The 72,089-nt window shown below is 40.1% G+C and overlaps 1 pseudogene; it reads right to left on the minus strand.

The window, feature by feature from the left end:
- Positions 1-9,247: 9,247 nt before the first annotated feature.
- LOC101611587 lies at positions 9,248-26,840 on the minus strand (annotated as a pseudogene).
- Between the last annotated feature and the right edge of the window lie 45,249 nt (positions 26,841-72,089).

Consider the following 72,089-nt stretch of genomic DNA (forward strand, 5'->3'; position numbering starts at 1 on the left):
CTAGCTTCACCGCCAAAATTGTTACTTAAAATTAATTTCTACTTGATTGATCTCCATGGCAAATGAGAGTCCTCCGTGTAACTACCTATGTTCCGACTTCATGGTGTACATTTGGAAGGACTTATTTTAAAGATGAATAATTTCATGTTTCTTAAATATTGTGTATTAGGCTTCCCATCAAGTGCCTTAACCACTAAGCCATCTTTTAGCCCAAGACATAAAACTTTAATGCAGGCATGGGTGGGTTCTAGAAAAGCATGTGGGGATAGAAAACAGTTGTAGCCATATATACTAAGACAAACATGCTTCCCAGCCACCAGGAACTTATCAAGATATTATTTAAAAATATCAGTTATTAAATGGATAATCACCTATGATATGACAGCCAGATAGTAGTCCATGGAATCCCAACACAGAGCCCGTTGTGAAAGAATTACCTGAAAAACTGAGGAATAAATGATGAGCTCATGGCCAGAAGTTCAAGGTATGGATGGTGAAGGGAACATGTCTTAACGTTTTTTCCAACGCAAAGATATTATCCCACTAACAATCTTCCCAAGACTCATAACTGTGGCCACTGTAAAAAAGAACAAATTAAAAGCTGGGCTGGAGAGATGGCTTCATGTTTAAGGTGCTTGCCTGCAAAGCCAAAGGACCCAGGTTCAATTCCCCAGGACCCATGTAAGCTAGATGCACAAGGGGGCAGGCACATGTGTCTGGAATTTGTTTGTAGCAGCTGGATGCCCTGGAGCACCCACTATCTCTCTTACTCTCTCCTTCTCTCTCTCTCTCTCTCCCTGCCTATTTCTCTCACTCAAATAAATAAAGAAAAAGAAAATTAAAAAATGCTAAGGCTTCTGGAGGCAGTAGCAATTCTTTAAGGCAGCACACCTACGGTTAAGCACCTCCCATGAGTTAGGCATTGTGTTTTCCGTGTTATACATGCCCTTCATTTAGACATAGGGCTGAGAGTGCCACTCAGCAGTAGAGCCCTTGACTAGCATGTTTAAACCCTGGCCTCAATCTCCAGTACTACAAGAACAACAACAACAAAAAGAGATAATTTTACATTTCAATTATTATCCACCAAAGACAGTGAGGCTCAGATGTGCATTTGCCGAGGAGATCAGAACAAGATCTTCCTCATGTCTAACATCTTTCTACTACTTGATCCGTGCTCTGCATCAAGAAATATGTGTAGTCCTCAGAGAATTAGCATTTTAACAACCACAAATAATATTAATGGCAATAGTAAGAACAGCCAACACTTATTAGATGCTGACTCTATGTCAATATTCTTTTATGACTTTAGATATATTAACCGTAAGGTATTAAGTGTGAACTCTTGAAGTAATTTATCAGTTGCTTTGCTGAAAGCACATGGAGGGCGGCTAACAATGATGAGAACAGAGGTTTAGGGTGATGGTTCAGTATGCTAAGGGCTTGGCATGTGCGGTAGTTTGAATGTATGGTCACCCATAGACTCAGGTGTTTTATTAAAATTGAGATTGCAACTTCAGCACCTAGCAGGAGACTCCTGCTGCAGAGGGTGTCACTGGGGATGGAGTTGAATAATTCTAGCCCAAAGGAATGTGGAGAGGTTTAAGCTGTGGGGTCCGTGGGGGGGGGGAGTGTCCTTCTTTCTGCTGATTTTTGTCTGCTGTGTTTACTAGTTACTGGAAGGTTCTCTCTTTGGACTTACAAGTGAAAGCCAGCTTCTTCTGCCATCAATGGAACTTCTCCTGGATCTTTAAACTCGAAGTAAATCCCTTCAACCCATAAAAACGTGCTGGGTTAGAAGCTCGTCCCAGCAATGGAGAGCTGTCTACTATACCAGATAAGCATAAGGATCTGAGTTCAGATCCCCAGCATGCATGTAAAATCTGGGCGTGTGGCGCTTGCCTGTAATCCCAGTGCTGGAGTGCTGGAGAAATAAAAAAAAAAAAAAAAAAAGAGGATCCCCGGAAGTTTCTGTCTACCCTTTATTTTTTCATTGTTGAGACAAACACCTGAGCAGAGGCACCTTGAGGAAGGAGTCTGTTTTTTCCTTACGGTTTTGAGGGTGGGAACAGCATGGCTAGAGAAGGAAGAATGATGCACAATATACTGGTTTGGGCTGAAATGCCTCAAGGCTCACTCCCACACTTCCCCCAGAAAGGCTTTACCTCCTGAAGGCTCCACAACGTTACCTAACTGCACTACCAGCTGGGCATGAAGTATTTAAACACGTGAGTGCACGGGGGATATTTCATAATCAAACCACCACACTAGTCTAGCCCAACAGGAAATCTCTACGTCCAGTGAGAAACCTTGTCTCAAAAGTGAGCCAGGGAGAGATTGAGAAAGCCACTCCATGTCAACTCTGGCCAACAGGAACATGTGCACACGCGCGCGCACACACACGCGCCTATGTACTCACACATGCGACCGCTCACACACGAACCCACGCTCATACACACAAGCACATGCAAAAGAATTAATAAAAAGGATGATGAGATCAGTAGATCAATGAGTTAAGAGGATAAGGGGGACAGTAAAAATTTGGTGGCGTTAGGGGATAACAGAACAGTGATAGGAGTTGGAGTTCACTCCTGTGTTTCACAGTTTTGCCCTGAACTTCTGTGAGTGTAATACTGAATCAATAAACCTCAGTGACCCAAAGTGGCCGAGTCAGGGGCATGGCAACCATAATCCCGGTCCATACGGTTTTCTTAGGGGCAAATAGCACAAGGAGAGTGTAGAAGATTAAAGCAGCTGAATCATATCTAAGTTATGACTGATTCCTTTCTGAGTTGAGTGCTGTGTTCCAGTGTTGTATTGTGACCTTTAACCCATACTGACCAGACAGGAAGGGGTTTGGATAAAATAAAAAGACAAGAAGGTTGGATATTGTTTTTTTCTCCTTGTCCAGAATCAGCAATGAAATCTATGGGGCCTAGTGCAAAATAAAAAATATTGGGTTTCCTGTTTAACAGTAAGCAAAATCTTCAAGATATTGACAATAGAGACAAATACCGGACGCTTGTTCTGCTTTTTATGTTCACCTTTTGTGGGTAGTTCAGAATTGGATCTGGGCCATATGACTTGCAAGCAGGTACTTTTAAGAGCCAACCTATCTTCTCAGGCCCTTCAATCAATTTTTTTTTTTAAGTTTGTATACTATGAAATAGGCTCCATTATGATATTTTCATACACATGTTAATATACTTTATTTTTATTCATCTCCTTTCTCCAAACTCCCCCTTCATCCTAAAGTATGAAAACCAATGTGGGACGCTGTGCTCAGGGCATTTACCCATGGAGCTGTCTGTAGCCACGACCTGAATGCATTCCATCAATCCTGTGCCTTTCAGTACTATTTAAAGGACTGAGTAGTAGGAGCAGAGCTAACCTATAAATCTGGGCTTGAATGACAACATCTACACCTGAGGATGGCATCCATCAGAATTTGGGATTACAGCATGCAGTAAATCCCTTTTAATTATATACATCATTCCCCTCCCAGGATATTGACCTTCCAAGTCCTTCGGAAATGTTACCTCTGGGGATTGTGGGGGGATACCTGGATGGCTAACATATAACTACCCAGCGAGTTGAACACAGAGAAGTATTATGAACTGATGATAGCTTAAAACCTTCCACTCCCTTCAATTTTGCTAATTCCTAGGTTCCATTTCTGGAGACAAAGCACTACCTCCTAGTAGTTGTGAGCTCTAATTCTCACTTCTTTTTAAATTTTGATGTCTGCTTTCCAGGTGACCTCTGCAGTAATAAAAATTCCTGTTGAGTTCAAAGCTAATTTAAACTAAAAGTGGGCTTGGACTCTTAATCAGAGCAGAGGTTTGGAGTGGGAGGTGAGGTAAATGGGACATAAAGACTTCATTTCAAAAGTCCCCTTCTAGGGACTCATACTGTGCCCAATTTATTTGAAATAATTACCTTCCTGAATGTTGTTTCCCATTGATTTTGTTTAAACATGGCAGGGTACAAAATCACCAAATTGCCTAGTATCTAATTACAATTCAATGTGCTGCATTGTGTAAAATATCTAATTGTTTGTTTAATCAGTATTCATCTTCTCAACTAGATTGCATACTCTCCAAGCATTATGTTGTATAAGAACTTGTTTTCTCTATATAATGACATGCTAGAATTTGAATTGAATTAGAGGTCATTCATTACCATTCTGTCCAAGAAACAGCCATAGATTTTTGTTGTTGTTGTCGTTATTTATTTCAGAGGGAGAGAGAGAGGCAGAGAGAGGGAGAGAGAGAATGGGCATTCCAGGACCTGCAGCCACTGCAAACAAATTCCAGATGCATGCGCCACCTTGTGCATCTGGCTCACTTGGGTCTTGGGGAATTGAACCATGGTCTTTTGGCTTTTCAGGCAAATGCCTTAACCACTAAGCCATCTCTCCAAACCCTAGATTTTTTTTTTTAAACATAAATCAAAACTGAGATATGCCAGGCTACCAATATGAGTAGGTGCTCATTTTTCTCTCCCTCAAGAGCTGGCAAGTGAGGAGAAAGAATGTAATGAGGAAGAGATAAGAGGGTTTCCTCTGCTAAGAGCTGAGTGATATCAGGTCACCGGGAAGAGATGCACACACTCATTCCTGTAGCTCTAACTCAGACTCCTGCTGTGGGCCTGGCACTGCACCAATTGCATAACGGACAACAAAGACAATAGAGGTAAGGGAAGCTTACCGGAGGAGATGAAAGCTTAGAGAGACCTTTGGATCAGCAGGAAACAAGAAAGTCGAGGAAAATGCATTCTTCTCTTCCCTCCCTCCCTCCCTCCCTCCCTCCCTCCCTCCCTCCCTCCCTCCCTCCCTCCCTCCTTTCTTTCTCTCTCTCTCTCTCTCTCTCTCTCTCTCTCTCTCTCTTTCTTTCTTTCTTTCTTTCTTTCTTTCTTTCTTTCTTTCTTTCTTTCTTTCTTTCTTTCTTACTTTTGTCTACCCCTTACACACAGTATCCGCCTCACCAACAGTATTTATAATAGTGATGAGCATGTGCAATGACAGGGTCGGTTTTTCTTGTCATCTGCGTTCTCAGTGAGCTATGCTTCTTTTTTATATACCATTTTTGTTATTAGTTATGTACACACTCAGTGTGTAAACATCACATGTTGGTACCATCATTAGCTTCCTCACTGTCCCCCCCCTCTGCAGGGACCCTCCTCATTGGGGAATATGGGTCATGCATTGTGGGGTTAGCCATCAGTTATGGGGAAGAGGCAATGTCTCTGTGCATAATGAACCAATGTGTGGCTCTAACAATCTTTCCGCCCCCTCTTCCATGAATTACCCTGAGCCATGTTGGGTTCTTCAGTGTCTCTGAATCTCTGGTTTGGTAGGAGTTGAGTGTCTATCTGCTTCACCCTTGTGCAGGTATCAGGTTCGCCAAGAAAGCAGCTCTCTTGTTCATTTCCCCAATTCCTCTGTGGTTTTCAGCTGGGGCCCTGGTGAGGTGCGATGGGCTGATTCTCTCCTCAGGTTCTGCATCCATCTGAAAAAGAGAAGCAGATTGTCCATAAAGTGAAGTCAACACCAGATAAATGGGATATTATTATTATTTTAGAGAGAATTGAATAGGCGTATGCCCTCTTGTAGCCCAAGATTGGTGGGAGCTTGATATTGGAGAGAGAACTCATGCTTTGGATATGGTTCTGACTTGTTTCCCAGTTCCGGCTATGGGTTCCGTTCCACTGAGCAGAGCAGTTAGCCAATCCAAGAGCAGTTCGTTACCCACCATGGCTGCGTGCCACTATTGCACTTGTGTGAGCATCACGTCAGGTTGTTCCGCCCGACAGCATATGTTTCTTTCCATATTGTTTCTAGCCTCATTCCCCCACCAGTTATAGCATACATCCATAACCGTCCTCCAGCACACTTCCCCTTGGTTCTGTGGGAGGTTGGTTAATCTTCTCAACATTTTTAATGGTGACATCAGTGACCCATTTACAGCCAGATAGCACTCCTTGAACTTTGCAGATGAACGGGTGTCTAGCAGGTTGTGGGCTGGCATAGGGATGGGAGATGAGGCTGGTTTGCTTTTTGTTGTTTTTAAAATATATTTATTTGAAGGAGGGAAAGAGGGGGAGAGAGAGAGAGAGAGAGAATGGGTATCCCAGGGCCTCCGGCCATTGTAAACAAACTCCAGATGTATGTGCTACCTTGTGCACTTGGCTTATGTGGGTCCTGGGGAATTGAACCGAGGTCCTTGGGGTTTGAAGGCGAGCGCCTTAACCACTAGTCCATCTCTCCAGCCCTCGTTTGCTTTTCTTAGAATACGCTCTCCTGTGCTAAGCTAAGTGGCCCAGTGCTCTCTGCCAGACTTTCTTGCTATCAGCTGACACTACATATGTAGGCTCAGCAGCATAGATCAAGGGAGAAGAACTCTTAGGGAAATGAGAAATTTTACACTTGTAATGTCAGTGAAGAAAAGTGGAAGCTATAAAGTTCTCACTTGTCATTAGTGTCACGTCTCCAGCAGACTTCAGTAATGTAGCTGAGTTTCCCTTCCAGGGAGACTCTGAGCCCGGCTTGCTATTTGGTGCTACGTTGAAGTTCTCCGTGCTTTGAGCTGCCTGGTGCCACAGCTAGTCCCTGAGGATGGGAGCCAAAGGGACCCATGAGGGAACTGCATGGCTAGCGAGGTAAAAAGTGTGTGTCTGCATTTCCAAAAGACTCAGTCAGTTTAAGCACTTCAGTTACGTATTAGTCGCAAAACTGGTGTGCGATTTTGGAGGGGCAGGGGACAATTAAGAAACCTTGACCTTTTAAAATGTTTTCTCCTAAAAGAGCATGGGACCTAAACTTTGAAGATCTGTGTTTCTAGCTCAGCTCTTCTACTAATTAGCTAGGCTCCTTGTCTTAAGTCTCCATGCCTTGTTCTCAAGCAGAAATCATATGCCCATGAGCTACCATTTCAGGGTCACTGAACGGAAATGATACAGTCATTAATTGAACAGTGCTATTCCAATTTTTCCCCTCACCTGAGTGGTAATTTGAAATGTTATGTGTAACAGACAAATGCTATAGGCTGAGGAGGCTCTGGTTCTGTGTGTTAATGGAAAATAACTGCCTTGAGTGCCAGGAAACAGAGATCTCATTATGTCTCTGCTTGTTTGTCAGTCATTTTTGTCACCCATGTATTTGGTACCTTGTGTTGCTGGCCATTTGATGTTCTCTACACACACCACGTGATCTTCTGTTGCTACTCTCAAGTTCACAGAAGGGTCGTCCAGTCTGTATGTTATTTTTGAGTCAGGCTGACCTCGGACTTACGATGTAGGCAGAGTCACCCTTGATCTCCTCACGCTACTGCCTTCACCCCGTAAATTCTAGGAGAACATGCACGCACCACCATGCTCCGCTTTCCTTACAATTCTTACCTTTGTTCTCTGTTAAGAGACAGACATTCTTGGCTGTTGTAACACTAACCAGAGACTCTTGATTTATGCCTTTGTGTAACAACACAGTCATTACCTTTGTCTGGTACAGGAAGGACTCAGGTTGATTCTGAGCTTTGCTTGGTCTCTCCCCAGTGTTTAATGGTTGGAAAGCATCTTTTTTTTTTTTTTTTCAAGGTAGGGTCTCACTCTAGCTAAGACTCGCCCGGATTCACTGTATTGTCTCAGGGTGGCCTTGAACTCACGGTGATCAACCTACTTCTGCTTCCCGAGTGCTGGGATTAAAGGTGTGCACCACCACGCCGGGTGGAAAGTATCTTTTATAAACCAAATAATCTTCTGCATGATTTGTTTTGCCCATAGCACCCTGATTCCTAAACATAATGTTAAATAGTCATTGTCTGTCATGTCTTTCTGCTTTGATGTCTTAACTAACCACCGAGACAAAACAAAGTAGGTTCTGTCCAGACCTATGTGTCAGACCATAATGGGAACTCTGGTCTGATGGTCAGTAACAAACCTGCCTATCACAATAACAAGCACATCTATTTTCATCAAAAAAGTTTGGTTTTGGGCTGGAGAGATGGCTTAGTGGTTAAGCGCTTGCCTGTGAAGCCTAAGGACCCTGGTTCGAGGCTCGGTTCCCCAGGTCCCACGTTAGCCATATGCACAAGGGGGCACACGCGTCTGGAGTTCGTTTGCAGTGGCTGGAAGCCCTGGCGCGCCCATTCTCTCTCTCCCTCTATCTGTCTTTCTCTCTGTGTCTGTCGCTCTCAAATAAATAAATAAATAAATTAAAAAAAAAAGAAAGTTTGGTTTTAAGAATTTTAATCAAAGGAGTTCCTTTTTCCATATATATATATATATATATATATATATATATATATATATATACCTGTATATATATGGGCTTTTTTTTAAAATTTTTCAAGGTAGTCTCAGGGTGGCCTCGAACTCATGGCGATCCTCATACCTCTACCTCCAGAGGGCAGGGATTAAAGGTATGTGCCACCACATCTGGCTTGCTTATATATTTTTTAAGGTAGGGTCTCACTCTAGCCCAGGCTGACCTGAAATCCACTATGTAGTCTCAGGGTGGGCTAGAATTCATGGCAATCCTCCTACCTCTGCCTCCCGAGTGCTGGGATTAAAGATGTGCACCACCACGCCCTGGTTTAATCTTAAATTTTGGCACTTTTCACATCTTTCTAACTTCTAATGATAATCAATTTGTTTGCATTGCTGACACCTTAGAATATCCGTTCTTGTCATTTTAACATGGTAGCAAAAATGAAACTAACTTGTAGTTGTATTGGGGTGTTATATGGTAGAACTCAGAGATATCTGAAGACTAGCCAAAAACCTGGGAAAAGGGAATAAATCTGCCAACTAGATCAATTTTCTAAGTGTTAAACTTTTCACACCAGAGTGATATGTACATGTTTTTGAATTTTATTTAGAATTGATACAAAATCGCTCAGTGTTTATAGGACCCAATGTAGCAGAGCAACTCAGCCACTGCCTTAGGTCTGTCAAGTATCCAGTATCTTTTGCTTTTTTTCCTTTATCCTTTTGAAAATTATCCCTTAAAGAAAAATCCCAAGACAAATCCATCCACAAACTCCTAGGATTTTTTTTTTTTTTTTTGGTCAATTTTAAATAGTTTTTATTTAAGACATTGCATTTTTTTTTTTTTTTTTTTACTTACCCACAGTACTCATGAAGTGCATTGCTTACCTTCTTCCCCTGGGCGCGTATGTTCCATCTTCAAGTATTGGGAGTGCCCGGTAAAATTTATAGCAGCTGATCTTTTAAACTGCCACAGAGCTTGCTAATTTGGGTCCTTCCAAGCGTTTGACTGTGGGACAATGTTTGATCCGCTTGGGCTGACTTCATCAGCCTCTTCAATGGTGGGCCCTGAGGAAGAACCGCCAGAGGAAGGAGCGCCCCCTGGTGTTCCTCCGGGCATGCCGCCAGCACGGTTTCCTAAAGGTGGGGTTGCAGACCTTCTCCAATTCTTTCCTCTGGTGCTCATATTCTTCCTTCTGTGCATTCTGGTTCTTATCCAGCCAGCTCAAGGTTGCTTTCCATTGATCCAGAATCTTCTGTTTATCCTTCTTGTTGATCTTGTCTTCCACAGTGTTTTCACATTGAATGCACTGAACTCCAGGGAGATCTCACATGATACCTGTCTCTCTGCTTCTCATTTTCAGCTTGGCACTTCTCAGCTTCCTGAACCTCCTTGCTCAAACAGCCCTTGTCATTGGTGATGGCAATCTTGATCTAGTTTTCCATACTCCTGTCTACACCAGAAACATTGAGGATGCCATTAGCATCAATATCAAAAGTGACTTCAGTCTGAGGCACACCACGGGCTGCAGGAGGCATGTCTGTGAGTCCAAACTTCCCAACCGGCTTGTTCTGCTTGGTCATGGCTCTTTCTTCATCGTATACCTGAATTAGCACTCCAGGCTGGTTGTCAGAATAGTAGTGGAGGCCTGTGTTTGCTTGTTGGGAATGGGAATATTCTGCCTGATGAGGACAGTCAAGACTCTACCAGCTGTTTCAACACTGAGAGAAAGAGGACATCTGAGAGCAGAAAGTCCTGAACATTCTTAGCTTTGGCACCAGATAGAATGGCTGCCTGGGGGCTGGAGAGATGGCTTAGTGGTTAAGGTGCTTGCCTGTAAAGCCAAAGGACCCAGGTTTGATTCCCTGGGACCCATGTAAGCCAGATGTACAAGGTGGCGGCGCATGCATCTGGAGTTCATTTCCAGTGGCTTGTATGCCCATTCTCTCTCTCTCTCTCTCTCTCTCTCTCTCTCTCTGGCTTTCCCTCTCTCAAATACATAGATAAAAATGTGATATTTTAAAGAATTAAGAAAAGAATGGCTGCCTGGACAGCTGCACCATAGGCAACAATTGATACTCTTGTCAGTGACTTTCTGTTGAAGAAGTCCTGCAAAAGATTCTGAATTTGGGGATATGGGTAGAGCCCTCCAACCAGGATAATGGCCTGGATGATGGAGGAGACGGTGCACCTAGCTCGTTCACAAGCAGAGCAGAGACACTCTACAGCTCTCTTGTCCTCACTGATGTCTTTTTTATGCTTGCGTTTGGAGTCAGAAATGAAATGGGTGACCATTCAGTTGTCAAAGTCTTCTCCACCCAAGTGTGTGTTTCCAGCTGTAGACTTGAACTCAAAAGATTCCATCCTCATACCGAGAACTGACACATCAAAAGTGCCACCTCCTAAATAAAAAATCAGCACGTTTCTCTCAGCTCTTAACCTTCTTGTCTAAGCCAGCCACAGTGTCAGGTTGCCGGCTCAGTTCCATTTTGCATGCCAACTCTGGAAAATCAGTAGGAGACACCTGTGGCCCTGTGTTGGGTGGATCTGAGGCACACTGGTATTCAGCTGCCATCATCCACGTCTGGCAGCGGAATGGAAGGAAGGGCAGCTGTGGCTTTCATGACAAACATCTTCCCAGATCCACATATGTTTTCAGTACACACATGCACACACACACACACACACACACACACACACACACACACACTGGATCTTAACAGAGCAGCAATTGCTGAGAGGCAGTATTAAAAGTAACGTGGATAGATGAGTTAGATCATACTTTTCAGAAATTTGAGCATTTATAAGCATTTATAGGGTCATATATTACTTTAATATCGAAAGCCCTATTGCTATTGAAAAGTAGTCTTATTCATTTTCCTCAAGGAAAATTAAATCATGGAAGTTAGTGCAAGTTGCTGCACTTAACTTCATAGATAGGTAGATACCTTTTTCTTCCTGGGAATGCAAAGTGGCAAGAGACTTCATATTTCTCCCATCCAAGTATTACCCACTCCCAACTCTGCTTAGCTTCCAAGGTCAGAGGAGACTGGGTGCACTCAGGCTGTAGACTAGACTGTATATTTCTGCTGACACTGGTTCAAATCTGGAAGCCATCTTGTCCAGAGGAACGTCATAACTGATCTTGTTTGTCTGCTTGGTGTGAACTAGAGTCCCCATGGAACCACTTCCCTGGATATGTCAGTGAAGGAATGTTTTAGATTAGGGTAACTGTGGGCAGCACTCTCCCATGGGCCCATGGTCCTCGACTGCATCGACACGGGAAAGCAAGCTGGATCCAGCGTTCATCCGCTTTTTGCTTGTGATCTGAACGTGAGCAGCTACTAGTTTGAGTGGATGTCCCCCAGCAGATTCGGGAGTTCAAAGCTTGCAACTCACTGGATTTCCAGCTGCCTAGCTGGAGGAGGTGCGACTGGGCACAGACCCCAGCATCCAGCCCCAAGGTGTGTTTGGGGTGGGTCTGAGATTCCAGCCTCGCTGCGTGCAGAGTACGTGAGCTCTGCCTGGCTTCCTGGAGGGTGCTGTTGGTGGCGTTTCTGCATGGACCTGTGAAAGGGGGCCAGCTTCTCTCGCCGTTGGGAAACTGCCCTTGGATGTGTAAGCTTCAGTAAATCCTGTTCCTCCCATAAACTGTGCCTGGTTTGGAAGCTGACTGTGACAATGCTCCTTCCATTACACGTTCCATGATGGATTCTATGCCCTCAAATAACAAATTGAAAGAGACCCTTTGTCTAAACATCAGGAAAAAAAAAAGTTAGTTTTTTCCTTTCCTTTTATTTTATTTTATTTTATTTTATTTTTTTGAGGTAGGGTTTCACTGTAGCTCAGGCTGACCTGGAATTCACTGTGTAGACTATGAAGTCTCAGAGTGGCATTGAAATCACAACACTCCTCCTACTTCTGCCTTCTGAGTACTGGGATTAAAGACGTGTGCCACCACACCTGGCTTTGCTTTTTTTTCCCTTTTATCTTTTTCATAAGAATCTGTGGGTTCAAGCAAAATACAATGCCTAAAGGGGAACTCAAATCCACTGGAGAATATGTGCTTGGATAAACAAGTTAAATAATGGAGCAAATTAAAAGGCCCAAAAGCAGACTCACCCATATGGAAGTTAAGGTGTAATTGATTAACAACATAATTGACATTGCAGACCAATCTGGAAAATGTGATGAGTTTCAGTAAATAATGTAGGTACACACTAACTTTTGCATCTGGAAGTAATGAAATGGGATCTTACCTTACACCATAAATAATTGAATTATAGTTACATTTACAGTATCAAATAATAAAGGAAAATTAGCAATCAGATTTTATTGTTAGAATCCACATGCTTGGCAGTGACAACGGGATTGACTGCTAAGGCTGATTTAAAATTAATATAAGAACAGGGCTGGGGAGATGGCTTAGTAGTGGAGGCGCTTGCCTGCAAGGCTTAAGGACCCAGATTCAATTCTCCATAACCACATAAAGCTGGATTCTGGAGTTCATTGGTAAAGGCTGGAAATCTATGTAGATTAGACTGACCTTAAATCCATGATCCTCCTAGCTCAGACTCTTGCATTCTTGGATAATGTGCATGCACCACCATGTCTAATTCCACAAATTGATTTTGATTCTATTTGGAAGATTTTTTTTTTTAAAAAAAAGACCACTCCTTATATCAGTTAATTGCTTGGTAATACTCCACTGTACAGCTATATTACAATTTGCTGAACAACCAGGTGTACCTATATGTTATGTCAAAGTTTTGAAATTTATAAATGTTGCTGATGCAATCATTATGCATCTATTTAGTAGAAGCTATGTATTTTAAGTTTCCTTTTGGTAATTCCTGGCAATGGAATGGCTGGCTCATAGGTATATGTTTATAGCCAAACTGTGTGCCAAGGTTGTCTTTTTGTGTTTTATGGCCCCAAAGCCATGTCTAAAAGTTGGAGCTGCTCTATGTCTTCATTTGCACTTACATAGTCAGTTTATTGAATTGTAGTCATTTTAATAATGTGCATCTATTACTGTTGCCTTGTGGTTTGATTTAACATTTCCTTAATCACAAGTAATGTGAGGAGTTTTCCATGCACTAATTTTTCATTCCTGAACTTCTTAGTGAAGTATATTTTCCACTTCTATGTTTTCTTTGAAAAAGCTTGTGTTTTTTTTTTTATTCCTAATGTCATTGAGAAATTGTTTATATGTTTTGTGCATAACCCTCTCATCACCTAGGGGTTTCCAACAACAGTCTTTCCAGCCTTCATCTTGCCTTTACCTGTTTATTTTGTTTTTGAATAGGGCAAAGCCTGATTTGTTGCTCTTTGTTCTTGTCACTAATAGTTTCTAACTTTTCTTCAAGAAATCTTTTAATATTTTTAATTTATTTGCAAGGAGAGAGAAAAGGAGAGAGACAGAGAGAGAGGGAAAGAGAGAGAGCATGCCAGGTCCTCTAGCAGCTGCAAATGAACTGCAGGTGCGTGCTTTGTTTTGTGCCTCTGGCTTATGTGGGTGCTGGGGAATGAGAGCTGGGTCCTTAGGCTTTGCAGGCAAGCGCCTTAACCACTGAACCATCTCTCCAGCCCTCATTTAAGAAATCTTTATCCAAGCCAATGATATTTAGCTCCCTCGCTTTACTTCTTCTAGAAGGCTTGTGGTTTTGCTGTTTTAGTTCTCACCTTTGGTTCTCCAACTCAGTTCGGATGATGTGTCATAGCTGTGTTCTTTCTGTCACTTTACCCTGGCCCTGAGTTGGTTTCTGCAGACACATGGCCCCGTCAATAATTTGTTGAAGCCGCAAGCTGACCCTCTGACCAGCATCCAAACGTCTATGCAGCTCCTCTCAGTGTGGCTCTCTGTCCTGCTGATTCTGCTTTGATTCTCAGAGCTCGCCACTGTTTCCCCTCCACTCAGGTAGAATACAGACTCACAGAATCCCTTCCCTCTGCTTCAGCCTCCAAACAGTCTCTAAGTTGGAGCAATCACAGGGCATGCCTAATTTATTTTGCTTTTCTCAATAATCACAGTCCTGGCTGGAGGGATGGATTGGCGGTTAAGACATTTGCCTGCAAAACCAAAGAACCCAGGCTCGATTCCCCAGGACCCACGTTTGCCAGATGCACAAGGGGGGCAGATGCGTCTGGAGTTCGTTTGCAGTGGCTGGAGGGCCTGGTGCACCCATTCTTTCTCTCTCTCTCTCAAATAAATAAATAAATAAAAATAAACATTTAAAAAAGATTCTCAGTCCTATGAAATTTGTTGATCATAGCCTGACATGTGGGTAGAACATGGATGCTACGGGGCATGATGGGACATGTATGAGGTGTTAGGCACACGTGTGTAGACCAGAGAAGGTCGGGTGTTCTCTGTCATTTAAGTAGTTCCTAGAGATAGAGGTTTTGTTTTTTTTAATTATTTTATTAATTAGTTTTTGTGTTCAGCAAATACAGTCAGTTTGGTACCATTATTAGGCTCATCCATGACCTACCCCCTCCCCTTGGCCCCTCCTTGTTGAGGTATACAGGTCCTGCATTGTGGAGTTAGCCCACAGTTAAGGGTAGGATAAATGTCTCTGCATATCATGACCTAACATGTGGCTCTGACATTCTTTCCGCCCCCTCCTCCGCAAAATTTCCCTGAGCCATGTTGGGTTCGTTTTTGGTCTGCTTCAGTGCTGAGGTGTTGGGGGCCTCTGGGTCTCTGGCTCTCTGATTTGGTAGGAGTTGATTTTTGTCTGTGTTGATTTCCTTCCCCCTTGTGCTGGTATCTGGTTCACCAGGAAAACAGGACCCTTGCTTGTTTTGCCAATTTTTCTTAGTTTCAGCCGGGGCCCTTTTGAGGTATGATGTGGTGGCTCTCTCCTTAGGATCTACGTCTATCTGAAAGAGAGAAGCAGATTCTCTAATGGAGAGTAAGTTAGCACCAGGACCAATGAGAGAGCCCTTCCTTGTTGTAGAGAGAGTGTAATAGGTGCAGGCCCTCTTGCAGCTCACGATTGATGGCACACAACCTGGCGCTGCTGTAGTTTTTCTGCCAGTGAGACCCAGGGGTTTCCTTGCCTCCATTTCTGCAGGACTCGGCCTACAGATGTGCACGAGCATGCCCAGACATTCCCTTGCTTTGGCTGAGGCTTCTCAGACCCTCGAGCGGAAGTGGCGACGGCTCCAACCGGCTGAGCCCCGTCCTCAGCACGATGTCTAAGACATTTTCCAGTGTTCTATATTAGACAGAAGGAGATAAATCCAGTGGTTGTAAGTGTGACACTTTTTTTATTTTTATTTCTTTGGTTTGTCAAGGTACGGTCTCACTCTACCCCAGGCTGACCAGGAATTTACTCTGTAGTCTTGGGGTGGCCTTGAACTCACAGCGATCCTCCTATGTATGCCTCCCGAGTGCTGGGATTAAAGGCATGTGCGCCGCCACACCCGGCAAGTGTGACACTTTTAAAAATGGTATTAGAGGTAATTTTTTTTTATTATAGACCTACTCTATTTCAGCTATTAAGTTAATATGATTACCATAGTAAATGAGCCCAAAAGGCAATCAATCCTTACTGGTTGTTAAAAATGCTTTATAAATGAAAGGCACTAATCTTTTTGGTGGCATATATTTTTCCATTAAATTTTGAGTGTGACCATAAACAACCAGAGTAAATAAATTAAGCTAGTCTCAGAAAGACAAATGTCATATGTTTTCTTTTGCTATGCAGCCTAGGTTTCATGTAGTCACATAGTATCATGAAATGTACCATTTGTTGCAGTCAGGTTCGCATTGCTGGTAAAAATCACCCAACTAAGAGCATCTTGTGGGAGAAAAAAGATGTTTATTTTGGATTACAGGCTCAAGGGGAAACTCCATGATGGCAGGAGAAAATGATGGCATGAGCAGAGAGTGGACATTACCCCCCTGACCAACATACGGTGGACAACAGGAACAGGAGAGTGTGCCAAACACTGGCATGGGGACACTAGTGTAACACCCATAAGCCCGCCTCCAACAATACACTCTCTTGAGGAGGCATTAATTCCCAAATCTCCATCAGCTGGGAACATAGCATTCAGAACACTTAAGTTTATGGGGGAACACCTGAATCAAACCATCACATTCTGTCCCTGGCCCCCACAAACTGATATTCACACATGATATAAAATACAATGCATTTAGTGAAACTTTAAGAGTTCCCATAATTTTTATCAATTCCAATGATGTTCATACATTTCCATAGTCAAGATCTTTTACCTGAACCATTAATACCAAAAAAAATCCCCCCAAAACCCATAGTGGCACAGAAATTCACACTGCAAAAGATGGCATTGTGCATAACAAAGAAATATTCAGCCAATACAAGATTTAAAACAAGGCAAACACCAAACTCTGTAGCTTCAAGTCCAACAACTCTTGCCAGTGACAAATCTCCAACTCTGATAATTCTAACCAGCAACAAGTCTCTGGCATTCCAATTCCACCTCTCCAGCTAGGCTACTCACAGTCCTGGAAAACTTCATCAGGGCCAGCAGCTCCTCAGCAGCCATCTCACGGTCCCGGCATCTCCACTGGGTCTCCACTGCAATCCACGGTTCATCCTCATGGCCCCATGGGGTCTCCATGCAGGCATCCAGCACACCTGCTTCACACTGCCCATGGCCATTTCCAAAACACAAGACCGTGTTGCAAACTCAATGACCCTCTTTCCAGCATTTCTTATACTCCACGATACCAGGTAGGGTGCCAATTTGTTAATCCAGGGCAGAATAAAGCAGACTTTGAAGAACAGGACCCCTTGAGCACTCTGGCCCCTTCAAAAGAGTCTACATTCTTCCTGTTGCCCCAACACAGGTCAGCTAGCCCAATCTCAAAGGTTGTAATCTCTCAATTGCAGCTGAACGGGCAGCAGTTCACCCAAAGCTTTTTCTTTCTGTGCCATTTCCCTCTGATCACACCAGTTCATTTCTATGCAAAGCAACCCTGGACAACTTCTCAGGACACAGGCATAACAGCAAACCTCATAAGCCAAACGTCACAGTCCATAGTTCTTACTGCATTCAGGTTTTGCAGCTCTGACCAGAATAGTCCATCAAGCTGTATTTACAGCACTACAAGGCATCGCTTAGCCAAGGTTTCAAATCCTTCTACATTCCTCTTGAAAATCAACTCCAAAAGGCCAAAGCCACACAGTCAAATGACTAGCAGCAATTCTACCCCTCGGTACCACTTTACCATCAAACTGCAGTCAGGCTCGCATTGCTGGTAGAAATCACCCAACCAAGGGCAGCTTCTAGGAAAAAGAGGTTTATTTTGGCTTATAGGTTTGAGGGGAAGCTCCATGATGTCAGGGAAAACGATGGCATGCGCAGAGGGTGGACATCACCCCCTGGCCAACATAAGGAGGACAATAGCAACAAAAGAGTGTGCCAAACACTGGCAAGGGGAAACTGGCTATACCACCCATAAGCCCACCCCCAACAATACACTCTCTCCAAGAGGATTAATTTCCAAATCTCCATCAGCTGGGAACCTAGCATTCAGAACACCTAAGTTTATGGGAGACACCTGAATCAAACCACCACAGAATTCATATAATTAATGTTCTTAAAAAAATCTGGGCTGGAGAGATGGTTTAGTGGTTAAGGCATTTGCCTGAAAAGCCAAAGGACCTCGGTTCAATTCCCTAGGACCTACATCTGCCAGATACACAAGGTGTGGCCTGTGTCTGGAATTCATTTGCAGTGGCTGGAGACCCTGGAGAACCCATTCTCTCTCTCTGAAATAAATAATAAATAAATAAAAATTTAAAAAAATCTTAAAACTCTCAATCACTAGGACCCAGCAATATAAATCAGGTAACGTGTTTAGTGTTATGGAATGGTGAGACCCAACTTAGATGTGAAAATGGAGTTCAGAGAAGAGAAAGAATTGTATGATAAATGTTCAAGTACTGCAAGAACTCTCTGGAATGAGACAGGCCTACAAGATCAAAGCAAACCCTTTAACTTCTTTTAACAGTAACTTTCTTGATGACTACTGACATGTCCATGGAGGAAACAGAACTCTGAACTTAGTCGAATTTGACCATTTTTCCTAAGTGGAGGGTACTTCTGCGTGCTCCCTTTGCCCCATAAACAATGTGGCTGATGAAAAGAGAGAGGAGGGGTTGCGGAAGTGTTTAAATATGAAATCTTGAGAAATGAGCACATCCAAATCTCATAGCTGATGTGGGAATGCAATGACATAGAATGGCTTTTGTTTTTTATGTATCAGTAATTGTTATTAAAGAACTGTTCTGATAATGAAACAATCCTCAAAAAGTGTGTTTCCATCCAAGTCATTATTCTCTTGATTTCAAGAGATGACTTTGAATGAGAGCAAAAGGACAAAAAGCAAAATGACAGTAGCAAGCCAAAGATTCACTACCTTGTCCTTAATTGACCTTCAGGCCAGGGCATCAGGACAAAGGTCAACCCCCTCATTCCTTCTGGGTCACAGGTTCTCATCTCTTGTATGTGACAGCCGAAATTGTCTAGTTCTAGTTCTAAAAGTAAAAGTATTGTTTTCCTTGTGAGGTTAAAATTTTCCAGAATGTTAAGTAAGGTGAAAATGTGTATTATAATGATATGGGTTATCATGTTTATTTTCATGATAGGGTTTACCGTGTTTTAAAGTGTGGAGGAGGAAACTGAACACATACTTTGGGCTTCTATCCCACCTATTAATGAAGACTTATACAGCATAAATATTTATTGTAGAAAAGAGTACATTTGCCATACTTTAGGAAATACATTCTTCAACTACAATTTGTTTTGTTCTCAATTTGCAATCCCATAGTTTTTCTAATCATACTCGAATCATAAAGTACAAAGCAAACTTTATTAATTTCACACTTCAATTACTGTCCTTTCTCCTTGAAATCATGGTCCAAGTCTTCCTTTCTTAATATTAAAAATGTCATCAAAAAATATTCAAAACTTGCAGGGCGTGGTGGCTCACACCTTTCATCCTATCACTCAGGAGGCAGAGGTAGGAGGATCACGAGTTCAAGCCCACTCTGAGACTACATAGTGAATTCCAGGTCAGCCTGAAGTAGACTAAGACCCTATCTCACAAAACTTATATATCTATATCTACATCTATATCTATATCTGTGATATGTGTGTGTGTGTGATATATCTATTCAAACCTTGAAAATAAGGCAAAAGAGTGAAAAACATATCCTGCCAATGTTGTATTGATATAAAGGTTACCCAAGGATTTACTGGGAGTATGGCTTCATTTCTTTCCCTGCTTTTGATTCATTAAAGTTCCCAGATGTAGTAGAGTTGTCAACTTGCTATTGTTTGGTATAAGATTTGCCTCTATGAAATTGACAATCATAAAGTCAAATGGCCTTTTATTTTTATTTAAATATTTTATATTTATTTGTTTGTTTGAGAGAGAGCGGGAGAGAGAGAGAGAGAGAGAATGGGCATGCCAGGGCCTCCAGCCACTGCAAACGCGCTCCAGATGAGTGTGCCCCATTGTGCATCTGGCTTATGTGGGTCCTGGGGAGTTGAACCTGGGTCCTTTGGCTTTGTAGGCAAGTGCCTTACCCACTAAGCAATCTCTTCAGCCCAAATGGCCTTTTTAGACATTTAATCATCTTTGTGTCTAATGTCAGTGGTGAGAGGACCGAGATATGGTTCTACAATGTCTTAGCAGCCTGTTGAGTTCCACTAGACCTTTATGGACCTCAATTCATGCAAACTCAGGATTAATGGCATTAATACAGAAAGCAACTTCTGCCCTTTAAAGGTTCCAGCAATGACATCAGCTAAGGACCAAGCTTTTGGAGGAAACTCCAGATTCAAGCTACACATTAATATTCAATACATTTTTATTTTATTTCATTTCATTTTTTTGAGATTGGATATCACTCTAGCCCAGGCTGACTTGAAAAATTACATATTAGCTGGGCATGGTGGCGCATGCCTTTAATTCTAGCACTCAGGAGGCAGAGATAGAAGGATTGCCATAAGTTCGAGGCCATCCTGAGACTACATAATGAATTCTAGTTCAGCCTGGGCTAGAGTGAGACCCTGCCTCAAAAAAACAAAACAAAACAACCCATATATATATAATTTATTTATTTGAGAGAGAGAGAGAGAGAGAATGGGCAGGCCACTGCACAAGAATTCCAGGTGTGTGCATCCCCTTGTGTATCTGGCTAACCTGGGTCCTGGGGAATCGAACCAGGGTCCTTAGGCTTCACAGGCAAACACCCTAACTGCTAAGGCATTTTTCCAACCTTGATTTGTTTTTGTAAAGGAACTTTTTTGGAATTCTCTCATGAAAGGAAGAAATTCGTTAACCATTGTCAGTGAAACCACAAAAGCATTCTTGCAACTCAGAAAATTAATCTAAGGCTTTCTGAAGAAAATCTGGAACACAGTGTGGTATTACCTCCTTTAAGGAACAAAGAGTAGATTCTTTGGGTTTTCATGGCTCCAGTAGCTGAGGAGCTTGTACCAATAACTTGCACAATAAAGCACAGAGCCTTTGCATCTCACAGAAAAGAAAATAAAAGCGATCATAAAAAGGGAACATTCTCTACTGTTCCATTCTGCCTCGAAATTTACCTCCACGGAAAACACTATCTCCTTCAGGTCCACCCTTCTCACTGTCCTTGGCCGCACTCAGCAGCTCTGGCCTTGCAGGTGTTTGGAGAGGGGGAAAAAAAGACAATCAAAATGAGCTTATGCATTCATGTGAGTATTTATTATACATCTGCCACTAGTTAAAGACGGTTATGCAACTACTTAAAGCCACATCATCAACGCATGTTGTTTGTCAAGTTTACCGCCTCGTTTGGATGTCAAGTGCAAATTCTGTCTTTTGGAAAGCAACTGACAGGACGTTCAGGGTCTGGGCCCTAGTTGAGCACCTGGAAGTCTGGTTCTTATGTGACTAGGTGAACAACTGGTCAGAGATGGGCCTGTGGGTTTGGTATTTCCTTTGCTTCCCCCCCTCCCGCCCACCTCTTGATTCTTTCATTCTTCTCTGTCACCATGATTTCTCTGCCTGAAGTTTCCCCAGTGACGTGCTTGACTGATCATATGCCAAACCTATGCAATTGCCTTCAGCTAAAAGCCATGAGCATTAGGATTAAAGTTTTTTTTTTTTAAACATTACTTTCAGATTGCTGGTTTTCTGTGTTAGCTGCATATTCGATAGCTGCTTGATGAGGAGGAATTACTCTGTTATGACTTTTCTCTCATTACTATAAGTGGAAACAAACAGATTTTTTTGAAAAATTAGTTATGAAAATGATTATGCTATGTTGGATGGTCAGATTAAGTGCTTTCATTGTGTCAAAGATATCTGATGGATGACATAATATCACCATTTATGTCACCAGAAAAACCTGTAATTTTTTTATTCTGTAATTCTCAAATTCTGAGCAATGTTTATTATGCAGATTCCAATAGCAATTACTTGCACAGACATACAATTTAGTTTGTAAATCTATTGCTTTTTATATTCAGCCAATGTAAAAGAGTTAGAATAGCAAGTATTTTCTTAATTGTAGATATTTGTCTCTCTTCCTCGTAAGTAACAAATATGAAATTAAAGTAGATATTTGTAATCTCTAAATTACTTTGTAATTTCTTTTCTTTTTTATAGAAACCAAACTTCAAAGTTCTCTTCATTTTTGGCAATATCTTTAAGTACCCTCCCATGGTCTAACTAACATAAAACTATGATAGAGAAGTTTGCAAGATATTTCTTCACATTATTGCAAAAAGTATATTCTATTTTGGCAGTTCTTATTTTCACAAATTTACTCAAACCTCTTACATTTTATGAGTTTTACATGTAACTGATTTTAAATTATTTGCTGCAATATTTGTGTCTAAATGCTTCAACGAAGTCTATTTGGCATTTTGTCCACAGTCCTAGTGTAGAGAGTTTTGTTTTAATCATGGTCTAGACAATTATCTTCATCTTCCTCATGCTGCAATTGGCCTCAGAAAAACAGTCTTCTCACTAAATAATTTGTAATTAACATTGCAACCTAATCTACATGTTGTTTAATACTTCAGAAAGTAATTCTTTCTTTTTTTTGTAATTCAAACTAAATCTGACTTTGTTAACTGAAACTTGTTGGCTATCTCATTCTCTTCGTTAAACTATACGAAAAAGCTCTCATTTAATTTTTCACTCATCTTCCCTATTTTAATCTTAGTAAATATTTACTTTTAGTTTTCTAATCATCTCTGATAAAAAGAAGGCACTTGATTTATGAACACTATACTGTTTATTTAACCCATAATTTTTGACAATGAAGTTTAGAAAGATTATGGTGTATTACAGAGCTTAAGTGAAGGAAAGAAAGCAGTGCTCCTGTAATATAGAGCTTAAGAAAAGGAAAACAGTTCCCTGTTTAAAAAATATTTTATTCATTTATTTTCAAGCACACACACACACACACACACACACACACACACACACACACGTGGGGGGGGAGGGAATAGACCGACAGGCATACACACACACACACACACACAGAAAGGCACATCAAGGCCAGAGAGAGAGAGAGAGAAATAGATGGACAGACAGACATACACACACACCAAAGAATGGGCACATCAAGGCCCCTTGCCACTGCAAATGAACTCTAGATGAACGGGCTCTTTTATCCATCTGGCTTTATGCAGGTCCTGGGAAATTCAACCCTGGCCTTCAGGTTTTGTAAGCAAACACCTTAACCACTAAGACATCTCTCCAGCCCAGTTCCTCCATTTTCAATGTAACAGGTATTTCATCAGTAGCATTTGGAATTTGTTCGTAATGAGAAATTTTTAAAATACGTCTTTTGATCAGTTTGATCACATCACATTATATTAGATGCTTCAATGACTTATATATGTCCTTGATGTTTGTGGTTTCAATATATTGATAATCATGTTGGCTTTCATGTTATTATCAGAAATTAAGTAGAGTATTAAAGTATTAATTTTGCTTGAGGACGATGATAATGCTTTTAGGAATTATCATTTTTTGGAATTTTTAATCTAGAAATAAGTAATTTTTTTAAAAAAATGTATCTCTTTAACAGGTTCAAAAATAATACATCTTCAGGACAGGCAGAGTTCCTTGTTTCCTAGTTTGATCAAGGATTTGTTTTATCAATTTTTTTAACGTTTAAGATGTTTACTTATTTATTTTTATTTGAGGCAAAGAGAGAGAGAGAGAGAGAGAGAGAGAGAGAGAGAGAGAGAGAGAGAAAATGGATGTACCAGGGCCTCTAGACACTGCAAACGAACTCCAGACCCATGCACCACCTTGTGCATCTGGTTTACATGGGACCTGGACCCCAAAACAATACAGGTTATTTCCATTTTCTTGCTTTCCCACCAGGACTAGATGATAAGACACTCTTGTTGAAGACACCACATGCTTCAGTCACAAGACACTGAGTTGTCAAGCAGGAACTGAGCTGGGAGCCCTCTCCCTTCTTGTTCACTCTCTTGGGGCTACAAAGTGCCATGCAGGCTGCAAGGGGAACAAAGCCACCCACAGTGGTCCCTGATAGCTAGACAACTGGACGTCTAGGAAAGATGTACCCACTGGTGGAACAGTGACCTGACTGTTACGGGGGTAACCAGATACTCCCTGATTGGCTTTGAGGCCTGCTCCATGGGTGAGAATTCATGCCTACCACTGATAACGTGCTCTGAAACCTACTTCTTGGAAGATCAAGATCCCAGGGAAGACGCTATCACTGCTGTTTGGCTAAATGGATACATTAGGCCCATCAAACTGCCCTCTACATTTCTATTTTTATGCCAATGTAATACTGCTGCTGTCATTTTTCTTTAGAGGAAATTTTAAAAAAATGTTTATTTTTATTTATTTATTTCAGAGCAACAGAGAGAGGGGGGGGCAGATAGATAGAGAATGGGTGCTCCAGGGTCTTCAGCCACTGCAAATGAACTCCAGATGCATGTGCATCTGGCTTACGTGGGTCCTGGGGAATCAAGCCTCGAACCGAGGTCCTTAGGCTTCACAGGCAAGCGCTTAACCACAAAGCCATCTCCCCAGCCCAAGAGATTATTATTTTTTTTTTTAACAAATGGCTCTAAGAATGAAAATTCATCAGTGTTCTGAGAAAAAGTTTCCGCTGAGTGTTCAGCACTAAGAGAGGTGTTTCTCTCACACCCACCGAGGCCCAGGGATCTTGCAAAGGAGGTTGAGCACAGGATTTGAGAGGCAGAGAATGGAAGGCAGTGCTTTGACAGACTGGCTTCTGCACGCACCATGACCACTGCATTCATTGCACGCATGACCTCAGAGTGGCTGTCATCACGTGTGCAACATGGAGCCCACCCAGGTATTGTCACGGATGATGGAGGAAGGCCAAAAGGAAAAACATCACAACAGAAGAGGGAGGAAAGCCATAAACAAATGGTCAGTGATGGGAGGATTTGGCAGGGGGATAAGAGAGAGTAGTGAGAGACATCATGATCAAAGTACATTAGGTACTTGCCAGAGATGGCCAATTAAAATTTTGCAAAAAGAAATCTTGCAAACAGAATTTGGTATCTTTTTAGAAACCAGTTTTTTTGTTACTTGAAACAGATGTACATCTAAACATAGTTGTTTGCTTCATGTCATCAAAAATGTGATAAACACAATTATATAGTCAACCTTAATTCCAGTGTGTTCTAATTTTTACATTATTAGAATAATTTTGTAGTTCATCCTGAGGCTTATGCAAATTCACAGATGCACCTGTGATAAAAAAAATGTTCTTATTTAGGGTTTGAATATAAACAGAATGAAAGAAATGTGGGCTGGAGAGATCGCTTAGCGGTTGTCTGTGAAGCCTAAGGACCCAGATTCGAGGCTCAAATCCCCAGGACCCATATAAGCCAGAACGGGGCACACACATCTGGAGTTAGTTTGCAGTAGCTGGAGTCCCTGGCACACTCATACTATCTGCCCACCTATCTATCTATCTATCTATCTATCTATCTATCTATCTATCTATCTATCTGCCTCTTTCTCTCTCTGTCACTCTCAAATAAATAAAAATAAACAACAAATTAAAAGAATATCTAACTGTTGAAAGGAATATAACTATTTTTTTTTCTATCAGATTTGATTAACTTCATTATTTGTACTAATTTTAAATCTCATTTCCCATTAAAAGCACAATTCATGCATTTAGGTCATGGGCTTATCTTTTATTTACAAAATATTGCAATGACACTGCCTCAAGTAGGCCTTTTAAAAATATACTAGATATGCTCTTCTTCCCAAATAACCACAGTTTTTGCTTTTTTTTTTTAATTTTTTTTGGTTTATTTTTATTTATTTATTTGAGAGCAACAGACAGAGAACGAGGCAGAGAGAGAGAGAGAGAGAGGGGGGAGAGAGAGAATGGGCGCGCCAGGGCTACCAGCCACTGCAAATGAACTCCAGACGCGTGCGCCCCCTTGCGCATCTGGCTAACGTGGGACCTGGGGAACCGAGCCTCGAACCGGGGTCCTTAGGCTTCACAGGCAAGCGCTTAACCGCTAAGCCATCTCTCCAGCCCCACAGTTTTTACTTTTAAGAAAAGATATGGTAAAGAGACCCAAACTTAATATTGAATTTGTAATTGTGGAGTAAGTTAGAAACATTGAACAGGAAATGTTATAATTAAAATAATGCTCAGTTACCACCCCAGCCAGTGGGGAGTTGAACAAAGAGTCAAGGAGAAGCTAACCTGAGTGAAAAAAGGCAAACAGACACAAGAAGGAGACCATGCTAGGTGTTTGTCAAGGCCTCGAGATTTTATTTTTTCCATGTAGATTTATATAGGTTTGTAGGGGAAAGGGGACGTGGTTAGGGCAAAGATCACAGAGTTACTGGTTAAACCACAATGCCTTTGTTTCTTCATCAGCTACCGGAAGGATGGGGGAGTGTTTAGCCAGGTGTATGATCCCATTGTTTCTGGTAGTTGATTATTAGGTGAGGAAGTAGAAACTTAACTTGCTATATGGCAGTCTTTGTTTCTGGTAGTTGAATATTAGGTGAGGAAGTAGAAACTTAACTTGCTATATGGTGGTTTCTGTTGACATGGCCGAGGTTTGGTTCATAGCTCCCAACAAATTACTTTTATAGTCATGTACAATTCTATTTAATATCAATGCTGCCATAAAATGCATTGAAAACTGTTACTTTTTTTCAGAAAAATAATGCATGAATACAGATTATGAAACTTTGCCTAAAGATTATCAAATATAATAAGGATTCAGAAACTTTCCTACAAAGAGGACAAAAGTTAGCCTTTATGATTAAAATTGGGTATGAAATGACCCAAAACAATACTCTTAGCTGATTTGAATTCCATATGATACTTAGAAATATTTTTCGTGCATTGTCTGGTCAGGTCGGTGACTCCAGATCTGCACAGGTACATTAAAATAATTGCTTTTGAAAACTTGCAACTGTCAAACTTACCCAGGTTCTAGGAATCCAGGGAGAGCCCTCAAAATTTTCTTCAGACATATTTATCTGGCATGCTGCCACAGCCACCATAAAGGACATGTTTGTCAAATCAAAAATAGAACATCAAATGTAAACACTGTGATGCGGATCAGTTTACCTCATCTGTTGAGAAATGTATGGCCATTCTCAAGAGCTCAGGGATTCAGAAATCTGTAACAGGGAAATAAAAAAAAAAAAATGAAACAGCAAAAAATCAAAATGATACCAAACCCAAATTCTTTATGTTGTCAGAAAAAAAAATCAAGAATTATTTGAGAAATACCTGATTTTAACCAAGGGAAGGTGATTTTTTAAAGTCTCCAAAGAGTCAAACATGGCATGCTTCTAAATAATTAGGTCTCTAAAGAAAAGATTCCCAAACTTTGTGTCTTCAAAGTTTTGTTTGCTTGTAGGTCAGGTTGCTCAACTTAGTGTGATGGTGCAGCTTTTGTTATTATTCCGTTAGCCTTTCCTAATGCTGACAGCTTTCACACTTAATAACTGGTGTCCTCTTGACTGACTTGGGAATTTACGTTCACTCACTCTATATGTTTTCAATAATAGAGACAGCAGAGAAATAACAACTTAAGCTACGTGGAAATTTTGTTTTATAATATCTCTATGGGGTCTGGGGAAGTGGCTCAGCAGTTAAAGACACTTGCTTGCAAAACCCTCCATCTTGGGTTCACTTCCCCATTACCCAGGTAAAGCCAGATGCACAAAACAGCACATGAATCTAGAGTTTGCAGGGGCATGAGGCCCTGGCGAGCCTATTCTCATTTAATCCTCCCCCACCACTACCCTTTCTCTCTCACATCTCATTCCTGATGCTAATGGTCCTTAACGTGTAGGGTAGGGAAGAGATCTGTGGGCATGGGAATAACAGTGAAATTCAAGTGCGTAACAGCAGCACAGAGTTAAATCCTATGATAAAAGACTGGGAGTCAAAACTAATGCACTTAATTGGCACTAATACACCATTGCTGCTCCTCTGCGCACTGCACAAGCAACTGCCCCTCTGCACACTCAGGTGCAAAAATGAGCTTCAGAGGAAGCATAACCATAATTACCCACCATGGCCATTACCGTTCTTGCTCAAAGGACACGTTGGGCAGTTAAATTACTTGGTGGCTGGAGAGATGGCTTAGCGGTTAAGGTGTCTGCCTGCCAAGCCAGAGGATCCCAGTTCGATTCCCCAGGATCCACGTAAGCCAGATGCACAAGGGGGAGCAGGCGTCTGGAGTTTGTCTGCAGTGGCTGGATGCCCTGGAGGGCCCATTCTCACTCTCTCTTTCTTTCTGTCTCTTAAATAAATAAATAAAAAAATATATTTAAGAATGGGAAAAAATTATTTAGGCATTAAAGAGCAGGTTCTCGGAGAAGACACCTAACACCTTCAAAAATTCTTTTTTGTTGTTTTACAGAAATTAAGTAGCCCAGTGACCAGTGCTCTTTCTAACATAGTGTCCATATATAGTTTCACTTATAATGGAAATAAGTTCTTTTTTGGACAACTTCAAGGTGATATTACTTTTCTCTTGCAACTCTATTTTTATTCATATACTATGCCTTTGGAAATCTTTAGAAATCTAACAAATATTTAATCTTTAAGAAATTTAACAAATATTATAATCCATGTAATATAGCATCATAATGCATTTGGACACTGTGATTGTTTTTCACATTTTGTGGGACATACACAAAAATTATCAGAATCTTTAAAAGGATTATAATTATTATTTTTAGTTTTGGCACATGCAAACTAGAAGAGTGGAATCAACATACAAATAACACAATACAGTGGAGTGTTTTCCTAATTAAGACTATTGGCCAACAGCAAAACCATTCAGGGTTTGTCTTTTGTTGTTGTTGTTGGTTTTGCAAGGTAAGATCTCACTCTAAACCAGGCTGACCTGGAATTCACTCTGCATTCTCATGATGGCCTCGAACTCACAGCAATCCTCCTACCTCTGCCTCCCAAATGCTGGGATTAAAGGCATGTGCCACCAAACCCAGCCAGTATTTTATTATCTATGTATTTATTTAACTATGAGGCAGGGTGTCATTCTGTAGCTTAGGCTGACCTGAACTTGTGGCTAGGTAGACCAGGCTAGCCTCAAATTTACAGGGATTTATCTCCCTCTCCCTACAATGTGCTGGGTGACAGACATGGACTACCACACCCTGCTTAGCATTTTATTTTACCACACTCAAACTTATGTCTGTGGTACTAAGAGAGTTAGAAACCTATTCACCATTGCACAAACAGCCCAAGTCTAAAAATGTTATAGAATCCGGGCGTGGTGGCGCACACCTGTAATCCCATCACTCAGGTGGTGAAGGTAGGAGAATCACCATGAGCTCGAGGCCACCCTGAGACTACATAGCTAATTCCAGGTCAGCCTGAGCTAGAGGGAAACCCTGCCTCAAAAAAACAAACAAAAAAAAATGTTATAGAAAGGTTGGGGCAATGACTCAGTGGGTAGAATGCCTGATATGTATGCACAAGGATCTGAGTTGGGGTTCCCAGAACCCACATAAATAAAGCTGGGCACAGTAGTGAGCACCTGTAATCCTATGGTGAGATAGGAAACAGAGAAAGGACCCCAGCTGAAATCACAGAGTAACTGGGGAAATGAGCAAGAGTGCTGCTTTCTTGGTGAACCTGGTACCAGCACAAGGGTGAAGGAGGCAGACACAGAGAACACTCAACTCCTACCAAACCAGAGATCCAGAGACATAGAGGCTCCCAAGACCCCATCACCAAAGAACACCTAAAACAAACCCAACATGGCTCAGGGAAATTTGCAGAAGAGGGAGTGGAAAGATTGTTAGCGCCACACATTGGGTCACGATACACAGAGACGTTGCTTCCTACTCATAACTGATGGCTCACCCCACAATGCAGCACCCATATTCCGCAAGTAGGAGGGTCCCTGCAGAGGGGGGAGGACAGGGAGGAGGCTAACAATGTCACCAACATGGCTGTATACAAACTGTGTACATACCTAATTTTCATGGGAACTCTCAGACTCCCTCAGGCCCTCATTCTCAAGTAGGAAGTGCACTTAACTGCTGAGCCATCTCTCTATCCCAACCTGAAGATTGCATGTACTTCACTGTTATTCATTCCTTCTGGAGTTGGTTAAAAAATTAATGTATTTTCATATCACCTGTATCTGTACAAATTTCTACTCAAAAGTCATCGTGTTATCTACATATTACCAGAAGGCGTATCTCAGACGTTTCAGATTAACTATACTATAGTAAAAAGAACAGATAATAAATATTTAAGGACAAAGTTAGACACGCCATTTAAATCTATGTGCTTCTCAGAGGAGCTCCCTTAGGGATTAATAGTTTGTCAGTAACTCCATTAACAAACTCAACACTAGACACTCCATGTATTAACTTGCCGATCTCCTTCACTACATCCAAAGTTTCTCAACTGAGGAAATGCATTAAGCGTCTATCATCACCACAGCACATCACCACAGATTTAGTTGTTTAAGACAATATGCATTCATTCTTTCAGAGTGCTGGAAGTGGGAAGTGAAAAACAGGCCTTCAGAGGCTAAAATGAAGGTGTTATTGTGGGCACAATCTCAGGGGAGAATACTCCCTACATTTGCCAGCTTACTGCATGCTACTCACTTCCTTTGCTCAAGGTGTTCCCTCTGTCTTCAACAGTAGCACCCTCGTTGAGTTTCACTCACACCGTGGCCCCTGCGTCAGGCTCGCATGCCTGTATTTGACTCTAACTGCCCTGCTCCCTGCTTTCCATCCAAGGGACGCTTAATGATGCATCACACCCACCTCTATGATGCAGAAGAGCATCGCCATTAAAAGTCCTTCATCACTCCTGCAAAGTCCCTTTGCTAAGTAAGATAGGATACTCATAGAGCTCTGAGATGAGGGTATGGCATCGTTGGGGGGGGGGTTTAAAAATGTTTATTCATTTGAAAGAGACAGAGAGAGGGAGAGAGAAGATACGTGCCAGGGCCTCCTGTCACTGCAAACCAAAGTCCAGACACATTCACCACTTTGTGCATCTGGCTCTCCTTGGGTACTAGAGCATTGAACCCAGGCTGTCAGGCCTTGCAAGCAAATTGCCTTTAATCATCTCCTCTCGCCTCCCCCTTTTAAAAAATACATTTTTTATTTATTCATTTGAAAGAGAAAGAGAGAGAGGGAGGGGGGAGAACATTTTTGTGCCTACCACTAGTACCATGTGCATATTTTTGAGCAGCCAGTTAAAAGTTTTAACTTTTTGTTTTTAACATTTTATATATTTTTAATTTAATTGAGTGTATTCATTGTGCATATGTACCATATTACATAAAGATGTTTTATGTACACATATTGCACATTGCACATATCTTAGCACTATCTTTCTCTTCTTTTTCTCTACTTCTCCCATTAGTCTCCTTTTTAATCCATAGGCCAATTCACTACTACTTTTATGTCATACATATTTACATATGACTTTGTGTATTATATGAAATCTAGAAACCCGAAATGAGAGGAAACATATGAGATCTGTGTTTCTGAGAGTAGCTTATTTCACTTAAGATGACTATATGCAATCTTGGTGCCCAACAACTGAAGAACAGATAATAAAATGGAGTGCATGTACGCATCAGCAGAAGAAAGTTAACTAAAGGAAAATAAGCATTTTCTAAATTAGATCTAGGATCTAGTAGCACTTGAGGTATATTGGAAATATTCAGTGGAAATCTGATGAAAGAACAGATGAATCAAGTGTAATTGTTAATGCACAATACAATGTCATTGAAGTGATTAGCATCATAAAATATTTAAATTTTACTCAATTATTCAATTTTATCATACAGAGTTTTTAATACAATACCAAACTTTAGGCATCAACAATACTATAGGATATAAGTCCTCTCAAGATGTGTGATTCAACCTGTTGAAGGACATTACAGTGTCTGCAAAAAAACCAAAAAAACCAAAAAAAAAACCAAAAAAACATTGCATTCTATCACATCTATTCTACTCAACAAGGTATCCTTTCTATGAAGGTAAAAATACCAAGGATGCTTCCCATTCTCCTCACCCTTGCTTTCTACCCCATTTTCTCTACCTTATGGATTTTTCTTATAGTTTTGTGGTCATGACTTTTAAATTATAAACCATAAATTTATTTATGTTTAAATTATGATTATATAGCTTTAGTATTTTCTACCTTTTTTTCTAACTTATTTCCTTCAAGCAATTGGAAATTTGTATCTTATTTTCTAAACAGAGACTGTTACTTGAAAGCTCAATGTCATGGAAGCTGATTATACATGAAACCAGAAAAAAAAAAAAAAATCACACCATTTCTAAGGTGTACTAAAAGCTTAAAGAAATAGTTGCTCAGATGTTGTAGTTTGAATGTGAAGGGACCAAAATGGTGGTATTGCTAACCAAAAAAAAAAAAAGGAAAGAAAGAAGAAAAAGAAAAATATGGTTATGGGAGATTTCAAAGTTGGACTCAATGTGCTTTGCATCATAAGATGGTCATCAGTCTATGGGAGTCAGAAGTGGAATGTCATGGTTTGAAGATAATGTCTCCTCCATAGGCTCATGTGTTTGAATACTTAATTCCTTGCTGGCAAACCTGTCCTCGGAGATAATAAAACCTTTAGGAAGTAAAGCCTTACTGGAGGAAACGTGACATTGGGAGTGGGCCTTGAGAATATGTAGCCCAGTCCCACCAGCTCTTTTCTCTGTCTTCTTTCTTTCTTTTTCCCTTGCGCTTTCTTTCCCTCGCTCTCTCCATCCTCCCTGTGGATATGATGTTGTGATGGTGTTTCTTGCTTCTGTCCTGCTCCTCTTGCCTTGATGGATTCTACCCTCTGGAGGGTACATGCGAATTAAACCCTATCCTTCCATAAATTGCTTCTTGTTAGGTATTTTATTTCAGCAGTGAGAAAGTAACTGACACAGTCTATATCTTCTAAGCAAACATTTTTGCCTATTTTCACTTATTTTTGGACTGTCTATGTTTATATATTTCCCAATACTTAAGGGCAGGAATGATGTTTTTTTTACAGCACATGATTGTCACCTTCCTGTAGTTTTTAAAATTTTTATTTATTTATTTGTAAGCAGAGAGAGAAAGATAGGCGAGAAGCAGACACAGAGAGAATGGGCGCGCCAGGGCCTCTGGCTACTGCAAACAAACTCCAGACGCATGCGCCCCCTTGTGCATCTGGCTTATGTGGGTCCTGGAGAATCGAACCTGGGTCCTTAGGCTTTGCAGGCAAACGCCTTAGCCACTAAGGAAACTCTCCAGGCCACCTTCCTGCATTTCGATTCACTTTCATTTTCCTTCTCCTGCCTCTAACTCTCACTTGTACTGTAAGTTTTTAATGTGTGAGTTTAAGTTATTATTCCAGTTGATTACACTTTGATTATACATATAATCCAAAAGATAAAATATTATATATTTTTATTTTTATCTTTTACCAGTGGAACAGTTTAAGTCGACTGTGATTTTCTTACTTATTTATTCACATATAAACCCCATAATTTACTTTCAAGTACCTATTTCTGTAAATAACACAGTGACAAACAGCTTATTAATCTGGCATTTATGGAGATGTTGTGAAAATTTCTTTTAGATGTAAAGCCCAGGGCAATGCTTCAGGGTCAGCGATCTTGTTCGAAGGAAGTGTTGCCAGGAAGCTCCCCAGGAGCTCACATCGTCTGATACCTGCCACCCAGCATGAGCATTCTTGCTTCACGTTCTCACCAATGTATGGCATACTAATTTTTATTAATTAATTAATGAGGAATAAAGTCCTGTCTTGTTATTTTAATTTTTGTTACCCGGAGTATGAGTACATTTAAGTATTTCTGTATACTCTGACATTAATAATTATGTTTCTCTGTGTAAATTGCCCTCTGGCATGTTTTATCCATTTATCTATTTTTTATTAAAACTTTTTTGTTTGTTTTGCTTTGTTTCTCAAGGTAGGGTCTCACTCTAGCCCAGGCTAACCTGGAATTCACTATGCAGTCTCAGGGTGGCCTCGAACTCATGGAGATCCTCCTATCTCTGCCTCCCCAGTGCTGGAATTAAAGGTGTGTGCCACCACGCCCAGCTAATATATAACTTTTAAAGTCAGCCTGGGTATAATATATGGACAAGAGAAGTAGATGTATTTAATCTTCTAAACCTATAGGAACATAACCCTACCACAGAATCATCCATAGGTCATAATTTCAAGCAGGCAAAATGCAAATACATTATTAATGGAAGCAAAACATCAATGTTACAATGTTAATAACCCTCTGCCAAAGTAATCAATCTTTTTTTTTCACCAGTTTTTAGATAATTGGTCATTTTGGGAAGAAAGCTATGGATAGTCACAAAATCTCTGAAGTTCACCTGTAGACTCCAAATTCATAAAAAAAAAAAAAAAGAGTCTGTGCATCTCTAAGTTCAAACTCCTCTCCTAGAGCAAGGGACACATCTGTTTCCTGCCAGTTTAGTGTAGGCCTGGTTTCCTCATGTATTTATAACCTGATTCTAATGGGGATCAAATCACACATTCAACCTATGTATAGCCCATTTGTCTAAGCTCCTCCAGGCAGCACGAACTGGATGCCTTCGCCGTGTGTGCCGTGAGTCACTGATCTAGCGAGAACAGAAGGATGCTCTGTGACGCTGTCTCCTCTTCCCTGCGCTTCTCACGCACAGCCCCCTGCCAGGGCGTGGCTGGTGGCACTACCTGATGCCCACAGCGACAAACTCTAAATTTATGACCCGGACCGTACCTTCTTGCTTTTGAAGCCAACATTTTGTGTTAGAAAGTGATACTGTCTGATGTTCTGTTTAGCTCTTTTCCTGTTTAAGTTTCTGAAGGACTTCCAGAGTCCAGACATGCCCAAAGCGTCCATCCATTTTCTGAAACAGCCACCGCCATAGCCCAGCACAATCTGGATGACACAGATTCACATGGAAACCTCCCCCTTCCCAAGCCAGGGCAAATAGATAGATACACACTAGTTTGGAGGGAAGAAGAAGTCATTATAAACCTCCCTGTAAGTTTTTTTTTCACAGCAAAATGTTCCTACTTAAAAAAAAAAAAATGATGACCTGGAGAAATGACTTAGTGGGTAAGGTACTTACTTGCAAAGCCAAAGGACCCAGGTTCGATTCCCCAGGACCCACTTAAGGTCAGATGCACAAGGCAGCGCATGCATCTGGCATTCGTTTACAGTGGCTGGAAGCACTGGTGCGCCCATTCTCTCTTTTATCTCTCTGCTTGCAAATAAATACAAATACTTCAAAAAATGTTATTGAAAAACATAGTGAGCAATCATTCCTGATGAAAAGAGTCAATAAAATGAACTCTTAACTAGTGAATTACTTAGTTAAAGAACACATAAGATAAAGCTGTGACCAACTCAATCATTCCAGTTTCTAATTTCAAACCAGGGCCCCTAGCCACTGCAAATGAACTTTAGATGCATGTATGTGTGGTTTGCATGGGACCTGGAGAATCTAAGATGGGTCATTAGGGTTTGCAAGCGAGCTCCTTAACAGCTAGGCCATTTCTCGGGCCCCTGTTTGTAATTTTCTTTTTGTTACATGATTTGGCTATTTAGCCCCGGATGGCCTGGAACTAACTTTGTATCCCTGGATGGTAATTGTTCTGCCTCAGTTTTTCTTTTTTTTTCTTTTCTAGGGAAATAAAATGAGACAGAATGATGACAGGCCCCTGGTTAAATGTTGAAATTTCCTAAGGAAGGGTTAATGAATATCAAATATAAAACCAGGACTCTACCCCTACTTCATGGCTGTTACCCCAATCTAATCAGCAGTGACTTTCAGCAGACAATAGAAAGGTTTCCTCTACAGCAGTAAGAATAGATTGTCCCCCTCCACTCTAGAAACATTAGGCACAAAGGAAGGGTATGTAGCTTCAGTAAACTCCGAGTTCTACATACGTCAGGTTACTTACTTTTAAAGTATGGCAGTTTAAACAAGAGCTAAAAGTGGCAGTTTTGAGGGTTAGTGAACTTGTTTTGGCTTATAGAGAAAAATGACAAACATAGTGTTTTTATGTATGTTTCTCTAAAGCTCCACATAATTTCAAATGTTATTTTCACTTATGTTTGGTTCTTGGCATGGCCGAATGCTTACGTTGTTTTCAAAATTTTCAAAATTCAAAATAAATGTGTCCTGATAGAAACTGAGTGAGATGCTCCGAGGCCAATCACAGGCACTGAAAGTTGGCCACTCATGCTGTGATCACTCTTTGAAGCATTGAAGGGCATTGTATTGCACAGCATGAATAAGCGAAATGAAACCCAGCTTGCCTAAAAAAAGTGGTCACAAGGTCACATATGTATGATGTGACGGAATCAAAATTAAAGACAGAAATTTAACCTCGAATTCTATGCTACTTGCATTTTTTTTAAGTTTTGTTTTAAATTTATTTTTATTTCAGACAGAGAGGAGGGAGGGAGAGAGAAAAAGAGAGAGGGAGCGCGCGCGCACCAGGGCCCCTAGCCACTGCAAATGAACTTTAGATGCATGTATGTGTGGTTTGCATGGGACCTGGAGAATCTAAGATGGGTCATTAGGGTTTGCAAGCGAGCTCCTTAACAGCTAGGCCATTTCTCGGGCCCCTGTTTGTAATTTTCTTTTTGTTACATGATTTGGCTATTTAGCCCCGGATGGCCTGGAACTAACTTTGTATCCCTGGATGGTAATTGTTCTGCCTCAGTTTTTCTTTTTTTCTTCAATTTCTTCAATTATATAAGTCAGAGGTATTACTCCTGGCTATCTCTGATTTTTGGATCTGTTTCTTTTCCATTGTGTGAACAATGAACAACTCTGTTAGGATATCTTATCAGTTCTCTAATTAGCCTAATTTCTATTGGATGTAAATATTTTCAACAATACATCTTGCTCAAGTTAATGCCCAAGTCAAACCAAATCCTGTACACGTTAACTCACCCAGCCGTCATACAGCAATGCAAAGGAGCAGAGAGACTGTTGGAGGCTTCTGAAAAATAAAAGGCCTTGTCTCAAGTTTGAGTCAACCAGATCTAGCAAGCCTATTTCTGCTTCTCTGTCACCTGTGCTATTTTATACTATTTAAAGAAGTAGCACTTTATGACTTATAATCTGTTGTAGCTGCTTATTAATACTTTGTTGATTCTAGTGGGTCTGTCTGGTCACCTGCAGTGTATCAGGGAGGGGTCTGCATACCTGTGAACATTTTTGAATGAATGAACGAAGCTCTTAATGTCATCCAAGAGTAAAACACAGAAGAAGTACATTTCAGGGTAGATTAAGTAGACATTCCATCAAATCCAACATATATGCAATCAAAAGTTAACTTCTACTACGTTTAAGAATCCGTTTTCCTTCCATCACTGAAACAGATTTTTTTTTTTTTTTTTATTGTTGTTATTGAACTGAAGATTCGGGACTTGACGTTTTGGGACCAGATGAGTTCTAGAGATTTCTCTGGACATTGGTATGTGTCACATAAGGTACTGTTACATAAGGTTAACTATGGAAATTTTCACACAGCTGTAGCATCCCACTAGTAGGAGATGGAGAAACACTTCCTAATCCAGCCAGACGTCAGTGCAAGGTGGTGAAATTCTCCTACTTCTAGCAGAGTGAAGTAGAATGACAATTCTTGTGTGTCAGGCATGAAAACCCAGACTTTTTAAAAATCTCTCTTTCCTTCCAAGCTCCTACTCATGATCCTGGGATGGCTCATGACTCTGAGGGGTTGCTGGAACTTCATGGCACTGCTGCCAGGCATTTTCCAGAGCTGGCAGGCTGCATGGCTGATGGAATGTTAACCTTCTTGTCTCATGACTCAGCTGAAAGTTAGGATACATTTGGGAAATAAAGAAAGCGAAGGAGGAAGAGGAGAAAGAGGATGATGACGAGGAGGAACAGGAGGAGAGAGAAAGAGAAAATAGTAATTGCCATTTCGATACACATTTCAGTATTGGTTTTCTATTTATTTTGTTTATTTTTATTTATTTCTTTGAGAGCGACAGACAGAGAGAGAAAGAGGCAGAGAGAAAGAGAGAGAGAGAAAGAGCGAGAGAGAGAGAAAAAATAGGTGCACCAGGGCCTCCAACCACTGCAAGCAAACTCCAGATGCATGTGCCAGCTTGTGCATCTGGCTTACGTGGGTCCTGGGGAATTGAGCCCCAAATCAGGGTCCTTAGACTTCACAGGCAAGCGTTTCACCACTAAGACATCTCTCCAGCCCCTGCTTTTCTATTTTGTGGTTCCCCACCAGGCTGTGTTTCTGTACTGGCCTGAGATCTTTGCTCTCACAATGGCCAGATCTTCTCACATCACCATCAGTTAGGATTTTGTCTGTCACATCTCTTGAAACTGTATGTTCTGGGTTCATATCATCATAACTTTTTTTGATTTTTATTTATTCATTTATTTGAGAGTGAGAGCGAGAGAGAGAGAGGGAGGGAGAGAATGGGCACACCAGGGCATCCAGACACTACAAATGAACTCCAGATACATGTGCCACCTTGTGCATCTGGCTTACATGGGTCCTGGGGAATCGAGCCTCGAGGCTTCACAGGCAAGCACTTAACTGCTAAATCATCTCTCCAGCCTCAATATTATCATAATTTATTCAGGGAGATAACAGCTCTTGAAAAATAGATGGATTATTATTGTTTTTATTTGTAGCCCTTACCTCTACTCGTCATAATACTAGGGAAAAATGAAAAAAAATCAGTTTATTTTATGTTCACTTCATGGGAAAATTAATATACTGAAGAAATGCATTTCCTAGCTATTAGATACTCTGTTGAAGAAACGCATGTAGTCCTAAATATGCCCAGGAAGGATGAAAAAAGATCCCCATTTCCACAGACTTATCTGAAGCATAAATAGGGAAAGAGGGAGATGTTAGGAAGTATGGTGACCAGCCATCCAGGCTTTCCTGAGACTCATCTCTGGAAGTGGAGCTTTTTTTTTTGGGGGGGGGGGCAAAACTGTGAATTCCCTAGCTAAGCCAGGGTGCCCAGCCACAGGAGACTAGGGCATGAGAGTCAAGAATATATTTGTTCATTGAATCAATTCTTTCTGTGTCTCTATTATGAGCCTAGAATTATGCTAGTATCAGGAATAAAAAGCCTTGTGGTGCACTCAGTCTGTTTAGCACGCTTGGTGAATGGGATCCGAGAGGCTAGTGCTGATCAGGAGGGCAAGGCACGTTGTAGTTGGAATTTATTTGCCATGCTCATAAATCATGAGAATTCTAGGACCAAGAACTTATGACTAGTGCATTAGACCACTTCAACTCTCCACAGCCCTTGTGTGTGTGTGTGTGTGTGTGTGTGTAACTCTTTTCCTGTATCCCATTAGCAATTTCATGCATTTCAGATCACGCTGAATCAACCCCTTCATTGATTTCTACCTGTGCCTACTCAGCGTGTAAATTTACATCTCGGGTCTCTACACTGACTTCTAGGAGTCAGGTTCAATTACAATCCATTGCTGAATTGATGATGATAATCTAGAGAGGAATGCTGAGCTCACAAAGCCAGGAAAGAGAGAGAGAGAGAGAGAGAGAGAGAGAGAGAGAGATTTATTTTTATTGTTTTTATTTATTTATTTAAGAGTGACAGAGAGAGAAAGAGTCAGAGAGATAGAGTGATAATGGGCGTGCCAGGGTCTCCAGCCACTGCAAATGAACTCCAGATGTGTGCGCCCCCTTGTGCACCTGGCTAACGTGGGTCCTGGGGAATCGAACCTCAAACCGGGGTCCTTAGGCTTCACAGGCAAGTGCTTAACTGCTAAGCCATCTCTTCAGCCTGAGAGATTTATTTCTGTAGAAATATATACAACTAATTTTTGTTTGTCAATGATTATACTTTAGATGCATGCTTCCGTATCTCATGACACTTGGCATTTTCTATCTTTTGTCTTCGTTGTTTGTGGGTGTTACATCTTCTTGCGAATGGACCCTTACTGTATTTCTAACCTCAGCACTTTCCTTATGCACTTAACCTAGGAGCTTCTCTGTAAATAGTTGCCTGGAATAGAAACACTCTCCAAGTCAGTGTAAGCAACTGCTTTCTTTCTTTCTTTTTTATTATTTTTATTTATTTATTTGACAGAGAAAGAGGGAGAGAGAGAGAGAGAATGGGCACGCCAGGGCCTCTAGCCACTGCAAACGAACTCTAGATGCATGAGCCCCCTTGTGCATCTGGCTAACGTGGGTCTTGGGGAATGGAACCTGGGTCCTTTGCCTTTGCAGGCAAGTGCCTTAACTACTAAGCAATCCCTCCAGCCCAGCATCTGCTTTCTTAGTTCAGGTTTGACCTTGACATGATGGAAGCAGTAACATGGGGGAAAAAAAAAAACCATCTTTTTTTATGGATTTGCTTCCAGATATGTTTCTTTTTTCCATTTATGATGTCTTTCACCAATGCAAGCCCGCATGTATGGTCTGGGGAAATAGGAAAAAGAGTGGGAGAAATCTTGTTTTGTGGCTCATCTGACCGGTACATTTGTTTTAGTAGTACAGTATTTATCCCATAGTGGGACTTTTAAGGAAAGTTCATCGGAGGAAAAAGTTCAAACAAGTAAATATCACTCTGGTATGGAATCCAAAGAAGGAAAAAATAAAATAAAATAAAAAGCAACTCAGAGGCTAGAGGTTCTTATTTTAATTACTCCAAAGAGAAAGTGCTTGGAAAATGTTGGAAGTATGGGACTTTCGAAGGTAATAAAAATGACTTTTCTCATCCTTAGGAGGTTAAAGTTTGACCTAGTCAATGTTTTGAAGCTTAGGTAACTTTCTGGGTTGTTTCCATGAACTAATGCACTAGCTCTATATAATATAAATTTCATTAGTTCCTATAAAATTCAACATTTTTAAAAAGGACCTTTCAACTCAGCCAATAAATTATTCTTAATATCCACTGTGTAGAGAATTTGTCCTTTTCTAGGCAACCTGGATTTTAATAGATTGCTCTGTGTGGGTCTCAAGTTCATCTTATAACAAAGATTATTTGACTTTGTGATTTCCCTTGTTGGCAGGGGCCAGAAATCTTCCGTTCAGCTGTGCTTGAGACCCTTCCTAAGGAGATCTTTCTTCCATCTGTCTACCCCCAGGCTTCCTCTAGAGGCTCAGACAGATGGCTGACAGATTAAACTCTCTGTTGCATATCCTTCTGCCCTCAGAGATCTTTCCCCATTTGACTCACTCTGGACTTAGCTCTTCTTAACACTGTTTATTGGATCTCTTCAAATAAAGTAACACAGATAAAAGTTTATAGCTCTCGGTGCTTGGTCATCACGTAGCGCATGGGAAGTTATCAAACATGTTTGCTACTGTTAGGAGCTGAAGAGTTTAAAAAGAGAGTGGGTCTTCATTCTGCCACATGCTTTTGTCATTGGCATACTTTTACCTAACTTAAAATTAATGAAATCTGTCAACAGATTTGTGTACGTAATTCCTACATAAGCATTGTGCTAATGAACTGATTTTTTTTCATTGATCCTTAACATCATTTGAATTAATTCCTTTACATGTCTAGCACTTTTTTAAAAAAGTTTTATTTCTTACTAAATAAATTCATTGATTCAACTTCATATAATGAAGGGCTTTTGTTAGGTAGCAGTAAAATTTGAAATCTGTTGTGTAGCTAGAACACAGGAAATGACCCTCGTGATTTATAATATTTAGTGTATTGTTTTATTATTGTCTGATCAGGTGGGGGTTATGAGTACTATTTTCTTTAGGCTTAAATGTATTTTAGCCACATCAATCATTCTAAAGCAATTTTGTTGAAACTGCACTTGTCAGTGTGCTTTCTAAATACCTTGACATTTAAAAGTTGGAAGACTAGTTAAGAATCATTTGAAAATTCAATCCTTCTTCTGCAGACCTCAGGCATTGACTTTCTATCTCAATTTTAAAAGAGCTAGTAGCAGTGATCCAGTTGAAAACTACCAGAACTAAAACTACAAGAACTAAGTTATATAGCCTTTCTGCTGTGAAGACTTTAAAAGATGGCCAAGAGAGAAATGGCTCCCCCTGAGTGCAGAGTTTTTAAGTTCAAGGTCTTACCACAAGCAACTAGCACAAGTGCATGACCTGAAAGTCAAGACCATAACCCAAAGGTCTCACTGCAGAATGGGGAAAAGTAAACTTGTCAAACAAACACTTGCATTGCTTTTTCTTCTCTTACTGCCATTGCTCCCAGTTGCATATGACGTTCTCAATGCTTCCAAAACAAAACGAGCACTCTCACAGAAGGCGGACTACCTTTGTAAACACATCCCCTAATTTTTTAAAATTTATTTTTATTTATTTGAGGGAGGGAGGGAAAGAGAGAGGGAGATAGGAAGAGAGAGGGAAAGAGAATGGGTACACCAGAGCCTCTAACCATTGCAAATGAAAGCCAGATTCATGCGCCACCGTGTGTATCTGGTTTGCTTGGGTCCTGAGGAATTGAACCTGAGTCCTTTGGCTTTGCAGGCAAGTGCCTTAACTGTTGAGCCATCTTTCCAGCCCAACACATTCCCTAATTTTTGGCAGTGGTTCTGTTGCTTACAAGGTTATATCCTTGGACAAGCCATTAAATCTCTCGTTTTTAGGGTGCAATGAGGTCATGTAATTGTTATAAAGAAGAAAAATCCTGTACATATGGATAGTGTAGTGGATTCTCAAGATAGCTATCTCTTAGTTCACGTAAAAGCCACGAAAGCATGCATGATGAGGTGGTAATCTATGGCGAATGCTTTTGAGTTCTTGAATGGTTATATGCACTTAATTCAATAAGATTTTATGTGACAAATTGGTTTTATTTGCTCACAGAAGCCTTATGAAAACCTTATTTCAGTTCTGGCGCCCTGGTTTCATTTGGATCGTCGCACTAAATCATTTCCCATGCTCATCTGCTTTGTTTCTTCTGAATATTTTTTAAGATGATTCCCATGTAAACATGGCAGGAACCACTGTGCTGAGATCTAATTACTGTGTCACCTGCCCCAGCAGCAGCGTGTGTCCTCATCTCATTCCTCCCCCTGCGAGCCATATGTCTGCCACAAACATCAATCTTCCCATGTGACTACTGCAGCAGAGAAGTCATTTGATTTTGTCACAAACTGCCTTCTCTCCTTGCAATGCATTTCTTTGCATAAGTTTCCCAAGGTAGATGTCCTACAGTGGTTTTTCTTAACCGCATGCTGTGACTATGGACCAAAGTAATACAATTTTTTTCTATACTGTGTGTTGATTTTCTTTAGCTCAATGATACCAAGAGACCCTCTGGTGCCATTATTATTGGTTCTGTCTATTCCTTTTGAGACTACGTTTTCTTCTGTTGTTTGTTTCTTGAGGTAGGGTCGCACTCTAGCCCAGGCTGACCTGGAATTCACGATGTAGTCTCAGGGTAACCTGGAACTCTCAGCGATCCTCCTGCCTCTGCCTCCCAAGTGCTGGGATTAAAGGCTTGTGCCACCACGCCCGGCATTTGTTTTTTTTGTGTGTGTGTGGGGGGCAAGTACAACTGATTGATCTTTTTTTATGTGAGAGCAAGAGAGATGGGGAAAGAGAGAGAGAGAGAGAGAGAGAGGGAGAAAGTGAGAGAGAGGGAGAGAGAGAGAGAGAAAGAGAGAATGAATTGGTGCTCCAGGGCCTCCAGCCACTGTAATTGAACTCCAGATGCATAAACCATCTTGTGCAACTTTGTGCTTGCGTCAGCTTGTACGTCTGGCTTACGTGGGAATCTGGAGGGTAGCACATGGGTCCCTAGGCTTCACAGGCAAGCATCTTAACCACTAAGCTATATCTCCAGTACTATTTTTAAAAATTATATTACCATAGGGGGAAACAAAAAAGACATATCAGGAAAATAACAGGTAGTAAGTCGAAAATAACCACCAGTGTTCAATTCCTTAACAGTTGAAAATTAACTTGGGCGTTAGAGATAAGAGGGTCCGGAGTTCAAGGTCTCCCTGGCATACATAGAGAGCTGAGGTCCGCATGGGCTACACGAAATCATGTCTTCAAAAACACAAACAAGGGCTGGAGAGATGGCTTAGCGGTTAAGCGCTTGCCTGTGAAGCCTAAGGACCCCGGTTCGAGGCTCGGTTCCCCAGGCCCCACGTTAGCCAGATGCACAAGGGGGCGCACGTGTCTGGAGTTCGTTTGCAGAGGCTGGAAGCCCTGGCGCGCCCATTCTCTCTCTCTCCCTCTATCCGTCTTTCTCTCTATGTCTGTCGCTCTCAAATAAATAAATAATTTAAAAAAAAAACACAAACAAAATAAATAAATTGGAAATGGAGTATTTTGCTTTATTTGCTTGGCAAAAAGCTTTTCTAGAGTTCTCTAAATTCTATGGAATGAGGAGCCATTTAATTCAGGTATCCTTATCTTAAGCAGCTCATATAATTTCTGAATTGAGCTGAAAATTTTGAATAGTGTATATATACTTTTATGCATGAGCTACAATTCCCTTTTAGTAGGTTTTTTTAAAAAAAAAAATTTAATTAAGTAATTTATTTGAGAGAGAGAGGCAGGGCCTCTAGCCACTGCAAAGGAACTTGAGACACATGTGCCACCATGTGCATCTGGCTTTACATGGGTCCTTTGGCTTTTCAGGCAAGTGCCTTAAATGCTAAGCCATCTCACCAGCCCTCTCTTTTAGCATTTAATACAATGAAATTTACTCATTCAACAAACATTTATTTTACGCCTTCTGTGCACAAGCACTGCCTTAGTAACTGGGAGTAAATAGAAGAACAAAGCATGCATTAGTTCTGCCTATATGACTTTGGAGGATGTGACATTAAAAGAAGTAAACAAAACAATGACCCATGAGCAATTGAGCAAAGGAACTAACCAATGCCTGGGAACTGCATGGAAGTAACCAGAAGTTTGTGTGCTTTTATGAAGCATCTAGTATTTCATAAATAGCAGGATCCTTTAGTACATGGAATCACTAGATATAATTAGAGTAAAACCACTTCCAAGAGGTATTTATTTTGTAGTTTTCAGCACACTACTCAAGAAAATGGAAAAGTTTCCTCTTCAAAAATCATAATATAGGGTTGGATGGATGCCTTAGCAGTTAAGGTGTTTGCCTGCAAAGCCAAAGGACCCAGGTTTGATTCCTCAGGTCCCACATAAGCCAGACGTACAAGGGGGTGCACACGTTTGGAGTCCGTTTGCAGTGGCTAGAGGCCCTGGAGCACCCATTCTCTCTCTCCCTCTTTCTTTGTCAAATAAATAAAAATAAAATACTTAAAAAATCATAATATATTCCTGACTCTCTCAAATTTCATTACTATATAGCACTTTTTTTAAAGTTCACTATTGTTTCTTTAGGGCTTTACAAAATGGTACATTTTTCAAGAATTTCACTGAAAATTTTTAGTGAAACAGAATAGTTGAATAATTATACAATGAAGATGTATAGACCTGAAACAAACATACCTACATCAGTATTCTAGGTTTGCTTTAGCATGTAGTTCATCTGTCCATTGTCTATTCATAAGTCTATTCTTTAAACCAAAGTTCAAAATTATTTGCTAATGGGGCTGGAGAGATGGCTTAGTGGTTAATGCACTTGCTAGCAAAGCCAGAGGGCCCAGGTTCAATTCCTGAGTACCCACTTAAAGCTGGTTACACAAGGTGATCCATGTATCTGGAATTCTTTTGCAGTGGCTAGAGGCCCTGGTACATGTATACTTTGTCATAAATAAATAAGTAAATAAATGAAGTTCTAAAAGAAACTTACAATAATTTTTGCTTCTAAACTCAGCATGCCCATCTTTAACTATTTAATATCTGTTTGTATCTGAGTGTATGTGTGTGTAACAAACAGGTATTTTTCTTTTCTTTCTTTTTTTTGTAGCTTATACCTACTTAATATCATCACATGGTAAGTTAGGTCTTTTTATATTCAAATATAACATACATACGTACATGAAAACAGCCACACTATTGCATGCATCTTGAAGCTTGCCTATAACTATACAACTTAAACTCCTATGGATATACTGAATACTGTGATAACCCCCAAAGTCCCGTCATCCTTTGTTCTGAGAGGCAAGCCTTGTTTCTGCCACTCCTGAGGAAACCACGCTTCTCTTTTCTTCAGCATAGTCCATTAGGACAGTATACAAATGGACTCATATAGCATACATCTTGGAAAAGGGAGTTCACTGTTAGATCTATCTGCTTTGTATTTATTAGTGCCAGTTTCTTTCAATCATGAACTAATGACATTATATGAATATATAGCAGTTTTATTAGCCATTTGGGCATAAACCTGTAGAAAAACATCTTTTATTTTGTTCAGATATGTTTTCATTTCTCACACATAAATTCCAGTAGAATCACTGAAACATAGAGTAAGAATGTAATTAACTACCATGTGACTTTGTTAAGTAGGTGTAAGTTACAAGAAGCTGTCATTTTTTTTTTAAGTGGTTGTACTTTACATTCCCACAAGCAGTATATAAGACGCCAGGTTGTTCCATTTTCTAGCCAATTTGAGGGCTTGTGGGTTTTTAGTCATGCAGGGGATGAGTAATGGTATTTTGTTATGGTTTTAATTCATGTATCATTAACGATTGATGATGTTGAGCACTTTGCTATTTCCTATTGACCATTCTTTTGTCTTAGTTTGTGAAATGTCTGTTTAATTATTTTGGCTTTTAAACATTGGGTTGCTTGTCTAATCACTGAGTTGTGGAAATTCTCCATGCCTTCTGGTTGTAAGTTCTTTTACAACGTTCCTTGTGAATATCTGTCTCTAGTTTGTGGCTTGATGGTTAATTTTCTAAATGGTGATATCAAGGAGAAATTTTTGTTTTGATAAGGACTAGCTAATAAGTTCTTAATTTGATAACTACTTCTTTCTGTGGTCTACTAGTGGCATATTCATCTACCTTTAAGCAGTGAACTTACTTTTTAAAAAATATATTCTAAAAATTGCATAATCTTAACTGTTATGCTTGGGTCTAAGATCCATCTTACTTTTAATGCTGCGGGGTGGGAGCTTAGGACCATTTTTTTAATATGGATACTGAGTTGTTGAAACACCATTTATTGAAAAACAATTCTCTTCCCCATTGTATTGTTATGACACTGTCTGTTCATATCTGTGCTTTCACTTTATTTTTTTATTATATTTATGACATTTTCATTTCTGTCTATATTTGATCAGGGTTGTGATTAGTATGGTGTTTACAGTAGTAGTTTATTAACAGTCACTTATGCTCTAGTTGGTTCTTTCCCAAGATACTTTGCTATTGTATATTATTTTCATTTCCATGTGAATTTTATAATCCAGTTATCAATTCATATAGAAAACCTAATGTGATTTTAATCTAGATTGCACTAATTGCATGAATGATTATGGAGATTATTGGATAAAATAGTGTCTTTAGCCATGAATATCACATGTGCCTTCTATTTTTTTTTTTTTTTGTAGTTTTAGTGTGCTATGAATGGACTTAATGTATTTCACCATGGATCTTTTGTAGGTTCCAAATGTGAGAGTAATTGGAGATGGAGTCTTGGTGAGGTAATTAGAAACCTATGGCAGATTCATTGTCTGAGAGGACTGAAATTTCTATAGCTCAGTATCTCACACTTAAGTAATTTGTTTCCAAGAATTGTTTTGTTTGTGGATGTCTTTTTGGATAGTTTTATAAAAGGCTCTTTTTTTAAGCTTATCAATTCCTTGCCATTAGTATATATAAAATTTCAGTTGCGGGCCGGAGAGATGGCTTAGTGGTTAAGGCACTTGCCTGCAAAGCCAAAGGACTTGGGTTCAATTCTCCAGGACCCGCAGAAGCCAGGTGCACAAGATGGCACATGCATCTGGGTTGTTTGCAGTGGCTGGTGTGTACATTCTCTCGCTCTCCCCCTCATTCTCTCTCTCTCTCTCTCTCTCTCTCTCAAAGAAATAAAAATATTTAAAATTTATTTTCAAAAATCCATTTGACTTCTGAATGATGCTAACTTCCATATTACCTGTGTATTTCCCCATCAGAATATACTCAATTCCTTTGTTTTAAAGCTCTATCGCATGTGTAAGTTTATGGCCCACAATAAAGGTTAAATATTGTAGTGCACATAACGTGAATGATACACAATACTAAAATGTTACTTATTTTTAAAGTGCCACATTTAAATGAATCAATGTTAACTTTATGAATATCATTCTTGAAATAAGCCCTAGTGAAGTGTGTGGGAATATCTGGTTCTACCATAAGTTACTCCCAAATCACTTACTAACTAGAGTAGTTTACAGTTCACTTTTATTTCTTACCTAACCCTCAAACAATTGTTTTTTCCCCTTTCTTGGATCACTGAATGGCTATATTGAGAAATACAACACTTTTATTTATTTATTTTTTTAAGTTAGATTTTTTTTTTTAATCTGAAAGTGTTAGGCTTTGCTTAAAAATCTTTACTGATTTTATAAATCCTTTTTTTGGTTTGTTTGTTTGTTTTTGTTTTTTCGAGGTAGGTTCTTGCTCTAGCTCAGGCTGACCTGGAATTCACTATGTAGTCTCAGCCTGGGCTCAAACTCATGGCGATCCTCCTACTTCTGCTTCCCAAGTGCTGGGATTGAAGATGTGCACCACCACACCTTGTTTAAGTAATTCTTATTTTAAGGAATAGAAACTTTTTTTCTGTTAAAAATCCCAGCTTTGGACTAAGAACATTACACATATTTTTTTTTTTATTATTTATTTGAGAGCGACAGACACAGAGAGAAAGACAGATAGAGGGAGAGAGAGAGAATGGGTGCGCCAGGGCTTCCAGCCTCTGCAAACGAACTCCAGACGCGTGCGCCCCCTTGTGCATCTGGCTAACGTGGGACCTGGGGAACCGAGCCTCGAACCGGGGTCCTTAGGCTTCACAGGCAGGCACTTAACCGCTAAGCCATCTCTCCAGCCCCACTACACATATTTTTAAACTTGTGAGGTAATCATCACATTAGCAGAGGAGCATTGAACAGGATTACGGAATGGCTTTTTGCCTTCTGCACCTGTTTACTGCACCTCAGCACCCTTCTCACTCTGGGCCCATTCTTCTTGGGTGCTGATGGCTTCCAAGCTTTCACTTCATCCAATTCACTTGTTTTTCAAGTTTTCGACTCGAATTCTTTTTTACTTTGTTGTGTTTGGAAAATGCTTTGCGGCAGCCATACTTGTGATTTTGAATGTGTGAGTTTATTAAGTTTACAGCAAGCAAAAGAACCAGTGTATCAAACAAGAGAATATCAAGCCGGGCACTTAGCAGTATGTAATTGAGATGACCGTTGAAGCCCCTTGAAGACTGCCAGTGGAGTTAATGACCCAGGCAGAGAGTCTTCCAATTATCTCAGGAATATTGATGTCGTGGATAGACAGCAATTACCACTGCTGGAGATGGTTTGACCACTGGCTGCTTATTCTCAAAGGCACCTGGGTTGTAACCATTGGGCTGTCTTTATTCTCCCTCCCCTCTGTCACAGGGCCAGTGGCGTGGGGTGAGTGGTGATAGTAGCCTGCTCTAGGACAAGGAATATTGCTGGGCACTCTGAGGTAACCATGCTTGTGTTTGAGATGAGGCAGTTCTTCCCCCATAGACAGAATTAAATGTGTATTCTTATTTTTTAAGGTTTATTTTTATTTATTTATTTATAATTTAGAGAGAGAGAGAGAATGAGAATGAGAATGAGTGCACCAGAGCCTCTAAGCCACTGCAAAAGAAGTCCAGACTCATGGGCCACCATGTGCATCTGGCATACATGGGACCTGGAGTATCGAACCTGGGTCCTTAGGCTTATCAGGCATGTGCCTTAACCACTAAGCCATCTCTCCAGCCCTAAATGTTTGTTCTTATCTATTTGGCTTATGGCATGGAGGATGGGACTCCTTCCACAGGGCCTTTTGCACAGGAGGCCAGTGCTTCATCTCTGAGCTACCTCCCCAGAGGCAGAAACCTCAGCTGCATGAACGTTTTTGATATATTTGAATTCTGAATCTGAACTGTGTTACACATCAGTGCTTGACAATCAATATTTATGCCCACATACAGAAAGAAACATTGCTCCAAGATATGATGAATATATTGACATCATTATTACATGGTGCACATTCTGATGTTTTCTAGTCTATCCTGTTTGATATGATTCTACGCATTTTTTTTTTAGGTCAGGTTTCACTCTATCCCAGGCGGACCTGGAATTCATTCTGTAGTCTCAGGGTGGCCTTGAACTCAAGGCGATCCTCCTACCTCTGCCTCCGGAGTGCTGGGATTAAAGGCGTGCGCCACCACGCCCAGCGATTCTATGCATTTTTGTTGTTGTTGTTGCTAGTGACCCATGGGTCATGGATCCTTTGTAGTTAGTTTCATGATGCTGTGACGAACATCCAAACCAGACACACTTTATTGGGGGGAAGGGTTTATTTCAAGCTCACATATACAGAGAAAGTTTCGTCAGTGGCTGAAGAAGTTGGCTCCCGTTCATAAATCCAAACAGAGAGAGAAACCACCAGCCAGGAGGCACAAGAATGTTGTAAGCAGGGACAGGCAGTAGTCAATACCCTCAGGGCTCAAACCTCTCTCCATCTTTTGGCTGGAATCCAGATCTGCCCCCAAAGACACCTTTGGGCTGGACCATAGGATCCCCCTTTCAGTGACACCTTCTCCAGGTAGGTGGCCAGAGAGCCAAGTTATAAGCTTTACTTAAAACTCCTGAGTCTATGGCGGGGGGCCATGCATTCAAACTACCATAGGTTCTATGATTTATCACACTGGGCTGCATAACATGTGACATTTCTGAAATTTTACTCAAGAACAGCTGCTGATCTTGTGAACTGGCAGCCAGTGACCTTTACTTATAGAAATTTAAAAGGCTTTGGAAATTGCTGGAGAGATGTCTCAGTGGTTAAAACTTGCTTGCAATGTCTGCCAGCCTGGGTTTTGATTCCTGATTACACATGTCAAGTTAGATGCACAAAGAGACACAGGCATCAGGGGTTCGTTGCAGAGGCAGGAGACTCTGGCACATTCATTCTTTCTAGCCCTTTATCTCTGCTTGCATATATATATATATATATCTTGTATTGGTTGAATACTTCTTTGCTATGCCCAATGCCTTCTTTTGCACTGTAAGTGTTTATTCTGTGATGTTGATTTTTTTGGTTTAAATTTGGTATTATCACTCAATTAAAAGATTTTGGAGTATAGGGATATTTGAACATCATTGGGAGTGATAAAAAACTATGGGAACTTTTAATATTGGATGAATGCATTGTATTTTGCATCGTGGATGATTATCAGTTTACGGGGGCCAGGGGAAAATGTGATGGTTTGTTTCAGGCATTCCCCATAAACTTAGGTGTTCTGAATGCTAGGCTCCAAAGCTGATGAAAATTTGGGAATTAATGCCTCCTGGAGGCAGTGTATTGTTGGGGACGGGCTTATGGGTGCTATAGCCAGTGTCCCTTTGCCAGTGTTTGGCACACTCTCCTGTTGCTGTTGTCCACCTGATGTTGGCCACGGGGTGATGTCCACCCTCTGCTCAAGCCATCATTTCCCCCTGCCATCATGGAGCTTCCCCTTGAGTATGTAAGACAAAATAAACCCTTTTCCCCAAAAAATTAATTTTGCAAAAAATATTTTTTATATTATGGATCTTTCATTAGTTTTTTTCCCCTGGGAATGCTATTTAATCCCTCCTTCTTCCCTCATGAAGTATAAAATTTAGTTTTTTCCATGTATTAATCCATGTTTAAAACTTAAAACTCCCAGTTTTATAATTATAAATGTTAAAACCATTGCAAAAAAAAAAAAAAGATTGGGTATTTTTCCATAATGGCAATGATGTTCCTCTTTTGAGTTCTTAAATTTTTTATTTTGTTATTTTTATTTATTTATTTGAGAGTGACAGACAAAGAAAGAGGCAGATAGAGGGCGAGAGAATGGGCATGCCAGGGCCTCCAGCCACTGCAAACTCCAGATGCGTGTGCCCTCTTGTGCATCTGCCTTACATGGGTCCTGCAGAATTGAGCCTTGAACCAGGGTCCATAGGCTTCACAGGCAAGGGCTTAACCGCTAAGCCATCTCTCCAGCCCCTGTGTTGAGTTCATTTTGTGATTTTGAAAAATACAGGGCAAAGTTTTCCCCAAGGGTGTTTCTGAAAATGGTCAGAAGTGATACTTAAAAAGGTATTTCATGATATCAAATAATCTCAGAAAATTCAGTTTTAAACAAAAGCTTTTTTTTTTTTTTACTAAAAGTCCTTGTAATTTTTTAATAAACTATTTAAGAAGCTAACAAGGATTATAAATCTCGACATGATAGCTCATGGTCTGCAGTGTCCAGGGACAATTTATCACTATTGTGGGAAGTGGGCAGAAGACAATGCACTGAGTTCATAGCTGTGGGTGGGATGAGGTAGTAATTGACCTCTGTGTAGCTCTCCATGTCCTTTAGCAGAATATCTGACTTTACAGGGCTGGAGGGATGGCTGAGCAGTTAAGCACTTGCCTGTGAAGCCTAAGGTCCCTGGTTCGAGGCTTGATTCCCCAGGACCCACGTTAGCCAGATGCACAAGGGGGCACACGCGTCTGCAGTTGGTTTGCAGTGGCTGGAGGCCCTGACATGCCCATTCTCTCCCTCCCTCCCTCCCTCCCTCTCTCTCTCTCTCTCTCTGCCTCTTCCTCTCTCTGTCTGTCCCTTTCAAATAAACAAAAATAAACAACAACAAAAAAAAGTTGAAAAAAAAGAATATCTGACTTTAAAAATTTTCAACCTTATTGCCTGAAAATTTCAATGAAAGAATAATGGCCATTGAACTGTTTACAAGTTTATTAACCTAGGATATGAAAAGCCCAAGAAGTTACCAAAATGGATTTGGAAATAATATGTTACGGGAAGACTGGGTAACGGGTCTTGCTCTCAGCCACATCTCATGTGCTGAGGCTCCTCACTCTCCGCTTTCCTACTCAACCTTCAGGCAGTTTCTCTGTACTTGGAAGGAAAAACAGCATACGGCCAAATTTTCACTTCCAGCTCAATAGCTCAATGGAACCTTTTACTGATGGTGGTTTGGGGTTGGAGCCATAGACACCTAATTTGTAGTCAGCCATCCCTAGTTGCAAACTTCTAAAAACTAAAAATATGCTTGTTTCAAGCCTTGAAGTTATTTCCATTTTCTTAGCCAAAACTCGAGGTTCAGAATGCAAAATTCAGATACACCTTCAAGTGAAAGATTAGCTACCACTAATCAGCCCTAAATGGTCTAAATATGAACAGAAGAGCACTGGAGAAGGAAAAGTCACATTGGGGAAAATTCTTCCTTATTATCATCCATCGGATCATATTTGTTCATCTAGACTCATAGTTATTCTGAATAACAATTCAGTCAAATGGACTTTCTTTAATTCAATAGATTAGCAGAAGATGGTAAAATCTTTTTTTTTTTTTTTGGTGTGTTCATGGTGTATATTTATGTGTGACCACAGGTGGATGCACACGTCATAACATATGTCTGGAGGCCAGAAGACAACCTGAGTGTCTGTCCTCACCTTCCTTCTTGCTTTGTGTCATGTTTCTTTGTTCTCAACTATGTTTGCCAGGCTAGACCTAGCCCATGAGCCTGAGATTCTCTTCTCTTTCTCTATTGCATTCGCTGGCATGAAAGAATTACCCTTGATTGTACTGTGTCTGGCTTTACACGGGTTATGAGCGTCTGAACTTGGGTAGTCAGGCTTGCATAGCAAGTGCTTTATCTATTAAGCCATCTCAAATGCTAGGACTTTAATTATGTGTCCAAATACTCGATTTGAAAAAAAAAATGCTATTTTCACCCTAGTTCTTTAATACAAAAGGCAAGCAATGTTGTCACGGCATTTGCAATGTCGATATTGTTTCAATAAAAATGTAACTGTTGTAGTTACCTTCTTGTTGCTGGGACCAAGCACCCAACCAAAAGCATCTCCCAGGAGGAATGTTTTTATTTTGGCTTAAGGTATTGAGTGGAAGCTTCGAGGAAAAGCTTCAAGATGGCTGGGGAAAGCCTGGCATGGTCAGAGGACAGACATCGCCTCCTCGCCACAGCAAGTGGGAAGCAGCAGCGGGAGAGGGGTCAGACTCTGGCAAGGGGCAGCTTGCTGTAACACACACAAACCCGTGCCCAGAAGCATGCCTCCTCCAGTAAGGTTCCACCTCTCAAACTGTCATCAGCTGGGGACTGAGCATTCTGAGTCCATCAGTGTCTGTGGGACGTCCGATTCAAACCTCCAGAACTCACGTGATCACATTGTGCCACGGGTGTGATGCGAGCAAACAACTTTAAAAGTAGCAAACTTTACCAAAAAAAAGTCTACTTGACTATTTTCAGAGCATGTTATCAGATGATCTCCTCTTACTTACTTAAAAATGTCTGAGTTATGATTTTCCTTAGAGGTTTTCCAGAACGGTTGATAAGATCTGGTTGAATTGTAGATGAATATATTCCTTAGTTAGGAATTTTCCATTGAGATTTCTGAAAACGTTAAATGTCTTCCATCCCTCTATTCTTCCTTTTGCCTTCACCAGGCTTCGTATTTATACTGTTTCTAAATATAGATTTTAATATTTTATTTATTTCTTTATTTGACAGAAAAAGAGTGAGAGAGTGAGAGAGAGAACGGGTGTGCCAGGGCCTCCAGCCACTGCATATGAACTCCAGACATGTGTGCCCCTTGTTCATCTGGCTAATGTGGGTCCTGGCGAACTGAACCTGGGTCTTTTGGCTTTGCAGGCAAATGCCTTAACCTCTAATCTTTCTCTCCAGCATATATATATATAGTTTTTCGAGGTAAGGTTTCACTCTGACCCAGGCTGACCTGGAGTTAACTATGTAGTCTCAGGATGGCCTCGAACTACTCATGGTGATCCTCCTACCTCTGCCTCCCAAGTGCTGGAATTAAAGGCGTGTGCCACCACGCCTAGCCATAAATATTTTTTAATATAATTTATTTACTTATTTGAGAGAGATAGCGAGAGAGAGAAAGAATGGGCACACCAGGGTCTCCAGACATTGAAAATGAAGTCCAGATGCATGTGCCCCCCTTGTGTATCTGGCTTACGTGGGTCCTGGGGAATTAAACCGGGGTCCTTTGGCTTTGCAGGCAAACACCTTAACCGCTAAGCCATCTCTCCAGCCCTTCTTTCTAAATATCTTTAACAAACCATTTTTGTTTAGAATATCTTAAAATGTCCTAAACATTGCAAAGGTCATACAGAGAGTTCTTATATACCCTATATAGCCAATTTCTTTTATCATTAACACATGTTTATCTGAACTGGCGCTAAACAGTTTAAGTAGCTGTATTCCATAGCTCTTTAGCTTTTACGTACAGTCATCAGTATCCCCCCGAGGATGCGATGCAGCAGGCATTATGACTCTTTGTCACTGTTTCTTAGACTTGTCTTGTTTTTTAACCTTGGGATTTTGAGGAATGCTATTCACGTGTTCTCTAGAATGCCTTTCAATAGAGAATTATCTGACACGTTTTTATCTTAAACCGTGGCTTTGTGTTTAGGGAAGGAAGACAACTAAGTATAGTTTTAATTGAACCATTTCAAGGGCATGCAGGATGAATCTAATGTGTCATTGCTGGTATTAACTTTAACCCCCAGACTGAAAGATTTTGTCAGCTTCCTCTGCTGGTTACTTACTCCCCTTTCTCCCTTTCCATAATGAATTCTTCCAAGAAAGCCAATTTGTAAATAAAATCATCATAGATTGTATATGCAAAAGTAGAAATTAAACACGAAGAGGCAGGCCGGAGGGATGGAGTAGTGGTTAAGGCATTTGTCTGCAAAGCCAAAGGATCCCAGTTTGATTTCCCAGGAGCCACATAAGCCAGATGCACAGGGGGCACATGTGTCTGGAGTTTGTTTGCAGTGGCTGGAGGCCCTGCTGCACCCACTTTCTCTCTCTCTCTCTCTCCCTCTTTCTCAAATAAAAAATAAAATATTAAATTGAAAAAATAAAATAAAACAAAGGCTGGCTAGGTAGGGCAGAGCCTGGGATCAGTTGGACTCTGAGCTGTGTGTGTACGTGCGTGCGTGTGTGCGTGTGTGCGTGTGTGTGTGTGTGTTTTGGGGTTGGCAATCAGGAGACTTTGTCTTCCTATGATCTGTGTTTCTGGTGCTGATATTGTCCCTGGAGACCAGCAGGTCCTCATCGTCTCCCTGAGGTTCTGATGCTATAAGGCAGGTGTGGGCCGAAGCCTTTCTCTGCCGTCTCCGGGGCGCTCACTGGTGTTGCCTGGGGTGATTGTGAACAAGATGCACTTCCCAGTGGCTGACTTGCGCTGATTTACTCTAATGAGCAGCAGCTCTCCTACCTTGTGTGGAGCTCACCTGTAAGACAGCTTCCAGAAATTGTCTTTTACAGAAAGGGTGTGGGGGCAGGGGGAAGGCATACTATCTTGCCTCTTTTATCTCCTGGATTTTGTTGATGAATGACCTAGTTCTGCAATCTTACCTGGAAATCCTGTTAAGCTAGATTCTATTCAATCAGCTTGAAGTAATTCTTTCACTCAATTCTTTATAACCAATGTGTCAATAGCCATCTAATTCAGCACACTGTCGTTCATCTCCGTCAATCTCTTTTTTTTTTCCCCCTCCGGTTTCAACCCACAGCCTTCATTATAGTTGTATTTTATTATTCCTGGATCGATGTAAAGTTGTTCAGTTATTCTATATCTGAAATAAGTTCTTCTGAAAACTATCCTTTGATGCCAATTTTACTGCCCCATTGCCATGCTCCAAACTTTTAGCAACTTTCTGAATTTTAGGACATCTCGAACATATCACATGTCCTCTGGATTTAAAAATCAAAGTTTCGTCGGGTGTGGTGGCGCACGCCTTTAATCCCAGCACTCGGGAGGCAGAGGTAGGAGGATCGCCAGTGAGTTCAGGGCCACCCTGAGATGACATAGTGAATTCCAGGTCAGCCTGAGCTAGAGTGAAACCCTACCTAGGGAAAAAAAAAAAAAAGAAAAAAAAATATATATGTATATGTATAAAATCAAAGTTTCCACCACTACATGACCAACAGGCCGAATTCTAGGCTAGAATAATGGTACTTTAAGCAAGTCTGTGGCTTTCCCTTCCTTGATGCTATAGGGCTGTCCCTTCCCTCAACCAGACCTTCCTCCCTGGCAAAGGCCAGTTCAGATTGTGTTGTTTCGCTGCAATGCCTCATCATTAAATCTCGAGTTCAGAGCACGTTGAGGTCAGTTGACCCTGGAGTAAAGAAAGACAAGCTATCTAAATCATTTGGTGGTGTTCTTCTAATAAGGCAAAGCTCCCATTCCCTTCAACATACAGAATAGTGATGGGCATGTAATGGATTGCTCAATAAATACTTCATGTTGATTGATTCTGAAGTTTCTATTTCTCTTTAGGGAGGCAACCACTGACGCTCGGCTGCTCTTCACTTGCATTTGTTGGCTGGCATTAAACATTAATTAGACTGTGTATTCCGATTTTCAAACATAAGACTTTCTGAAAAAAAAAAAAAATCTTCCCAAAGTGTTTTCTCAAATTATAACTACATTCTGCTGGCTACTCTTCAAACTTGAGACGTTTTGTTTTCCATGGAACCCATCCAGATAAAATAAAATTTTAAATTTCTTTTGAAATGATAAACTTACATAGTAATTATGGTTTTATGGACATCACATACACACAAAGAAACTCTTACCAAGAAGAAGTTGGATAGAGAACTGTTTCTTTCTCAACTCAAAATGGAAAAAAAAAAAAAAAAGCTGCTCAGAGAATTTATATTTGTTTTCCTACTGTGGAAAATTTACAGAATTATTTTTAAGGTCACATTAGAAACTGTTCCAAATAAATGCAGTAAAGGCCTCCCTAGAGAGATGGGGTGGTTTCTAAAGCAATCCCATCAAAACATCTTATTTAGCTGCTTAAGAACAAACTCGAACTTTCTCTGTCCTGTGCTTTCCAACAAGAATGAAACCCAGCAAATGTAAGGCTCCACTAAAGATGATACAACTCAGGATGATGGGGAATTACTGTTTTCATTATCAAAAATGTGTTTCAGTAGAGGCATGAGACTGAAGTAGTATTGCTTTAGAAAATTCTTAGGTATGGTATAGACTGGACATAAAAGGCCTGGAGCCCCACATTATTTCAGTGAGCACTGGCAAGGTACCCAGCCCCGCCAGCTCTGGAGGGACGGACCATTCCTTCATTAACTGTGAACTATGAATGCTGAAACTAAACTTCCACTTACGTTGCTAAAGGTTGGCATAAATTATTAAAGCCAATGGGAAAGGGAAGTGTATTTCTTTTAATCACTGTATACCATGAGCTCCCTGAGGGAAACTCAGATTTATTGTAACTTCATGTTGGCATCATTCTTGTTCCCTGAAGAGTACTTTGCTGAAAAGTGGCTATAAATCTCCCTCTCTATCACCATGGATCATTTTACAGGGACCAGTGATATCGTTGTTTTCTTAGCCATATTTTGTCTTTACAAAAACAAAGTCAAAAGGATTGAAACTAGCAAGAAAGTTTAGACACAATGACACACAAAATTTCCATGAATACTCAGTTCCTCTGCTCTCCTTGTTTTTCTCTTTCATCTTTTCATTTCCTTTATTTATTTATAAAGACTATTAGTCTTTCTATATGGGAATTTCCAAATTCATTGAAAGAAGTAGCCTTAAGCTGTGGTGAAGTCTGTGGAACAGGTCTGAGCCCATGTGTATGAGGACTCTAATGGCTGACTGGTTCGGGGAGTTTCCTGAGGTTATCCATAGTAGGAGTCAAGAGTCTCAGTCTGGGGCTGGAGAGATGGCTTAGCAGTTAAGCTTGCCTGTGAAACCTAAGGACCCTGGTTCGAGGCTCCATTCCCCAGGACCCACGTTAGCCAGATGCACAAGGGGCACATGCATCTGGAGTTCGTTTGCAGTGACTGGAGGCCCTGGCATGCCCATTCTGTCTCTCTCCCTGCCTTTCTCTCTCCATTTGTCACTCCCAAATAAATAAATAAAAATTTTAAAAATTTTAAAAAAGAGTCTCAGTTTGGCATTTTAAAGATGCCAAAGCTTTTCAAGAATTTCTCTTTTATTCATATAGCTTGATGCTTATTGTTAAAATTACAGGTTTCAGGGCTGAAGAGATGGTTTACTGGTTAAGGCACTTGCCTGCAAAGGCAAAGGACCCAGGTTTGATTCTCCAGGACCCATGTAAGCCAGATACACAAGGTAGCACATGTGTCTGGAGTTCATTTGCAGTGTAAGGGGGCCCTGGCATGACCATTCTCTTTCTCTCTCTCTCTCTCTTTCTCTCTCAAATAAATGCATAAAAATAAGATATTTTAAAAAAATATACAGCTTTTATAAAGAATGTGAGGGATGATTTTAAACTATTCATTGATTTGTTTTTTATCTTTTAGGAAAGAAAAAATAAAGTCTTTTGGCACATTTTTATATCAACCTTTGAAAATTCATGGTTTAGTACCTGAGGTCAGAGACTTCCCTTTATAGTGACAGAATGACATTTAACCCTGCTTATGACTAATATTATCAGTGAAGATTCAGTCTTTAGCTGAAGGTGAATTGGATGACATCAGTTTTATGTTCCTTCCTTTAGTTGAGTTAGTGAGGTCCTGCTTTCCATTTCTTCTGGAAGAAGCCATTTGAAATGTGTCTATAGCAGAGGATGGGGAGATGGCTCAGTTAGTAACCTGCTTGCTGCTCTAGCATAAGGACTTGAGTTCGGATTCCGAGCGCTCACATAGAAAAAAAAGAAGCCAAGTACATTATCTGTCACACCCCTGTAATTGCAGTGTGAAGGAACTGGATATAGGAGGATCCCCATTGTTTCCTGGCTAGCTAGTCTAGCCAAATCAACGAGCTCTATGTTACTGAAAGACTCTGTCTGAAAAAATAAGGTGGAGAAAGACCGAACATGACGCTCAGTGTCAACATCAGGCCACCACATATATGTTCACACATGTACATGGGCACCCATCAACAAATCTGTGCATACACATCACATACAAACATGCACGCACACACACACACACACACACACACACACACACATGCACAGACTCATAAAAGTGTCTAAAACAAGTAGTTACAATCATTCAGATAGAAAGGCTGTAGGGCAGTACAGTGTCAGAGCAGTAATAATTACTGCTAAAATTCCTATTATTGCATAGTTTCTCTCTCTCTCTCTCTCTCTCTCTCTCTCTCTTTCTCTCTCTGTTGCATTAGAGCTTTTTCTTCTTCTTCTTTTATTTTGGTTTTCTGAGGCAGGGTCTTGTTGCCAGCAGCTTCGTGTTGCTGACACAAAGAACCCAGCTAAGAGCAGCTTGATGGAGGAAAGGGGTTATTTTGGCTTACAGACTCGAGGGGAAGCTCCATGGTGGCAGGGGAAAACAATGGCATGAGCAGAGGGTGGACATCACCTCCTGGCCACCACCTGGTGGACAACAGCAACAGGAGAGTGTGCCAAAAACTGGCAAGGGGAAACTGGCTATAATACCCACAAGCCCACCCCCAATAATATACTGTCTCCAGGAGGCGCCAATTCCCAAGTTGCCACCAGCTGGCTTCTTAACATTTAGAACACATAAGTTTATGGGGGAATACCTGAATTAAACCATCATAGCCCCCCCCTCTCTCTCTCTCTCTCTCTCTCTCTCTCTCGCCCAGGCTGTGTTTGAATTCATTATGTAGTCTCAGGCTGGCCTAAAACTCATAGTGATCCTTTCTACTCCTGCTTCTCTTGTGCTGGGATTAAAGATGTGCACCACCACACCCAGTTTACAGCTTCTTTTGAGGTTGGTTTTTGTCATTTCACTGTGACAAGGACACACATTCTTCAATTGAGCTTCTATGATATGTTATTCCAATTATGTCATTTCCCATTCATGATGTTGTGTGCAAGAGATACAATGGTACATGTATCTGAAAAAGATGTCACCCAGGAGCTTCAAGTTTACTGTGGGACACAGACAATGACTGACGAATTATAAAGAAAATGAACTTGAAGTAAAGAAGATGGGTACCAGATCCTCAACTAAGAGCTGGTACCCTAACCCGAGCAGACCAAATGTTCCCTGAGGATATTGTGCGATACTGGGATCCATGGTTATGTGAGTATTGAGAGGAGGGCACACAGCATTCCAAGCCAGGCACAGAGAAGTAACAGAGGGAAGTGTGGCAATTTCAGGAAATGTATATGTAAAAATCTCTGCTTGCTATAGTGTCACTAGCTCCTTAACAAGACACTGCGTCCCACCAGAGGCCAGTCAGTTATTTTGCAGGCCAACATCCTTAATCAGTGAGTGACATTTCATGGAGGAAAGAACTGCTCCAATTCAACTGCTGCTGAGAAGCGAACATTATCTAGTGGATTATATGTGAGATTTGTATCTTTTCCTGAGCATATAACCTTGACATCAAGCTCTGATGTGGTAACACAGGGGAAGATGGTCAAATCTACTTCCAAAATAAAGCAAGGGAAAACTTTTTTTTCCTTATCTATTTATTTATTTGAGAGAGAGAGAGAGAGAGAGAGAGAGAGAGAGAGAGAGAGAGAGAGAGAGAGAGGAAGAATGGACACGCCAGGGGCTCTAGCCACTAATAAACTCCAGATGCATGCACCACCTTGTGTATCTGTCTTACGTGGGTACTGGGCAATCAAACTTTGGTCCTTAGACTGCACAGGCAAGTGCCTTAACCACTAAGCCATCTCTCCAGTCCTTCTACTACTTTTCACTAATATCATTCTTGCTCCATTTTGAAATGTAGGTTAAAGCAATTGTGTTCCCTGAAAAAATTGCTAGATGAGAGAGAGAGAATGGGCATGCCAGGGCCTCCAGCCACTATAAAGAAGTCCAGATGGGACTGGAGAGATGGCTTAGCGGTTAAGCGCTTGCCTGTGAAGCCTAAGGACACCAGTTCGAGGCTCAGTTCCCCAGGTCCCACGTTAGCCAGATGCACAAGGGGGTGCACGCGTCTGGAGTTCGTTTGCAGAGGCTGGAAGCCCTGGCGCGCCCATTCTCTCTCTCCCTCTATCTGTCTTTCTCTCTGTGTCTGTCGCTCTCAAATAAATAAATAAATAAAAATTAAAAAAAAAAGAAGTCCAGATGCATGTGCCACCTTGTGCATCTGGCTTACTTAGGGCCTGAGGAATCAAGTGCGGATCCTTTGGCTTTGCAGGCAAGTGCCTCAACTGCTAAGCCATCTCTCCTGCCCCAAACAGACAGTTTTAAAGCAGGTTAAATCCTAGATCAAGACTCAGACAGTGATGCAAGGAACCTAGACAAGGGGAGATGAGGGGAGGTTACTCTCTGAATGTGAAGGTTTGTACAGGGCTCTTGTATTCTGACTTCATTTATACACACATGCCTCATTGAAGGAAGAAGCTTTGTGATTTTATCCTTAAAATTTATAACTTCATAGATTGGGCTGTAAAGTTTCTAAATAACAGCTAAAATTCATTAGTTGTGTCAAAAGGTTTCGCCTATTACTTTAAGGTATAACATTTTTCATCTCTAAGTATCATTCTTGAAATGCATGAAAATGATGAGTTTTCAGTCTGGTGTTTTATATGACTACAGATTATTTTATAGCAAAGGGCCACAATGTGGGGGTGATAGTGATGAAAACTACTGTATGTTTCCTTAGGGAAGAGAATAATGTGCATATGTTATCAGAGAGCTCAAAGAAGTTATGTATCTGAAGTTTTCTTTGGCATTTCATTTCCATTAGTAGACAAAAGTTGGATCACGAGGGCTGGAGAGATGGCTTAATGGTTAAGGCATTTGCCTGAAAAGCTAAAGGACCTCGGTTCGATTCCCCAGGACCCACATAAAACCAGGTGCACAAGATGGCACATGCATCTGGAGTTGGTATGCTGTAACTGGATGCCCTGGTGCGCCCATTCTCTCTCTCTCTCCCTCTGCCTGACTCCATCTCTTTCAAATAAATAAATAAAAATAAAATAAATAAAAAGTTGGTTCACAGCATGTATAAAGCTAACAAACAGAAAAGCCACTTTAACATCATTACTGTAACTTGGTGATCTCCGGCACCCGGAATCAACAAGGATTCTCTGTGAAGGGTGAGATAGTAATTATTTTTGGCGTTTTGGTCAAAGGAGAAAAATTGAGTATATTGTGTAGATACTTATATGATCATCTAATATGCAGATGTTTAAACATGTTAAATCATTCTTGGTTAACAAGACATATAAAAACAGAAGATGGGGCAGATTAAGCCCTGGAGCAATTTATTGGATGTTCAACAGACCCTAATTAATCAATGTAGGAACAATCATCTTACCCAATCAGTGTATCTTAGAAAAATTAACAAGTGACAGAAATAAATTGGGATATAAATGAACAATGCAAACATCCACTTTCAAGTGTAAGGAAGCATTCTGCATGTAATGAGTTGAAATTTTCTTTCTGTGTTTTCTTATACTGAAATTTAATCAGTCGGTTGAAGTGTGAAGCTGTCTTTATAATTAAAATAGCAAATAATCAATTATGAAAGTGATTAATTTTATTATAAGTAATTATTAGGGTCTTATACAAGGTTAATTAGCTTCAGAATAGCAACTACCTAATTTTTAATAGTTTTATTTATTTATTTATCTATTTGAGAGAGAGAAAATGGGTACACCAGGACCTCAGCCACTGCAAACAAACTCCGGATGCATGCACCACTTTGTGCATCTGGCTCATGTGGGTCCTGGGGAATCGAACCTGGGTCCTTTGGCTCTGTAGGCAAACACCTCAACCGCTCAGCCATACCTCTAGCCCTAGATAATGTTTTAAAACATACATTGTTTTAATTGTGGAATAATATTAAACAATATTATAAAATTTAAAACAAAATGCTAGACATATTACATCCTAATTACAGTTTTATAAAATTTTTGACACTCTATTATTTAAAATTTAAAAATAATAAAAATAATGTATACTTGGGATAGTTATATTATGAATGTTCAATAGCATAGTATTTAGAAAAAATTCCATTATTAAAAGATGAACTAGAAATGGAAATTCTACTTAAGTGAAAAATCTCATATTGCCTTATTTGGCTCAATATTTTTTGAGCCTTTTTAGTGCTTAGGACTACAAGCATTCACCATCATGCCAGGCCTTCAATATTAACAATTTTTAAAATGAAGAAAGATAATTGGAAGAGGAAAATGTATTCATCACTGCTTTTATCATCATAAATTTTAAAGAAGGCTTTTATTTATTTTATTTTTTAAGAATTTTAGAAGATATTTTATTTTATTTATTTGACAAAAAAGTTGGGGGGGGGGAGAATGGGTGTACCAGGGCCTCCAGCCACTGCAAATGAACTCCAGACATGTGTGCCCCCTTGTGCATCTGGCTAACATGGATCCTGGAATCAAACTTGGGTCCTTTGGCTTTACTGACAAATGCTTTAACCTCAAAGCCATCCCTCAAGCCCAAGAACTTAAAAAAAAAAAAAAATTATGTATTTGCAAGTTAAGAGAGAGAGAGAGAAGAGAGACAGATAGAGAGAAGAGAGACAGAGAGAGAGAAAGAGGGAGATAGAGAGAGATAGAGAGAAGAGAGAGAGGGAGAGAGAGAAAGAGACAGATAGAAGAGGCAGCCAGGGCTTCCCACAGCTACAAACAAACTCTAGATGCTTGTGCCACTTTGTGCATCTGGCTTTAGGTGGGTACTGAGGAATTTAATTGGGGTCATTACGCTTTGCAGGCAAGCATCTTAACCATTGAGCTATCTCTCCAGCCTAAAGAAGGTTTTTAAAGGGTGATTCTTTTTAGTTTTAAAGCATGGTGACCAAAACTTAAATGACATTTTAAAATGATAGCTGTATCTATTAACTATTTAAATATTCTCCCTGAGTCATATTCTGCAGAACTGGTAAAGACTAACTCATGTATTAACGTAACTAGTATTACTAACTTTAACTATTGTTGTCTTGTAGATTGCATATTTGAACATGTCTAAACAAGAAATATTCTTTATATCATATAAAGCTCAGGAACTAAAAATAAAAGTCCTTCTTACGTTTACTTAAGTTCAGGCTTAAGTGAGTCTTTGGTGTCAAACAACCTAGCTATATAGTGAATTCAGCTGAAGAAATATTTATAGAAGGGAGGATTAGAAAAGTTCTTGCAATTTTATTGACTTTGAACAAATGTGGCAAAGGTTTTGAATAACTTGTAGGTTATAAGTATATGGTGTTTAATTTCCATTCTACATGAGAGTTACATGTTCAGAAAGAAATAATAGGAACATGTCAGATGATGGAATCACAGGCCACAAGCCCCTTTCATATTCTTTTTAGCTAGGAACAAACTCTATTGTTCATAAAAGATTTTAGACACACTTTGTGATGTGCTTAAGTAAGAAGTTATGGAGGTTATAGTTTATGGGTGTCCCCCATAAACTTATGTGTTCTGAATGCTAGGAATAAACTCTATTGTGTATAAAAGATTTTAGATACACTTTGTGATGTGCTTAAGTAAGAAGTTATGGTGGTTAGGTTAAAGTTTATGGGTGTCCCCCATAAACTTACGTGTTCTGAATGCTAGGAACAAACTCTATTGTGTATAAAAGATTTCAGACACACTTTGTGATGTGCTTAAGTAAGATGTTGTGGTGTCCCCCATAACCAGGTGTTCTGAATGCTAGGTTCCCAGCTGGTGGCAATTTGGAACTGGAGCCTCCTACAGGCAGTCTATTGTTGGGAGTGGGCTTATGGGTGCTATAGCCAGCTTCCCCTTGCCAGTGCTTTGCACACTCTCATGCTGTTTTCCACCTGTTGTGGCAGAGGTGATGCCCAGCCTCTGCTCATGCCATGTTTTCCCCTGCCATCATGGAGCTTCCCATTGAATCGGTTAGCCACAATAAACATGGTGTTTTTGGTCAGGTGTTTTCTGCCAGTAAGGAGAAGCTGAATGTAAGAGATGTTTACAACTACAAGTTGAAAAATCTGTTTGAACCAAAGAAGCTTTATAGATAATAAGAAAAGCATAATGGTATATACAACAAATGTAAGTTTACAGAGAGTGTATATCTAAACATTTTTTGAAAGTGTAGTCAAATTTAAGTGCTTTGAGAGAGATATTCTTTTTAAAAAGTTATTTATTTACTTGAGAGAGAGATTGGGAGCATCAGGCTAGCGTGGGTCCTGGGGAATCAAACCTGGGTCCTTTGCCTTTGCAGGCAAGTGTCTTAACTGCTAAGCCATCTCTCCAGCCCAAGAATATTCATACATGAGACTCACAAGACCCTCTCATAATCCTATTGTAGGGCAGATATCAAGACTATAATGAGAGTGATAACACCAGACCAGCAAGTGGAAATCGAGAGATGGCGATGATTTCAAGAAAGCCAATTGCCTTGTTTCTAGAGCTGACATGAATTCTTTCGTTCCCCTCAAGTGCTTTCATGGAGTAGCCAGATACAAACCGATGGAAGCAGAAGTTTGGTAAGTGAAGCTGGCAATTTAATATATTAAAATATTTAGCAATCATCCTATAAGCTTCAGCTTGTAAGATTATGAAAGCATGGTGGTATTGCCAAAAGCAAGAAAATCTCCTTGTGCAGGAGATGGAGAAGATATTTAAGTTTCACCATTTTCCACAGGGCAGGAAGGAGAGCGTAAGTAGCCCTATGGTGGTATTTCTTCGGTTTTAACCTGTATGAGGTGACAGAGACAAAAAGAAAAGTTAGTTTCTCTACACATACCAGAGTAAAGAGAGCATATGCTTGATATTGTGACTACACAATATAATGAGAACAAAATCAATCTAGAAAATGTGTTTTTTGAGAAATTATTGTTCATGTCCCCTGGGACAATTTTTTTTCATGCTAAAATGTTAATAATAGTGGAATATTAAAGACAATTTTAGATTTATTTCCCTATATGTTTTGGCTTAGAAAAATGCTATTTTTAATACTTTATTATTAAAATTTCATCCAATATTTTTATTAAGTTAAAACCTATAAGAAACAGAATTCCTAAGCTAGATAACATACTTTATAATGTATATAGTGGCGTTATTAAACCGGGTGAATAAGACACTATTTTCATTTTTCCTGATGAGGAAACTGATACAAGGTAAGTTAAATAATTTCCTCAAGGTCACAAAATGAGGTCGTAGGATTGGGTTTCAAACCATTGCAGCCATCTTATCATAGAGGTAATTTCATACTTAGGAAAGATTTACAAATTAGTACAGAGAATTTCAGGTGTTGCCTATAAACTTAGGTGTTCTGAACGCTGGGTTCCCAGCTGATGGAGATTTGGGAATTAACACCTCCTGGAAGGAGTGTATTGTTGGGGGCGGGCTTATGGGATGTTATTGCCAGTTTCCCCTTGCCAGTGTTTGGCACACTCTCCTATTCTTGTTGCCCACCTGATGTGAACCAGGGGGTGATGTCCACTCTCTGCTCATGTCATTGTTTTCCCCAGCCATCATGGAGCTTCCCCTCGAGCCTGTAAGCCAAAATATACCTCTTTTTCCACAAGCTGCTCTTGGTTGGGCGATTTATAACAGCAATGCGAACCTGACTGCAACAGTTACTAACTAATCCACAAGGTTTGTTTTCAGATAATCTACCATTTTTGTTGTTCACTGGTATAATTTTGCTGCACCAAGATCCAATCGAATGCATTTATCTGTCCTGGATCCATACTGTCCTCTAGTAGGTAGTTCCTCGATCTTCCTTGGGTCTCTTAGGATAACTTTGACAACTTCAATAATGCTTGATCAGCTGTGATGGTCTGAGGTTTTTATGTCGGGCTTAAAGATGTGTGTTGTGGGGTTAGGACACCACAGAGGTGATGTGCCATTCACAGTGAAATGTACCAGGAACTACGTCATGTCACTTTGTGCTACTCTTGATGTCAGCATCAATCACCTTTTTTTTTTAAATTTTTAAAATCAATCACCTTTTAAAGTGATAGCTGTACTACATGAAAAATTATTTTTGTTTATTTTTATTTATTTATTTGAGAGCAATAGACAGAGAGAGAAAGAGGCAGACAGAAAGAGAGAGGAAGACAGGGGGAGGGAGAGAATGGGCACACCAGGACCTACAGACACTGCAAATGAACTCCGGATACATGCACCACCTTTTGCATCTGGTTTACATGGTTCCTGGAGAATAGAGCCTTGAACCGAGGTCCTTAGGCTTCACAGGCAAGCACTTAACTGCTAAGCCATCTCACCCACCCACCACTACCCCTTTAAATTTTGTTTATTTATTTTTATTTGTTTATTTTGAGGGATATGTTTAAGTTAAAAATCTTTTATAGTCCAGGCTGGCCACATTATATAGTCAAGTCTAACCTTTAACTCAAAATCCTCCTGTGTCTACCTGCCAAATACTATGATTACTGGCATGTAACACCATGCCAAGTATCTTTTTTTTCCTTAATTTTGCTGGCACAAAAGGAAAGGGTTTATTTCATCTTACAGCTTTGTTGTAGCCAGCTTCATGTTGCTGGGATGGACATCCAAGCCAGACACCTTTTATGGGAGGAAGGGATGTATTTTAAGCTTACAGATCTCAGGGATGTTCTGTCAAGTGGTGGAAGAAGATGGTGCCCATTCATAAATCCAAGCAGAGAGACACCAACAAATAGCCAATACCACAAGCAATATATATATATATATATATATATATATATATATATATATATATATATATTCACAAAACCAGAGACAAAAATTCTCCTTCAAGGCTCTATGCTCCCCGCCGCCCGCCCCAAGGGCTCCACCATCTAAGACTTAAGTATGAGGCATAACCACAAACACAGGCTAGGGGGGACATTTTTCATCCAAACTACCATACCAGGCTTGAAGGAAATGGCTTGAAACTGCACAGAGATTTTGCTTCTAATTGAGTTTGCATTCATCCTATTCAATACTAATTTAATAGCATGGTTTTCTTCCTCCATTTAATCAACACATTATAAATTAATTTTCTCCATTTTTCGTGATCTATATCCCATCTCTAAAATGTATATTCCAAGAGTGTTATCAAATTTGTCTATTTGTTTAATGCTTAGTAGAATACGTGTATATGGTAGGTACTTTATGAAAATATTTTTAATTAAGTAGTGAATACATTTTCGGCAAAAAAAAAAAAAAAGAAAATCAAAGGTTACTTATCACTTTAAAGTTTTTGTGGATTTCTAGTAATGCTATGAAGAAAATAAATAACATGCCCCTTATAAGAGTTAACAGAAATGTGACTATCTTTGGACCAAGAGGTTAAGGCCTTTAATGTGAAATTTGAATCATAAAAGGCCTAGCTATATGAATAGTAGAGGATAAAACATTCCAAGAAAGTGTAGTAACTTGCACAAAGTTTTCTTTTTTTTTTTTTAAGTGGAAAAGTGTTTAGTATGTTCATGCAATAAAGAGACCACTATAGTTAGTTTGTGGAGCATGATACAAGGTGAGTCTGGTCATGGGAAGGAATTGGAATTTCTTGTCATTATTGAGAAATGGCAATAATATCCATTAATAGCACAGATCGCACATGCGAATAAGCGTTTGTTTAGGTAACTGGCTCTCTTGCCAAATCCTTTGCAAGAGCCAAAAACACAGCTGTGAGTGCTCATTTTTTAAGCGATCCTGGTTATATGGGTAGTGCTTAAAAGAAGTTGATTACATAAAGGGCTGGAATCAGCCTCATAAACATTAATGTTTCTTTTCATTGCCAGCTTTAATAACCATTCTGGAAATACCTTATTATTTAATCTCATATGTTCCTCTGTTAATCCTGTGAACATCATCCTCTAAGATCTTATCAAGGACTCTTTACACAGTTGAGGATTTATTATTTAGAGATAATAAACCTGTCTTCTTTATTTTTTGCTTGTTGTTCTTCCAAAGAAAATTATTATAAGGAGGTAGAAATTTGTTTCTTGGTGAGTTATCAGTTTCCCTATACTGAAGGACTATCATCAAAATCTGACATGAAGGTTAATAGTTTTTCAACAGAAAGCTTGGATTTGAACAGTTGAAAATCAATATCCCATTCTAGGTTCACATGTATGTATCACATGTCTCATATCATAAGCATTTTCCCAATAAAACAAGGAATAATTTAATGAAAAGTTTCAACTTGCCACAACAGCTTCTAAATCAGCGTTTGACCTTAGAAAAATACATTTCTAGTGTCTAAGTTACATGCGTGTTGTAGTTGTGGTCAATAAAATTGCTAATTAAACTTTGTCGAAAAGGCAAGCATGTATAAGGGAGTCTGTTTCCCTGTATCCTCTCCAGCATTTGTTGTTTCTTTTCTTGATGGTAGCAATTCTGACCGGGATGAGATGGAATCTTAATTTCCCTAGTGAAAAATGTTCAGTACTATTTATTAGCCATTTGTATTTCTACTTTTCAGAACTGTGTGTGTAATTAATTCATCCATTGATTGATTGAATGATTTAGGTTTTGGATGGTTGAATTTTTGGAGTTATTTATAAACTCTAGATATTAGTTACTGGCTCTTGGCAAAGATTTCCTCTGTCCTGTTGATTCTTTATTCTCCTGATTGTTGCTGAAGCTTTTTAATTTCAAGCAATCTTTTCTTTTTTGTAAACTCACAAGATATATTCTTGTGCTATTGGCATCATCTTCTAGATGTCATAGCCTACTTTCTTTCTTTTTGAAGTGTTTTACTTATTATTATTATTATTTTAGCAATAGTCGAGTTGTAGCACATTGAACCCTTTTATCGTGCTGGTGCAAATGTAGATGGTCAAAATGGAAACAAGTATGTAGAGCTCTCAAAAACTAGAAGCACCATATTGTATAGCCAAATCACCTTGTGTATATTCGCAAAGGATGCTGAAGTTAGCATACCACGGAGATGCACATCTATGTTTATTGTGGCATTATTCTCAAGTATCAAAGTATATTTGTCTAGAAATCCATCAACAGATGAATGAAGAAAATGTGGTCTAGGTACACGGTGAAATTTTATTCAGTGGCAAAGAAGAATAAACTCATTAGATTTGAAAGAAAATGGGTGGAGCTGGATTACTGTAAGTGAAATAAATCAGACTCATAAAAACCAATATGACCTTTTCCTCATATTTGAAATCTGGATTCAAACACACACACACACACACACACATATACACACACACATACATACACACACGCACACGCACATATATATACATATATATATACATATATATATATATATTGAAATATGTAAATATATGACATGAAAGTAGGAAGAGGCCAATGAGAGGGTAGGACAATGATTAAAGGAAGGGGCAACAAGAGATAAGAGATAGTAATGGAGCGTATGTTTAATGCAAGCAGAAGGAGAGGCTCTCTGCAGAAAGGAAGGGAGGAGGTAAGAAGGAGGGTGGAAGAGCGATATAGGACTAGAAGGGCTGTGAACAAGAAACAAGAACAACATCTATGAGAATATTACAGTGGGACCCATTATTTTATGCTAGCTACAAAGTAAAATTTTGTTTAGTGATAAAATTGGAAATGTGGCTGAATGTTAAGCAAGAGTCTCAGAAGTTGATTATTTGTCCAAGTGCTTCTTATACTGTCATTAAATCTAAGTGAATATACCCCACACATTCTCTTTGACTTACTTTTGGTCAATAAGAGTTAAAATGTGTCCTTTGTAGTCATTTGAAGATTTTAATTACAATGAAATAAACAAGCTGCATGTGATGAATTTCTCATTTGGGGGTGAGTTTTTAAAATGAAGGAATATGTAAAGTTGAGATAGAATTGCAGAATAGCCCTAACCCGATTCACATTCTCTCCACAAATTCTAAGATTTTAAAATGATACTAGTTAGCATCAAAATCACTGTTTGAAAAGTAACTTTCACTCTTGAATATGATAATTGAATAGCTTTCTTCGCCATCTTCCAGCACAGAAGCAAATGCCATTTCCTTGTTGGTGGCTTTCATTGTTAGTTTTGTACTGTTGTTTTTGTGTGTGTTTCCTTCACTGCTGTTCTTACTTTTTCTCTATGTCAATGTTAAAGTTTTCTAACTGCATGTGCAAATAAGCATGGCAGTAGTCATAACCTAAATAGTAATTTGGTCATAAAAGGAAAGAAACCTTACTGAAGCAAATAGATACCAAGTAGCTGGAAGTCACTTTATTCCCATAGAAATTAGGGCATATATAGATATAACAATGTTATGTTCTTTATAAGCTAAAATTGCTACTTGGATGGTGCTATTTAGATTATTCT

Source organism: Jaculus jaculus, chromosome 18 (assembly GCF_020740685.1).
Source record: "Jaculus jaculus isolate mJacJac1 chromosome 18, mJacJac1.mat.Y.cur, whole genome shotgun sequence".
In the NCBI taxonomy this organism is placed as follows: Eukaryota; Metazoa; Chordata; class Mammalia; order Rodentia; family Dipodidae; genus Jaculus; species Jaculus jaculus.